General features: G+C 40.8%; 1 protein-coding gene across 4 annotated transcripts; it reads right to left on the reverse strand.

Annotated features, from left to right (window-relative positions):
* Positions 1 to 4581: 4581 nt before the first annotated feature.
* JHY (junctional cadherin complex regulator) lies at positions 4582 to 60476 on the reverse strand. 4 transcript variants are annotated; one of them, XM_036992631.2, is made up of 9 exons: positions 60154 to 60464; positions 57457 to 57884; positions 45216 to 45735; positions 30724 to 30837; positions 23074 to 23738; positions 19092 to 19386; positions 11028 to 11108; positions 10132 to 10260; positions 4582 to 8491 (listed from the first exon to the last, which is right to left on the reverse strand). In XM_036992631.2, exons 2-9 carry the CDS (start codon positions 57795 to 57797, stop codon positions 8294 to 8296), a joined length of 2343 nt encoding a protein of 780 aa, XP_036848526.2. In that variant the 5' UTR covers positions 57798 to 57884; positions 60154 to 60464; the 3' UTR covers positions 4582 to 8293. The 4 variants fall into 4 exon arrangements, 3 of the variants coding, with proteins under 3 accessions (XP_036848526.2, XP_036848527.2, XP_073095690.1); XR_012132666.1 differs by lacking the exons at positions 4582 to 8491; positions 10132 to 10260 and adding an exon at positions 11191 to 11368 and having other exon boundaries at positions 11033 to 11108; positions 60154 to 60473; XM_036992632.2 differs by lacking the exons at positions 4582 to 8491; positions 10132 to 10260; positions 11028 to 11108; positions 23074 to 23738 and having other exon boundaries at positions 19235 to 19386; positions 60154 to 60474.
* Positions 60477 to 60948: the final 472 nt, after the last annotated feature.

Here is a 60948-nt window from a genome sequence, read left to right on the forward strand (position 1 = left end):
TTGGCTACAGGTCATGGAGTAATTAAGTGTACTTGGCAGTATTCTCCCCAGAAGTTAAAGAATGGCCAAATAGTCGTTATTCTTCAAGGTTTGAGATGGGATGGGAAATAAACTGTAGAAAGCAATGGGAATAGGGACAGAAGGGTGGCTCTTTATCCCAAGTTTCAAAGGGAAATAATTTATGAACTAAAAGCAAAAAATGAATATGCTTACTCTGCTCCTTTGCCAGCTATTTTGTTAGCTTTCAGTTCCTAAGTTCTCTAATTTTAATTTGAAAGATTTGAGTTTTGTCATTTACCTAGGCCCATTGTTTGAAGAGTCAAATAGTTCTACAGGGTTATTTTAAAAAGGAGCAGTCCCCTGCCTACTTCCCTATTTTGTTCACTACAGAGGCAACCAGTTTGTGGCAGTGGCTGATTGTTTTGGCATTTACCTTCATGTTTCTAAATGATTTCACTGAATTGCTGCTTTTGGATATTTCTGTTTCAGGAATTTTCTAGTACTTAATGCTACTAAAGATGAAGATTTAGTTCTCTTTCTCCTGGCCTCCCACAATATATTTGCACCCTGCCCACTTCTCCTCTCAATATTGTAATTTGGTTAGATTGTTCTTATGATAAGCCTGTCTAACTCTCAGCTAAGCCACGTAGTCAGCTCTGATTACTTTTCTTCTTCAAGACTTTTTGTTTTTCTTGGGATATCTTATGCTGAATTTTTAGAGGCCTTATGACTCATTTGTCTCCAGACTCTTCACCGTTTGTCTGTACCCACCTCCCAAGAGATTCATGTCGTCTTAGCATCTCATTTTCCTGAGCAGATCTTTCCCAGAGCCTCTGGTCTGCTCCACTTTGGATTCTGTGTCGATGTGTCTCCCTTCCCATTCATCCTGGGGGTTCCTTCCGTGTTTCTCATTTCCTTGATCTTCCCCTTTCTCAATTTGCTCTCGTTTTGGTGGATCACAGTCTCTCTGTCTCTATTCTTGTGTCATGCTTTATTAGTATTTTGGCCAACTATGGACGCCTAAGTTGGAAATCATTTTTGAGTACTTTTGAAGGCATCATTCAGTTACGCTTAGCTTCCACTTGCTGCTGTGAGGCCCAACAACCACTTTGCTTCCTCATTCTGTATGTGACCTGTTTTACTTATTCACTTGTTTTCCTTTTTTGAAGTTTTTCCGATACTCTTTGCAGCAGTGTACTGTAATTTTACAATTATGTGCTTTGGTTGGAGATACATTTTACCCGCTATTCTGGTTATTTACTAGGCCCTTTTACTCTGAAAACTCATTTCTCGCAGTTATGGGAACGTTTCTTAAGATAATTCTTTGACTTCTATTCCTGTTTTTCTATGTTGTACTTTATGTAACTCCTAATATTTGGATTTTTTTTTCACTTCCTGGAATTTATTTTGACATGTATTCTTTACTCTTAATTTCCTCTCTTGAGGAAGACTCAGTGTTATCTTCTAATTTTTGTTACTTATTTCTGCTGTCATATTTCTAATTGCCAAGATCTCCATTTCCTTACCCTCTATGGCATCCAGTAGAGCAGCCTCAGATGTTTGGAAGTCCTCGGGTGCCTGCTTCTATTTAAGCCGGAAAAGCTGACAGGGACCTGTGCTTGAACAGGGGGACTTGCTGACTGGGAGTTCTCCGGCAGGATAACATGGCTGAGTTATTCAGTTAGAGAACTTTGAAGTCAGGGCTTTTAGGTCTTCTCTTATAGACTGGTCAGATACCCCAGAGAAGGATTTTCCAAACTCCTGCTTGTAGGATAAAGGCCCAACATCCTGGGAGCCACGTGAGAGAAGTGGACCAGCCCACACGGCCATGGTTGACTGTTTTCAGCCCTGTGCCCCCTAACAGAGCCACCTTTCTGCCTTCTGTAGGGGGAGAGTGACCTTTTACTGGACGGGCACAGTCCTTCATTTAGCCCCCTCTCCCCCATTTGCTCTGCTTTCAGAGGTAGTTGACATTTTCAGTTCCTGAGCATTTGGGGTATTCCGTAGTGCAAATCAGACTGATTCTTGGATTTCTCCTTTGGTAAGTTAGCATTTAGTATTTTGGAGTTTGCCCTTTCTTTTCTTTTTTTTTTTCCCTCAATCTTGTCCCTTCTAGTCTCTATTCTTATACATGGATGCCTTCTAAAAACTCTTTACTGTGATCTTAGTGGGGGTTTGCCAAGGGAGCAAAGTAGGGGTGTGTGTGTATTCACTCTACCATATTTATCCAGAAGTGTCATGGATTGGATTTAATATTACTTTGGTTTTTACAATGAGTAATGGAGATGTTGATCTTTTACCCTGATGTTTCTTTTATGTAACTGAATTTGTTGAGGTTCAGGAGAATTTCATTATCATTAGAACAGATTAAAAGTCTGTCTCCATTACCAAAGCACAAAATAACTCTTCCTGCCTTACCTTCAGTGATGAGTACCAATGGCTCGGTATCTACCAGTTGGAGGGCAGAATTAGAGTTCTTAGGCCTTAGGATCTTTATCTCTGAAAGATCCTGAATAATTTTACAAGAATTTGTAGAAATGTCAAGGTGAGGAAATTTATGTTGTTTTCTTTTCCTCGATCTTAGATTAATTGAAAACCTAGGTCCTTAATTCTCTGAGTAGGGAAACAGGAAGGATAAACAGAGAAAGCAAGACAGAGCCACAGACACACAAGAAACACAAGCATGCACACATGCTCCTGAAAAGAATGGTGCAAACAGCACAGGGAGAATTGGAAGGTGACCAATTAAGACATTAAGTGTTTTGTGACACATGGCCGCATCTGCATTTTGCCCCGATGAGAAGGCCATCAGCTCATTTTCAGAGGGCTGCTTCCTTCTTCAGCTCAGTCCTCAGATCAAAGCAAAACTGTCTGCTTGCATTTTCCAATCAGAATGGGGATGCTAATTTATACTCCTTAATGTGCGACGGTTAAGAGACTCCTTCAATTAACTGAATTCTATAGCCAGCAAAATAAAAGGTATACAAAGAGGCGCAGGCTGGAAGAGCCGAAATTCTCATTAAATCAAAAGGTCCAGTATTCATTACCTTGTGCATCTGAGGCTAAACACTAAATATGGGGATCATCAAAGTAGGTTTAATGGGTTAAATTGAGAATATAATCTAATTAAAATATTAGACATGGCTAAATAGTTCTTTGATATTCATCTAAAGGTTTCATTTAAAATAGGTGCTTGAGGTTTGTGTGATAGGAGATTATCAATTTTAAGTAGTGACAACAAATTCAGGGTCCTCATCAGGGCTGCTTCAAAGAGTCACCATTGTGTGGAAGTGGGGGACATGGGAAAAGACAACCCCGCCAGGTGACAGGTTGGAGAGATGAGGTAAGGCTCATGGCGCTTTATGATAGTGACGTTGATAGTTGGATGGCAAAAAAGAAAGCATAAGAATGATTTGGGTGACACCTTCGCTGGATTGTTCACGTCGTATTTTTCACTGGATATTTATTCTGTTCTCTGTTTCCTTCTCCCTGGTAAACAGCTTCCTAAAGGATAACTGATTATCGTTTTTGGATTTTAAGTTTTTGATGGTTATTTCTCCCACTGTCAAACTTGCACCATAAGGATCTCTACTATTTACACACCTCTTGCTAATAATGCTTGGGATCCTCAGGGCAGAGGGTACCCTGAGAAGACAGTCTAACTGTTCCAGCACAGGGGCTGTCTCTCTGAGCTGTCAACTGAGTAAAGGATATTTATGAAATCTTATCACATTTTTCCAACGCTTTACCAACTGTATTTGCCTGAAATGCTCATATCATTGTGATCCTCTCAACCTGTTAGGGCTATTTAATAGTGGAAGACCTTTTTTTTCCTTCAGCTTATTGAAAATTAATTACGTCCATTGCTCAGTTTTGCAAGGGGAAAATGAAAAGGCAGTGGAGAGGCGGCAAGGGAGATAAACCCTGCCCACCAAATTCTTTTTTTCCTCTCTTCATATTACCCAAAGAGCCCCTATATTGAAGGCTAGAGAGAGCTGAAATATCCATTCATTTTGCATCTTACCGCATCTTGCAATGTGCTGTTTCATAACACTCTGGGAAGGCCCCCAACTTCCCAGTTATTTCACTGAGCCAAAATTAAGTAACCAAGCATGAAGAATAGGAATCTGTAAGACTGGGAAGTAAAGTAAATAAATGAATGAACAAACTGCCATCAAAACCTTTTGCTCTCCATTTACCCGATGTCTGCTTAGGGCATTGAGACATTTTATGTTATTCTCAGTACCTTTGGAAGAAAGACGTGTGGTTTTGCTTAATAAAGCTAGAGGGAGAGCAGAAACAAATACTGTACTTTGTCTGGAGGCAGAAAGGTAAGGGGCTATTCTGAGTATCAGATTCCTAGCTACTCTGAATCCTACTTCAGTGTATTTTAGAAAGTAGAATATCTAAATAAATATTTTATTAGGACCCATTTTCTCCCTTATTTTGCTTTCATGGTATACAAATTTTGTCTATAGACAAGATAGACAGCTCCTTATAACCTGGGATGTAGAGGGAGTGAGACACTCGGAATAAACAAAATCCACAATAATTGAAAGGTCTCACTTTGTGCTACTGTTTTAAATCCTTTCCTCAATGGGAAAACAACTGAAGAGGCAAATGGAGCATTTGTGTATCTTTCTGTTTTTGTTTTAACCCGCTAGGAATAGAACTTAGGAAAACACACTTAGCATGGGAAGGAGAAGTCCTGTGGTCACCCTGTGAATACTTGAGGAGTGGATGAAATATGTATTATTCAAGATTTATTCTTTAATAGGAAAAGGTACTCTTAAAAAGGGCATATGTAGGAGAGCAGCCTTGATCTTCCCTTAAGAACTTTATATTTCAAATGCTGCTTCTGGTATAATGGTAATACGTGTTTTAGAGAACATCTTGGAGAGAATTAGCTAAACTTGCCCTGATATGTGCAGACTGTCACCCAAATTCAACTCATTTCCTGCTATTTTTGAATAAGTAATTAAAAAAGAATCCCCCTGAGTTTACCTAGGCTGCTGTTGTAGACCATTTGCTATCAACTCAAAGTTCTCAATTAGCTCCAGTGTTGTTATAATTACTGGATGTGTTTTCAGAAAACTCCCAGCTAATAACTGTTGGGATGAAGTGCCGTTTCTCACTATAGGCTAAACTGTGCATGCTCCTCCTCGATGTGATGTTTGGACAATGATTCATTAACCAATAATAAGGCCCTGATTGGAACTGTTAGACCTTGGTGCCTTTGCTGGGCTTACCATTTATCCTATGCCTCAGTATTGTCTTCCCTTGAGTTGAATTTTAGATAACCCCCCAGAGACTCCTTACTACACGAAACAATACCACAAAGACAGCTGTCATTAAATTCAGCTGCTTGTAAAAACAAAAACAAAAAACAAAACAAAACAATAACAAAAAGAAAGCTCCCTCTAAGAGGATACTCCTGTTGGAAGCTCAAGAATGAAAAACACTATAAGAGACTCTAATAAGAGGGAATACATGGTTTAAAAGGCCTTTATACCAGTTCATTGAGATTAGCCAGATTGGCACTACATCTTTCAGTGGCATATATAACACCTGGTCAAATACAGACCTTTCATTATTATATCATTCAGGTGTAAAGTTCCTTGCTTTCTAAAGACAGATGGTTTTTACTTAAATATCTAAAACAGAAATACCATAAAAATTGGTCACTAATGCACTTGGGTCTATAAAAGACTGACATTGCTGCCTCTCGTAGTATTTACCTTAAAGGAGGGGTAAAAATGTTCTTGTCATTTACTGTTTTCTGCAGAATGTCTATCTGGTCTTAGTATTTTGGTAGCTGAGTGACTTTCCCCCAGGTCTTACCCTTGTGAGAGGACTCGGGACCAGCTGAAATCCTGTTTGATCCGTTCTTTGATTTCAACCCCAGCTTTTCAGCAAATATGTTGTATTTCTTTAGCCCAAATCATTTTAGATGCCACTAGTCGCTTTCAGTATTTGTGTACAATGAATTGTGATGTTCTAGAGTCATATATACTGGATGGTAAAGACTTGCTTTGGGAGTAAAGAGCCTATGAAATGTTGTTTGACATAACTGAATTTAACCTGTTTCAGCCGAGTGTGGGCTCTTGATGGTATGAGTTAAAATGATTGAAGGATTTTTACAGTGTTTAGGTTAACACAGAAATGGTTATAGGAAGGTTTTCAAATGTCCAAACTGAAATAGTATCTCCTTTATTGGTCAGCATCTGAGTTGCTTTGTCTCTTACAACTTTATCAATGTAGTAATAAAGTTCCCAGATTGTACATGTTAACGTATAAATTATACAGTAATGCATATTTCTAAAAATGGGACTTAATGTCGGAGATTAGGTCCAAAATTGAAATTTGTAACTACATCATCCCTGCCCACAAAGAAAAGTAACTACCTCTTCCCACAAACAAATAATCAAATGCTGTTTTTCTTGTTATTGACTGATTGGAGTTAGACCTGCCACTCTTCCTTTTTCAGTAGGACTGATGGGCATCAGAATCACTTGACCTTTCTTGATCTCCATTTCTTCTGAAAACTTGGCCAGTGAACAAGATAAACCCATTCTAAGCTCTAAATTCTTTTGCAATACTTGGATAGGAATGTAATACTAAAAGAATTTACCATGTCCTTTTAAATACGAAAATACGGAAATGTCTATATGCTTTATTTTATCATCCAGAGTAAATTTAAATTTAAGGCCATTTTGGGGGGAAAAATTCATTCTTGTGTTTCTAGAAAAGCCTTCACCATGTACCCTGAAGGGTCGTCATCTTATACAAATATACTTTAACAGCTTGGACTGTGATTTTTCTGAACTAACTCATGTATGATTTTCCAAATACCACTGAAACATGATTTGTCAGTTTACTATTTATCTTCAGATTCTTGTTATCTTTCTAGACTTTCAATTCTAATTGTCTCCAGCTTTAAGAGAAAGTTATGTATAGGCAGCTTTCATACCACACTGTGTATATGTAAAATGTGTATGATATAAGAGTAAATCTCCAAAGCTAGTCTTTATGCCACATGTATCGATAAAATATTTGCCTTCCATTATTGTTAAAACTGTCCACTTTAGGATATGGCTATCTAAGAATGCAATGCCCATTTAATACAAGCAAGTAAGAAAACATTAAATCCTTAAGGGGCATTATAATTTGCAATCACAATATAGGTATATAGGTAGGCCATGGGGAAAGCAGTACAGCATGGAGAAGAGATGTAGTAACTCTATAGCATCTTACTGCGCAGATAGACAGTGACTGCAGTGGGGCTAGGGGTGAGGACTTGATAATCTGGGTGAATGTTGAAACCACAATGTTGTTCATGTGAAACCTGCATAAGATTGTATATCAATGATACTTTAATAAAAAAAAAAAAGAAAACATTAAATCCTTCAGTAATTCTTTTAAGACCTGGAAATTTTACAATGTTTACTCAGTCTCAAAAGATAAGAAAATAAAAGTTATTAATATTGACATTCAGTAATAAAATATGGAATGCTTTTGTCTTGCCTGATATTACTTTCTGTGTGAATGCACATATTTGGTAATATTTTAATATACTTGTGATTGCAAGATGCCCAACATGTTTATGTACTTGGAGTGAGTAGCTTTGAGAAAGTGTATCTCTCAGAGCTGCCTGAATTGGGTGTTTCTGGACTTGTTGGAGGGTTTCTAATTAATGTCTTGATGCTCTGTTAGCACAACCTTGGGATTTGTTCTACTATAGTAGGTACATGTAGATGTACCTTCATTTTTTTTTCCCACTTGTATATATAAACCCTTTGCTAAAAAGAGACTTTAGAAATATTTAGGAAATGGTATCTCAATATACAGTGGTGATTACTCCAATTTGACTTCACTTTAGTAGAAATTGAAGTGTTTGTACTTTCTTTTTCTTATCAGGAAGGTCAGAGAGAAACACAAGTAGGTAAACTTATTTCTGGATAACTTCAAGGTTTTCATTATGCTAAGGATGGATAGTGATTGTTTAAGGAATCCAAAGATCCGATATAAAACCAAAAGGCTTTATTCCCTAGTTCTTATTCGCCCAGATTCTAACTGATTTGAAAATAAATTAAAGCATTGATTTCTTCCTCAAAAGTAAAATATGGCACCATAATGTAATAGGGCCCCATATTTTAAATCCTGTACAAAGCGAGTATAGACTGCAGTTGAATGATGAAAACAGGTCAGCGCTCTCCAAACAGAGAGGTTGGCTGGAGTTTCTTTTCTTTATGTCCATTCCTCGGGTGTGTTGGGTGTCCTGCACACATATTGTCTACACGATGTGAAGGACTTTGAAAGCAGCAACAGCCTGTTTTTCCCTTTCGTGTCTGCTCTGCAGTATTTCCAGCAGGGAGATTTCAGGTAAAGTGTCTTCTTTTCCAGCATAGTTTGGAGGTTTCTTTTCTTTTGATGTTTGACCAGTTAGATTTGAAGGTTTGGGTTTGGGGATGGTCTTAGCATATTCCAAAGCCTAAAAGCATAAAAACAAAATCTTACTTGAAATGCAGGGTGAGCCCTGGATTCTTTTAGTGAAATCTGGTCTTAGGAAATTGGTGATAGACATGAAGACTGTTGCTGCAATAATGTACTAAGATGGGGATGAAAATGGAGATAAGATGGAAAATGCAAATAATACAGTATAACACCATCTTAAGCAAAATAACCACATGACAATATGCTGTGAAAATAAAGTTGAAAAATGCTATGTACAGTTGTGCCTTTGGATATTTTCTTTATAAAACTGCATTTTATTCAAGTGTTTGAAAATAGATTTCTCATGTGTTTGATCTGTTTAGCTTCTGGCAGTCTTATTAAAACTAAACTTCTGTTAAGGAGATGTTAACAGACCTTTCCTTCCAAAGAGGACTTGTTATAGCTTGAGACCAAAGACCTCACTGAAGGCAATATAAAATTGAGTCTCCATTAGGTTCCATCAACTATATTTGTTCCTAGGCTCTTAGAACTTGAGTAAGTATTTATTAAATTATTGAAAATTATTTTTTCTTTTCTTTAGTATATCTAGAGAAACCTGGAGACTGAAAAAAGATACTTTCCCCCCTCCCCCCAGTGATGTCAGTTCTGAAAGGCATTACAATAAAAATGAGATCACTAAATATGATTTCTAAATCTGCCTGTATATCAGTTTTACATTTTCCTAAGAGTTTCTGGAAAGCTGGAATGGGAACAGGTAGGATATTTAGGTCCTGGGAGGCGCAAAAACTCCAAAATGGAAAATCTCCAGAACTCTCGGTGTGTGTAGGTGACTTATGTAGGAATCTCTAATTATAGAGTTGTTGCCTTGGATCTCTTCATGAGAAAATAATGGACTGGGGAGAATAGAAAAAAAGTGGCACACGTGAACTCAACCAGACAGACTGAGATCTCCAAGGTCTGAGGAAGAAAGCCAACAAAATGGAAAAAATGATAGTCTGTGAAAAAGAAAATGAAGTACAGATTCCTAAAAGCACCCAAGGGTCACTTGTCCCTCATGCAGAGGGTCCCATGTCCTTACTGGGACTGAGGCAGAGACTTGCACTACAAAGCTTGGTGTGTCCATGGAACAGATTTCATTCACATCACGACTCAGCTGGATGACATCTGAGAAGGGAGAATGTTCTGTACTTTATAAAATCATTTTTCTTGGATAGAGGAACTTATATATTACAATCCATCAGGAAAAATGTAGGGGAAGAAACCTGAGAACGATGAGGGAGGACTTTTCTTTGACATGGGCAACCATAAATGGCAAAAAATCACTCATTTCTTTAATTTTATTTAACAGTAGAGAAGGAAATGAAGAGGGTCCATCAGGACTGCTAGTTTCTCCTTGGAAATCGCCTCATTATTCAGTTTTTATGTGTGAAACACTAGGGAGAAAATGTGTGGAAGACAAAAGACAGTAAGAGAGTTCAGGAAATAAAAGACCAGCCTCATAGCCTTTTACACACATCATCTGTGTGTGTGTCATTTGTACGTCAGTGTCTGAAGGACCAGAAGCTGCAGGCAAGGCAGTAACCTAAACATCCCATGGTCAAAACCTATGGGAAGTTAGTAAGTTAGGAGGGAACAAAGATTTCCTTTCAATGAACTACCCTGGGGGGGATGTGTTACCTTCTGCCGAGGGATGGCAGGTTTATTTTCAGTTTTTGCTGTTGGTGGCTTTGACAGCGTGGAGAGCGCCTTCATGTTATACTGTTTCACTTGCTTTGCATATTCCTTCTGCTGTATTAACTTCTGCATCTGCTCAGAGAAACAAATTTACAATGACTCACAGGTCCTGCTGGACGCCTGTTCCCTGTTTCAAGGGGCATTAACTTTAGGGAGCCAGACATACTGTGCCGGCGGCCCAGGGGAGATGGTGCGGTGCCAGCAGTGGAATGGTGAGGTCAGGGTTCCCCCTAGAAATAGTCTTTCTCTGGAGGATCACTGCAATAGCACACCCGGTGTTCCCTTAACGGTGGCTAAATGACATTCCACCTCTTCTTTGTTGCATTTACCCAATTTATTTTCATTTTTGCTTCCAATTTTGAGCTATATTCTCTTTTTATGCCTTGAGTGCAACTGCAGTTAAAACGCATTAAATGAAAATCTTTTGCTCAAGGTAAGAGCATAAAGTGGATGCACTTTTCATGGGCTGGGAAACTCTTACCCTGAGTGTCTTCTCTGTAGCTACTCTTCAAAATTACCCAGATAACTCTGTTGGGAAAGACCAACAACTGTGTAACACACACGCGTCTTTTCATGGGCTTGTGTCCCTCTCTTCTGTTCCGGCCTTCAAGACTAACAGGAAGGTGGATACATAAAACAACATTGGCTACGTAGGTTTATTTTACAGTGAAGTGAGTGTCTGGGTCCCTATTACCGATGCTACTTCAGAAGGGAGAAGGGTCTCTATTTCAGAGTGAGACATTTGAATTAGAGTTCTGGGGGGGCATCTTTAAATGTTTCGGCTGAAAGACAGATGGACAAATCCAAGCCTGAAAACTGTGTGCGTACATCACACTCACTTTGTGTCTGATGGACTCGAGGTCAGGTCCAAGGCCTCCAAGCTTCACGTCTCTTTTCTGATAATCTTTCAGCTTGGAACTCTAAAAAATACAAACACAGAGACTGTTTCTTTCAAGGACTTGTAGGCACCCCCCCCCCCCCGACTCCAAGTTGTCACAGCACCTAAGAAAGGGAAGAAGGGAAATGAAGAGTGAAAGCCTGTGGGGACACTTGGAGGGTGGGTGCATTTCCGGACAATTCTTCCATTTTAAAGGTAGCGATTAGTAATAGTTTCTTTGTTCATCTGTAGCTGGTTAGCAGACATGTTTTGACTTTCCCACTTCTGCAATAAACTGAAATTCTGAAAATGAGAAATAAAAATCTTCAAGTGAGTAAAGTGCTGTTTTGTTGTTAACATTTTTAACATGACATATACTTTTCTACTTTACATCTGCTGTTGCTATTATGTTTGGTTTTACACAGTTCACTAAATCGAACGATTTGTGTGGAGGAGGCAATATAAATGAATCAGGTAAGCACAGACCCTGTCTAGGGTGTCATTATTTTCAGAAGAAAGCAAACATTTGAGGTTTAAGAATCTAGGCAAGACCTACTGAGAAACTCATTTGATTCAGTGTGATCTTGGATATTTTAAGGGTGTAAATTTTAGATGATAACTCTTCTTAGTATTACATATTTAAAGGGACAGTAACAATGTGACAATTTAATTATTAGATTCTGACACTTGAGCACAATAATGGGCAGGAAAACACCAATGGTCTCCTGGCTGCAGGATAGATTAAGCTCTTCCCCAAACTGCCTATTTTGACATTAAAACTGATGTTATGATGCTACTTTGCTGCTTGGTGGCAGATGCCCTTGTGGGGGATACCAGGTCCTTTTTTCTTGGTATTTGTGAGTTCATTTGGTTTCCTTCCTTGGGAAGGGTAGGAAGGACACTATCAAAGAGATGGCTGCATTACAGTAATTATCATAGAGTGGAGAAAGAGCAATACTGACGAGGCAGACAGGTCTGTACTAACTGTGCATGGGACCACCTGTTCATATGCTAATGACAAGGCTGGGCTTTTTTCTAAATTCTGAAGCTTCTTATTATGTTAAGTCCTAAGATATATAGAATATCTAATGTGCCAAAGTTGGCAGAGATAGTCCAGAGACTTAAAAAAAATTTTTTCATCATATTAGGTATAGTTACTATATATAACTCCCAATCTTAAAAGTGAACTGCTGTAGATACAAAGTATACAGAGTTATACACATTATCAACTGTTCCGAGACTGTGTTGTACTCCAACTGGCTTATTTTGAGTATCCAGAGGTCATACTAGTTAGCTTCTCTATTGCCATTTTCCACTGTAGAGGCTCAGAGTCAAATACTTTTTTTCCCCAGCGCTTAATTCTGGCCCAGGAGGTGTAAGTGAAAGTTTGCCTGGGTAGATAGGATGCATCTTGGGCAGCTTTTGTTCAGGCTAGTGCAGCCCCTCCCCCTTCCCTTTTTCTTGCCTGGAATGTGGATGTGATTCCTAGAGCTGCAGCAGCTATCTTGTAGCCAGGAATAAAAAAGAACAAGAGAATCATACAAATACTGGTTCTGATGTTTTGAGCTGTGGAATTACCAGTGCTAACAACTACCTACTTGTGGATTAATTGTATTTATATACAAGAAGAATGAACCTATATTTTTGAAGTTGCTGTAAATAGTAATTATGTGACTTGTAGGTGAAGGCAATGTTTTTGACATCTAGTCTTTAAAGGGTCAAAATCATGTGTTACTTAGGCAACACTGCAAGGATAAAGAGTTCTGTAAAAATTTGTAAATAGAGTGAGAAATTTGTAGTCAAAACTCAGTACATTTTATTCTGAAAGGTGAGAGATCCTTTTTAAAATAAATCTTTGGACTAAATCATTTAAAAATTATTATTAAATTATATAGAAGAAACATTGTCCATTGAAGGCCTTTCAAAATCATAAACCTCCTTTGAGAAAGCAATCACCTATGGCCACTATCCAAAAGATAAGAAATAACAAGTGTTGGTGAGGATGCGGAGAAATGGGAACCTTCCTGCACTGTTGGTGGGACTCTCAGTTGGTGCATCCTCTGTGGAAAGCAGTGTGGAGGAATCTCCAAAAACTAAAAACAGGCATACTGTTCGACCCAGTAATTCCACTTCTGGGAATTTATCTGAAGAAATCAAAATCCCTGATTCAAAAAGATATATGCACTCTGTGTTTATCACCACACTATTTATACTAGCCAAGATATGGAAGCAACCTAAGTGTCCATTGATAGATGAAAAAGTAAAGAAGATGTGGTACATATACACAATGGAATATTATTCAGCCATAAAAAGAGAAGAAAGTCTGCCATTTGCAGCAATGTGGTTGGACTCTAGAGGGTCTTATGCTGTGAAATAAGCCAGGTAGAGAAAGACAAATGTCATGATTTCACTTATTTGTGGAATATAAAAACAAAGCAAAACAGACCAAACAGAGCAGCAGTAGGCTCACAGACACGGAGAAGTGACTAAAGGTCACCGAGGGGGAGGGGGATACAGAGGCACAGTAATTCACTATCACAATATAAATTGGTTAAGGGGCTACTAATCCAGCATGGAGAATATAGTTAATGATTCTGTAACATCTTCCTATGTTGATAGTTACCACACACTAGAGGGGGTGAGGATTATTCTATTATGCATAAAAGTGGGACAAAATCACAAGCACATGTAAGGCCATTACGAACACTTCCACAGGCAATGTATAAGAATGCCCTATGTAGCCAAACCTTGATTATGCTGGGTGTCATCACATTTAAAAGTCTTTAAAAATTTTTAATAGGTGTGTGAACTCAGCAGACATTTTGCAACTGCAAATTCGTTCTTTGTGTTGAATGTGCCATCTGCACCATTGTTTTGCAATCACTAAGTTGCCAAAGTAAACCAGTAACGAAAAAGGAGAACCCCGCTCATATCCAAGTCATAAACCCAATGGGTTCAAAACTGAGGAGGAAGAAATGGTCAGAGCACAGAAATCACATCCTTGGTCTGAAGGAGCTTAACTTTAATCCTTGCACTGACTCACGAAAGATACACTGTGAAACATGAATAATTGCTCCCTGCGCCCAGGTGTAGTTGTTCCTATCATGCGGGATAAACATCTTGGCTGTCATAGAAAAACAGACCTGAGCGTCTAGCGTAACATACGGATTCCAAGGGAAGGGTGTGGCCCGAAGCGGCTACGTCCGAGTGCCACTGAGCCCTTCACCGGATAAGCTGCTTCTCGCAGAGACATTTCTCAAGGGAGAAAAATTGTTCTGGGGACCTGGCAATGAAAAATCCTGGCTTTACTTAAGTTTGCCTCAAGGAATCTGGATTGGAATTACAGTGTAATTCCGTTTGATCTCTTTCCATCAAAAGTCTTTTTAACAGCTTTACTGAGATACAATTCACATACCGTAAGATGCATCCATTTGACGTTGTACGATTCAGTGGTTTTTAGTTGTATATATATCAAGTCGTACAAACATCGCCACAATCCAATTTTAGCACATTTTTAGCACCTTAAAAAGAAACCCATACCCATAAGCAGTGGCTCCCCTCCCCCTCCCCCTCCAGCCCTAGGCAACCACTAATCTACTTTCTGTCTCTTCAAAAGGCTTTTATAGTAAAATAATCCCTAGAATTTACTTTGATTACCTCTCCTTTTGGTTGTTACAAGACTAAAAGGTCACAATAGCACAGCTTCCCCACCCCACACCCACCAATTAAATCAACAGTGATAGTCTGCTTGGTCTCCAAACCCGAGGGGAAAATATTCATATACTCATATTCTCAACGAATCCCTAATGGGGGTCACTGCTAGTCTTTGCATAAGGTGAACACAGACTGACAACCAACCCTGGCACCAGCCGATGATCGCTGAGACCAGACCCGCCCCTCTGGACTGGTGTTCACCCTCCATCGCTTTAGCGGAGGATAACATAGGACTATCCTGATAGAAAGGTTCTGCCAGTATTTAATCACACTTCTTCTCTGGCTGGAAGAGGGATTTTTATCCTAAACGTGGGGACAAAGTGTGCCTGAATTGAAACTGACATTGACTGTCCTGTTTCAACTCTCAAATGTTGTACCCTGTTGTGTGGCCGCTGCAGGGTTTTTCTCCAGAACATTCCTCAGATGCGTAAGTGTGAGAAAGTTACTTAAAAGCAGGACACACACACAAAAAAACAATGCCCCAAATACTGTGGAACAGCAAGTGAAGGAAATTTGCTCTGTGGTGGCTAAACTTAATCCAAATAAACCTCTCCTTAGAGGCAGTCAAGCAGCAATACCCAGATTGTCTGTGACAATAAACACACGAGTTAATTACTGCAGCTCAGCTCAACACAGCTGCCCAACAGCTCCTTAAGCAGTTATTTTGTGGCGAGTTGTGATAGATATTTCTATACTGTTTATCATCCCTTGCTCTGTCTTAATCTCTTACTGCCTGATGACTGCATTTAATGGTAAGGACAATGCTTAGTATTCATGAATCAGTCACAACAGAACGGCCGGGACAAGGGGACTGGTGCTTGGGCCTATTATCTTTACAAATCCTCAAATTTTTAATGTGATTCAAGTCGATTCCCTTGGAAACCACGAGATTGGCCGTGACTAGCAAATGGGCATGACCTGGATAATGATTCCCTCTGTCTGGGGCCCCGGCTACCTGCTGTCCTATACAAATAGCTCTGTTCTAAATCACTTTAGCTTCTGGAATAGCTTAAGGGACAAAGAGGGCTTCTGTGTATGTGTTAGATGTAGGCTGAAGCTGTTGGACCGAGCGAATGGATACATATGGATTGTCACATTCCTGAAAGACAGCAGAAAGGAGGCAGAGGATTTTTCAAGTTGGAAAGCGGGTGTGGAAAGCAGTCACTGGAAGTCGTCTTTCTCCCTCTTCCCTGCCCTCTCACGCTCCTAGATTTCTGGTGACACACCCTGGGGCAGCTCCCTCTACCTTTTGACTGTAGGACATGAATTCAAATGACTACAAGGAGGAAGGAAAAGGAAACTAATTTTCTTGATGTCTGTTTTTCGTTATGCATTAAAGTAACATGATTCATTATTTCATTTAATTATCGCACCAAATCTACAAAATGAAAACACTCTGAGCATAAACGCAAGGAAAGAGGGGCTCAAATGAATTAATGATTTGCCCAAGAGACAAGTCAGAGTCTGTCTTGTCACAGAAACATTTGGTGACAGAGCTGAGACGAGCACTTGGGGATGGCTGAGTCTGTGACTTCCACTAAATCCTGCTCACCAAGATTGAGTTTGAAAGCTTGCACTTTCCACAACAATCCACAGTTGGCAAGAACCCTGTCCCAGAAGGTCCTCTCCAGGGGTGGTGTGTTTGAGCCATTTTTAGGTCCTGTAACCTGGAAGTTCTGGAGGGAACAGGCCACTCTCACTCTTGACAACGTGTTAGTTTCAAAGCTCTGAATAATTTCCATATAGAAATACCAGTATGCATGGTGTCTGGCTTCTTAGTCTATACAGCCTCTTAGTTTATAAACTACTGGAGGGCAGTGCTAATCATGCTATGGGGTCAATGAATGACAGAATTTCCAGAATTTCCTGCCTAGGCTTAGTTCATTTGGATAGGTGTTTATCGCTGCAGAGCCTACCAAAGATCTGGGCCAAGGGGTGGAGAGAAAACAGCCATTCTCTGCTCTGGTATGTGATTGGTCTGGCGTCTGCCTGTCACCAAGGACTCACCAATGGGGTTCCTCCCGGAAGGGGTGGATGGGAAGTAGGGAGCACCCAAGCGGTGGAGCATGAGCCCCGGCCTGAGGAGATGGACAGTGCTGAGTCTGGCCAGCAAATTCAAGCAAACTGTGAGCAATAAAAATGGTTTGTCCCAACCTACCCTTTCCCTTGACTTACTTTGGTTTCACCGGTTTCATAGCAGATTTGCCCCAGGCTGGGAACACCCTTCCTCCTGGAGCTACGCGTGCCTCAGAAGCTAACTACCCTGTGATGATGTGTCTGGAAAAAGAAGTTTCTTGTGATCTCAGAAACACATTTCTCCTTATTTAAGTGAAACTGGGCGTTATCCCAGCTCCAGCTATCGGTGGTTTCCACGCCCACACAGGAAGTGGTGACCTCAGCAAAATGGAGCGCATGAGGGCGTGGAGTCAAATGAGCAGTGGAGAGCCCTCCGGTGGGGTATGTGAAGGCTTGGAGCTCACGGACAGCAGGGCGACGAGTGAGCTGAAGACCGGGGTCCCCAGGCCCCCAAATGGAGCTGCAGGGCCAAGGGTCCACATCCAGCAACCTTGAGGCTGTAGCTCAGCCCCATGTCAGTCCTAGATTTCTTCTCTTTGATATGAATAAAGCTCCTCTTCAAATGACAAACAAGATCCCCTAAGACCTGGCCTTTACCCTTTTCTCTACCTGCATCTCTTAGCACCCCTACCTGCCTGTTTCATTCATACCAGCCTGAACTTCTGGCAGCTCCCTGTGTGCATCCTGGTGCCTCAAGCTTCAGAATAGCTGCTCACGCTGTTCCCTCTGCCCAGAAGGCTGATCTTCAGGGTTTCCTGTTTTGTTAACTCTTGCTCCTTGTCTAAGACTCAGCTCAGAATGATCTCATGAAGCTCTGCTTGACCCTCGCGCCCCTGCCGGGTTGGGATGTGTCCTCCTCTGTGCTCTGTTGTGCAACCCTTGTCAACATCTTTTAAAAATTTTTTATTGTAATATTATATTGCAGCCATTTATATGTGTGTCTTCCCTGGCTTCACATTACTGCAAGCTTCTGAGGAAGGGCCATGGCTCATTCTTTTGACATCCTGGCACCTACCATAATTCCTGGTAAGAATTCAAATGTATGTTGGATTGAACTACGACTGTGTCCCTAAAACTGTCTTATAGTGGATGTCCCTTTGGACGGAGGCACTTATTCCCCCACTGCTGGTGGTGTAGTCTGCTGTGAGTCCCTCCTAAGAACTGCCTTCTGCCAAGTGGGGCTGCTATGCTCAGAGTTACATGCCTTCCCCAGGGGCTGCCAATAGCCAGTGGTGGGGGTGCAAAAGCCTGGGTCCCTTGCTCTGAAGGGCCACACCAACTTCAGAACCCTTGCGGGCTTGCCAAGGCTTCTATGGTACCGACATCACAGTGCACCTGGCTCTCAGCCAGCCCCCTCACCCCCTTACAGGGGTGCTTCCCGAAGCACTCTTCAATAAACCTCAGTCTGTTCCTGGGAAAAACCCAGCTCACCACGGCCTGTCGCTTCTACCAGGCCTTTCCCTGCTGCCCTATAAAACAATGCATTTTCCTTACTATTTGACATTAGAAGCAAGTGTTCTTTCCTGAGGGTTTTGTTGTTAGTTTTTTGGAACAGTAAATACACGGGACTTAAAAAGCTTCCTTCATTTCTTCTGCAAAGATTCCACTTTACCACCTCTCTGCCCCATGTCCCTTATTTCACCTGATAGACCCAATGGGAAGGATTGGAGTGCACCAAGGTGTTTGTAATGGTGAATTTTACTGTGGATAAAGAACTCAAGAGAAGATGAGGCAACATTTCAGAGGAAAGCTCGGTCATTGGCCATCCTGGGTAGTTCACTGCAGGAGCTGAGGTGAGGTTAGGATGAGGAGACCGTGGTGCATGGTGGGGACATGAAGTGGCCACAGGGGCTTTTGCTCGCTTACCCTACTTGCCCTACTCTTGGACATGAGAACATACCTGGGGGACTCAGCCCAGCCTCAGAGTGTGGGCAGCTTTTTTGAGGGCATGATGTTTACACTGGCGGCCAGCAGAGGACCAACAGAGACCTTCCCTGAGATGATCCAAAAAGGAGGTGGATATGGGCATTCCTGGAAGGACCACCTTCTGGGAGGAAGAACAGGGAAATTCCAGGCAGCTGTGGGGACTTGAGTAAAAAGGATCCTCAGGGCCACCTGGCTGCGGTGGCAGCTCAGGAAGGACATCCGACTCCAGGACTCTAAGTGAGGGGAATGACGTGAAGGTCCATCTGTGTTATCAAAATTAAAAGGTTACTTGGCAAAATGCCTTTATTACCTTAATGCTGCTGCTTTTCCTAGGCTTTTTTCCTTTTTCCAGTTGAAGCAGATAGCCTTCGGAATTGCTACGACTCATTTTCATTTGGTTTCTTTGGCTTCTCTCTGGACCGAGGTGGGATTCACTTTCTACCCTGGACAATATAGGTGGAAATGTGATGCCAGGTAAGGCCCCTTCACTGGGCTGCACCTCAGTCAGGTGCATTAAGGCTCGCTGGTGTTGCTCCATAATCTGCGTGAGCTGCGAATCTGGAGAAGCTCCTACAGGTTGGCTGTCAGAGGAAGAATGGAATTTCCTGAAAGGAAAAACACACACATACAAATCTGTTAATAAAACTTAGATATGTAAGACTTCTAGCATAAAAGTCTTTATGAATTGGATGTACTTATCATTCCCCACATCAAATGAATAAACTTTAGCTTAACCTTTTTATAAATATATTAGTTTCTTTTCTTAAATTCCTACTGTTTTTTTTTCTTTTAGATATTCTAGCTCTTATTTAGAACTTTCACTCAGTGCATTCAGAATAGGAAAACCCACCATTTTTGAAAAAACTCAAAGACTTTCCCACTACAAAATACCTGAAAATGTTGGAGTAACTTAAATGTCCTTTAAAATAGTTGAATTTGTAAGTGAAGCAGGGACTCTTCACAGAGCAAAAACAAATGTGAATTAAGACTAAAGCAGATTTTGGACAAAGCTGAAGCTATCTATGTCTCTTTGTGGGAGTTTTGGACCCAACGGCTTGAGTCCTAACATTTAACACTGGGATGGGATATGTGAGATCTTGGCCATGTGTGGGGCAGGAAATCAAACTGAGATGCCTGTATAAAGGTTGTGACCCGGGATGAGCTACATCCTCAGTAAAAGGGTAGATTAGTGAACAACTCAGTTTCCAGCCATGAGAAACAACAGCATACCTCCCTGTCTTGGTCCAAATTGGAAAAAAAAATTTCCCATGAATTTCTATTCAGGATTCAAATTTACCTTATGCACATACTCATGGAAATCCAACACCAGGAAATTAACATAAAAATGATCCTGAAGAAGGAATACTTCTCTGTATGTGGCAGAAGCAAATATAAAAATTATCTGGAGGGATATACTCTTATCTAAGCCTGCCTAGGTTTCTACAGACAAGATGGCTGAACATAAGCTCACAATCCAAAATTCTAGAACATATGAGGAAAGACTGTACCAAGTATGAGAGTCGGCAGACACGCGCACACCCTCAAAGGAGGAGATTTCTAAGAACTTCAGATAATAGAATGTTAGTATTCATAAAGTAAGCATAAAGACATGAAAGAAGAAATCAAAGCCCTGAGAAACATTTTTAAAAAAAGAACTGGAAGGTTTTAATCAGGACTAAACAGAAATGGTAGATATAAAAAATAACATCATTGAAATTTACACCTCAGTGGGTTGATCAAGAGCATATTGGACACAGCTGAAGAGAGTTATAACACTGGAAAACTTACTGGAGGAAATTTCTCAGAAACACAGAGGTAAAAGACGGAATATAAGTTAAAAAGACATGGAGTCTAGAGTAACACAATCTAATATACATTTATTTGGTGTTCCTGGAGGAACAGTAGAGCAAATTGGGAAATATAATATTCAAAGGGGAAATGGGTAATAACTTTTCAGAAGTTGAAAGAAATGAATCTTCAGATTAAAGGATCAAAGAAGAATCACAAACAAGATGAAAAGTTTCATATCAGTGAGATATGACATTTCAATGAGACTGCAGAACACCAAAAACAAAGGAGAGACCTTAAAACCAACGAGAGGAAAAAAAAAGACAAAAACAAAAGGAATAATAATTATATTGACAAAAGATTTTTCAAAAAAACACAGAAACGGGGCTAAAAAATGATGTTTTCAAGGAGTTTATTTGCCAAGTTAAACTATAATTCAAGATCAGAGAGTAAAGGAATTTCAGTTAAGTTTACCAGTGACACATACTTGCTGAGAGCCTGTCAATTGCCTACTTCAGGAAAAAAGAATGTTAGTCAAAAGACATTGATTAAATAATTAGTTAAATCTAAAACATCATTGACTATATATAACAATAATAAAAGCAATTAATTTTAGAGATAGTGCTGGACAAAATGTTGGGCAAAAATAATTATAATAGGTGGTTTAGAACAGCCCATTGGTTTTGAATATGTTCTGGAGGAGAATAAAAATATTAATTGAACACTGGGCTAGTTAAGTATGCAAGTTAAAAGAAATAGATAACATGTATTTCCAACTTAGAGGAAAAAAGTAACAAAGAATTCTATCAGTTCAATAGAAGATATTTCTAAAAAAAGTATACAGAAAAATAGAGTGATTAGAAAGGGCAAACTAAGATAGTAGAAATAAATCCAAATATATGAGTAACACAGTAAGTGTAAATTGTTTCAAGTTGAAAATCTCCCCACAAACAACAAAGCAAAGCCAGACACACATGACATAGTTTTACAGAAAAATTCCATGAAACCTTCAAGTAATAGATAATTCTAATTGTATATAAAAAATTTATATCCAGGGAATGTAAAATGGGGGAGTATGCCCCAACTTATTTTATAAGGCTGGTATAGTCTTGATAACATATCTAGACAGGGCCAGGAACAATAGGACGATTTTAAGCCAGGCTTACTTCATGCATGTCAATGTTAAATCCACAAATTTGATTTGTGCTAACAAATCAAATCAACTTATTAAAAATACAGTACAGGTCGAGTTAATCCTAGGAAGAAAAGGATGGTGTAACATTAGGAAATCTGTTAATATATTTAGCCACATTAAAGGACTAAAGGAAAATTTTTAATTGGTGCAGAAAAAAATATTTGATACAGTTCTTGTTTTTGAGGAAAGTTCTTTACAAATGGAATAGGAATAGGAGTAAATTTCCTATCTCCCCTCCCTAGCTACCAAAATTAAATATTATTTCTAAACGTAAAGTTGTTAGTACTCCAAGGTCAGGAAAAAAAGACAAGGATGCCTACCATCTATCACTATCTCTTCTAGAAAGTGAACTCTGATTCCATTTATATGAACTTCTTACATATATGGAATGTATGTTCCATACTTCCGGGTGGCATATAAATGTCTTCTGATCAGTTCACATGTGTAAAACTATCTTCCTACTTTGAATGGTACCTACCATGCATCACACTACTCGTGTATCTTCTCTAGAACCAGAGCATTTTTTATTCGGCACATATCAGGTGTGCAATAAACACATTTGATTAAATGGCATTAAGAAATGTCCCCTGAAGGGATCTTGTAAATAACTCTTTTTTTATGATTATAGAAGTAATACACCTACATTATAGAAACTTGAGCAATTCAGAAAGTATGAATAAAAAATTAAAAATAACGCCAATGTCTCTTGCCAGACATAACCACTAATGACATTTTGGTGCATGTCTCTTCTGTACACATTTTAGCATAGTAGGTCTCCTTACATGTAATTTTATACCTTACCATTTTCTTCTTGCAGAAGCATTTCCTCATAACCAGAATTTTTTCATGGTTACATGATTTGGATATCATAATCTACCTATACATTTCTGTATAGTTGGTTTTGTGTTGTCATTTCTGTAAATGATATTTTTGTGCAGACATATTTTTCTGTGTTTTAGATTATTTTCTTAGGATAGGCCATGACAGTATTGCAGACAATTTGTTTCCTCCAGACATTACTTGTAACTCAAAATATACTCAAAATAAACTGATCTTTTTTGAATGGGTTCCTCTGTCTGGGGGTCTCCTTCCTATTTTTGATTTAACTACAGTGGGAAAAATAGAGGAGACAGGGAAAAAGAAAAGAAATGTGTCAAAAGTGGATTATTTCAGGCAGAAACCAGAGCTAATGACATTGTTAGGTGGCTTTCTCCTCACCCATGAACCCCCTTTCCACCCTCCCTCTCCTGTCTGTCTCCGGCAGTTTCTTATTTCTCTAGAAAACCCCTTGAGAAAAGGGAATTCTTACCATAATATTTCTAAATTCTTATACTTTGTCTCAGAATAAGTCTGTTTGGGTTGCTTCTTATTTTCAGTCGATCCACTGCCATTGATGCTGGACACAGAATGAAAGCCCTTCCGGCTCAGGGGCACCTGTCTCTTAGGAAGTTCATTAACGTAGTTCAAGTCCATGTTGGAAAGAGTGTTGATGTGTGGCTGCTGGTATGAAAATCTTTTCTCTTCTTGGTCTTTATGTCCTCTTTCTGTATTACCATTCATCACCGAGTGATAACCAGCAGAGTTTTTATGTAATGCCTTGTCAGAAGCCTGTGGTGGTGGAATGAATTTACTGGAGGTGACTTTGGGATTCTGGCTCTGGAGAGCACGTGAGAACTGCAAGTCATTGCGAGGGGCATTCATGATCACGATTGTTTCATGCTTTACGGAAGTATCAGTAGGCTTATTTTGATTTTGTTGCTGTCTGGGAGTGCTGTTCTGGTTTCCTTTGCTGACCACCAGCTCTTCAGTCACCAAAGACTTCAGGCCAGGCTGGTGTTTATGCAGTTTTTGGATCTTGTGCTTGGCTGGTCTTCTGGAAGGTTGCTGGCCGTTGCTTGGTTCAGATGACTGCTCTCTTGATAGTACACTGCTTGATTTTGCAGTTTCATATTGAGACCAGGGTTCCTGGTAATCCTAAACAAAATACTTTTGGTTAATGTAAAGTTAAAAGGTTGGCACTCTTCACAAATTTTAAATTAATGTTTTCCAAACTGGGAGTGGAGACTTCTGGAAGGTGTCCACAGACTTAAAAAAGACATGCAAAGAGTTCAGAGGGTCCTTTCCAAATTTCAGGCAATGTGAGGGTGATTCTTCCTGGCAATTTCAGATGGTGGACGTTCTAGAAGAAATAGAGCACTTAGAATGGGCTTCATATTCAGGGCAGGTTTTTGACTTAAAAGGTCATAAAATGAAATGTGACCAAATGAGAAAATGAAGCTTTACCTCTAAAGAGCTGCATCCAGAGAAAGTGCAAGTCTACATCAAAATGTGCAAGCTTATTTTAACTAGACGAATGTTTTTTAAAAATCTGAACTAGAAAGAACATTCGTGATTTGGCTTACCCAACAGCCAAGTACAATTTAGTATGAAATACAATTCAGATTATCAAGGTTTATTACTCATATAGGTTAGAAGCTAGAAATGATCTCTTCAGATGAGACAAATTAGATTTTATTCAGGGGATTATAAAATTGTCTCTGCTGTGATATGACATCTATGAAACCACAAGAGTTGTTTTGCTTCTGTTCCTTAATGTAGCCTGCACTTAGGCAATCAAACATCTGTGGGAAACATTTCAATTTCTGAAGTCTTTATGCTTTTCAAATTCTTGTAACAATAAAATGTACTCCTGGTATAATAGATACACTATGTATCTAGGTTGTGCTAAGCCAGTTAGACGTATTTTCCAAGGAATAAAGCACTCATTTCTTTGTGAAAAACTATCTGAGTCAAGAGGCCTTTGGAAAGAATGATTAAATGCTTACTTGCAACAGTAAAATGATGATATGCATCAGTGGATTATAGTTCTTCCTTTCGAAAGACAAATGTAAAAAGACCTCTGTGGCCTATATCTGTACAATGTTAATTGAAAAATGCAGGTTCCCTTAGTCATTTGAGGAAAAATTCTGGAAGTGAACAAACCCTGGTTTTGCTCATACTGTTGTAGCTTTGCTATGGAGAATGATCAAATTACTGCAATGAGTTCAAACTTGCCTTACACTTTTCCAATATAATGGCTAGGACTCCTCTTAAATGACTATTTCTATAAATTTCTATAAATAAATGGTTTTCTAATTCTAATGAAATCTCATCATGATAAGATTGAGATTACATTTAAAACAGTAATACACAATATTACTGTTTATATGAGATTTTTAAGTAAGAATGGCTTATCATTTGAACTTCAGAGTATGTTCTCCTTAGAATTTGAGCTTTCTGAAGGATTGGCAGGTTCTGGTTAGCATCCCTAAACTTTGAATTTTTACCTGAAGTGCTCTAAAAAAGAAAAATTTCCTTTTCTGTATTTCAGTTAAAAAAGGTTCTACCTTCCATGCAGTCTGAGCTGCATAGGGGAAACGTGGGCAGGAAGGTTCTGCAAATAGATAAGCCCTGGAGCACCCTTCCCTGTAGAATGTCCAGACAAAAAATGTTTACTTTATAATCTGATAGGTATATTCATGAAACACAGTAGCTCTTTCCATGGCTGTCATTACTGTTCATGAAGGCCAAAAAAGAGCCACCTTTGCTAAGATCTGAAGTACTGATGCTGAGAATGTCATTTTTTTTTCAATATTTGTACGGCCTTCTAATTGCTAGAAAAATAAGTGACCAGGAACTCTTTTTCTGCTGCCACCCACCTGTACATGTCCCAGCTGTCTCTTCATTCCCACCATAAAAGAAAACAACCTATCAGGAAATTTTTTCCCTTGGGCACCAGCCCTGAAATCTTGGTTACCACTTGGTTTTAATCACGTTACACCTTTGCTGCTGACAGTTCAGATTACAATAATTCCCTTCACAGGGCACTTTGTCAACAAGGCCAAGGACCCATCATTTTATGAAATTTCAATTGTCTCAAGTGTTAAATCCGCTATTCATATAAATATAAGTGCCCAGAGATGGCATTTCAGTCCCCAGAAAGGAAGGTATTTATGGGCTTGATGTGATTTCTCTCACCTCCCAAGCAGGCTACTTGAGACCTGTGGTTTACTGAAGATTTATTTCCCTATAATTGAGGCATCAGGTGTCACTTTTTAGGTGGCAAGACCGGAGTTCCCTGAAGTTAATATACAAAGCCATTCTCAGGCTATTTAATCTCCATCAGCACAGAGATCTTCTATTTCATCTCGCTCTCACTGGGGTTCTTTTGTTATCAACACTCACAATCAGTCCACACTCTGCACACTCAGAATAACTGCTTAATGGCCGTAGGTTTTCCGGGCACACACAGAGCAGGGTACTTTGCCTGGAGCGTTAGCATCAGGGAATCTTGATGCCTAATGCCGGGATGGTAATTTCTTAGTAAGACCCATTCTTAGTTATTAATGTTCTTTCGTACTGTGCCATCCTAGGGAAGTTTGCCCCCGGCCCTCAAAAGGCAGCGTCCAGCTGTTCACAGCTTTTGTCTGCATAAGGAGAGGGGCGATAGCATGCTCTGATCTCGACCAAGAAATTTGCCTGCTGCAAAACAAAAGCCATTCTTGCTCAATTAGTTATACTCTGATGAGCCCTGGAGTTCTGATCAACCCTTGACCTGGGCTCCAAGATCAGCTCTGATATAGAGAAGTTTCTGTGTGTTTATTAACAATACGACACGAGTACCTTGAGCTTGGGTTTTTAATTCCACCAGATAGTACTAAGGAAATTTAGAGCACACTTATTAACCGGCTCTAACTTTCAGCATCAGGAAGGAAGGACTCTCTGTTCAGATGGATAAGAGAAGCACAGCTCTGTTGATAGCGTTGGAGGTAAAACCAAATTAGTAGCTCTTGGAAAGGTGGGAAGATTACTTAGGATGTGATTATAAGGACTTTAACTAGTCTAAAATCCTACACACCTTTCACACTATCATTCCTTTTCCTTCCCTAGAAAACTGAGTTAACAGTGGCAAGAAAGATAAAAATTCTATTTCATCCTTTTGAAGCTTTACTTAATTGGGGAACATTTTATTTGGTCTATGGACAACATGCTCCTTGCCTGGGACGGGGCTTCTGCTGCCAGGCGTGTGCTCCTTCACACTGGTTAACAAGGGTCAGCCCCTAGGCTAAGCACTGTGTCCAGTTCTGGGTACACAGAGGCAGTGGGGTATGGAAAACCCTGAGAAGACTCGTGGGAGAGCACACAATGATTCAGGACAAGACCTATGTGGAAAGGTAAAGCGGGACTGACTGCTTGGCTTGAAGTAAAGACTTCAGGCATCTGTGAGATGCTTACGGAGAAGAAGGTGATGGCCGTACATTCTCGGTGTTTCTAAATTGAAAATTCATAGGCTTAAATTGTCTCACAGGCCTTGTTTCCAGCATATCTTCTTTCTTTTTTTGCCCTGTCTCTAGTTTCTCATTCTTTCCAGTATGTAAATGTGTTTAAGTTTCTAGGAAGAAAAATGAAAGATTCCCTCACTCGATCTCATTCTCCGGTTAAACCTCATCTCTTAATGCACAGCCACACATCCTGAGGGTGCAGGCCGCGCTGGGCCTCACCTCCCCACCCCGCATTCTGACCTCTGCACCCTGCAGTCCAGTGCTTCTTGGCACCCCTTGCCCCCCCGACAGCTGCTCTGCTCAGGCTGCCAGTAGCCTCCTAGATGCTAGATCCATGGGCCCCTTTTTCTTTAACATTTTGGTTTTTTTCAAGCTTACAAAATTATTTCCAACTTAGAGAAAAATGGCAAGAATAGCACAGAGAGCTCCTAAGTATTCTTAGCAAGACTCACCAATTTTTAATATTTTGCCACTTTTCTTCATTGTCTTCCCATATGTGGACAGATGGGCACACAGGCACACATAGATAATATTTCTATGAATATCATTTGTATTATTATCATTTAAAAAAATCATTTGACACTGCACATATGAGTTGGACATATCATTCCATTTTCAGGGCACCTTTTTACTTGTCTTCTCCGCAGAATGTGACCCTGTTCACTGTTCTCTTTCCTGATATTTTCATGCCTCAGGTTCCTCGGCAGTTTCTTCCCGGGCAGCTTTCTACCTCACTGGGAATCCCGTCAGTCTCTCCTCTTCTGCTCTCTGCGTCTACCTCTGCTCACCCTTAAAATTCTACCACTCTCTGCCGAGCCCTATCCTTGACCCTCTTCTCTTCTCCCGCTCCCACACCTGGGGCATGGCAGCAATTCCTGTAGCTCCAGCCCCCCCGAAGAGCTCTTACGATGCAAGGGTGCATGTTCACTCGCCCGTCCCTCCTGATTCTGTGCCCCAACCTGGTTGTGTCATTAACCTGCTTAAAATTTGCCAATGGCTTCATGATATCCACAGGAGAAAATACGAACTCTTTTGAGGAACACACAGAAAGCCTTTCACAGCTCCTACCTCTTGCTAATCTGTGCAGCCCCACTTCACAGCACCCCCCAAATCCTTTCTCCTTTAGCTATGGAACCATATGTGAGACTCCGAACACACCACATTCTCTTGTTTTTCCATACTTCGCTCCCATTTGTCTGCTTGACATATTCTGATTCGTCCTTCTAAGGTCAGCTCAAATGCTATCTCCTTTTGGGAGATTTCTCTGTTTTTTTAAGGCAGAATAGGTGCTCTTTTAGTCCCACTGTATAAAACTCACTTTCATATTATTGTATTCTAATGATTATATAACTGTCTTCCTTCTAAACTCTGTAGCTGTCTTCCCACCTTGAGCTCCTCAGGGGTAGGGGACATTATTATTTTTTCTTTTAAAGAAAAGTTTCATCAAGTTTTATCTATTTTTTCAAGGTTTTTTTTTTGTTCTTTTTTTAAAACCATGTCTATGGTCCAGGCACCTAGCCCCCAGTGCCTGGACTACAGTAAGTACTCAGCAAATATTTTTGTGTGAATTGTTTTGATTTCATGCAAAGATATTTCTCATCAATGAGAGCTTTCTTTAGGTTTACTTAGGGATATTAGAGTCTTTTAAAATCATCTTTCGAGAAAGAAATTTCAAATGGGGCCCATTTTCCCTTGAAAGACTTTTAAATGTTTTTCTTAAATCAAGCAGTACATATTTGTTGAGCATCAGCTTCAGGCAAAGGATTGTGTTAGGAGATAGAAAACAACAGTCCTCACATTCAAGGAGCTTATGGTATGGCTGGTACAAAAGAAATACAGGGAGAAGTTAATAGGACATGGAAGTGGCCCAGACCACAGGCAAGACAGGAGTGAGAGGGGGCATGGGACAGGGAGGGAGAGGCTGGGGCATCCTCATGTGGGGAGAAGGCATCAGATCTGGGCAGCTGAAGAGGAGAAAGAAGGGCAATCTGGAGTGTCTGCCTGCTGAGTGCCAGGCCAGGGGGTGGGGTGCAAATCCCTTCTGAATAGAGAAAGGGAAACATCCCTTGGGCCACCCCGTGGTGCTGTCATGTCAGCTCTAACAGTCTTTAGCCGCTTGGCTTCTTCTTGTCTTCATTCAGCAGTGGGTTGTAAACAGAGTTCTAGCACACGCAGAATAAACAGCAGTCTGCAGCTTTTCCTATTTTCTTCCATACAAAGATTTTCCTGGCCCTGTCTAGGGCCCTGCATGAACCAAGCTCTGTAATTTTATTTTATCACTGGCTGAGAATCCTACAGTTTTCTGTAGTGACTATCATGCAAGCTATAGGTTGTAAGAGCCTTAGGTGCTTCAAATGTGTTTTCTATAATAATTTAAGTAACTAGAGGTAAATGTCACTGAATCATAGATAGCATTTTGCAGCTTGTAATTCATTTTGGCCAACACTTCATTTAGTAAGGAAGAAACTGAATTTTGGAGGAAGTTGAGATTTGCCCAAAGTTATGCACCAAGTGAAGGGCAGGTGAAGGCTCAGAAACTCATGTCTTCTGACCCAGCCCATCACCCGTAGTACACGCCAAGCCTCCAGGGGTATCCTTGTCATCTCCATCCCGTTGTGCCGGCATCCTGGGCTCTTATCAGGTCTGCTCGTAGGCCGGTCCTTTACATCCCAGTCCCACGAGACATCAGTCCCCATCCCTCAGCCTCTGGGTGTGGTCTCCCTGGCATCAGCTTTCAGGAAGCTCTGGGTGAACGATTGTTTTCTTTCTTTTTCTTGTAACTTTAAGACTGGCCTGGAGGCCATGTGTAGCGGGAAGAAGATGATTTGGGTGGCCCCTCATTTCTAACTTCTCTGAACCTTGAATGAACTTTATTTTTCATATGACTTTGACCACCGTGCACAGTTTTAACTGATGATGTCAGCAGGCTCTGGAGGCTAGGTGATTTCAGAAGGCTCATCCTGCCGAAGCAGGGATATAGCCTGGTGCAAGACTGCCTGCCTCACACAACTCCACACACACGGTCAAGAAGAAATCAGCTGCTAGTGCCTTTCTCTTTCTTCTAGAAAAATAGTCAGTGGGGACAGTTTCACAAAAATCTCCCCTAAAACCACATTATGATTTCAAAGTAGTAAACCCATAGGCCAGAAAAAAGGATGTCATGCTCAATTATTAGGTACTAGGCTTTCACATTCTGCAAATGAGGGTTCAGTGTGGGACGCTGGGGATTCCTACTTTTTTTTAGGATCATGTTCCCTGTCACCTAGAGACACCCTGGAACCATCAAGTCCAAAAGGAAACAGACTTGGGAACAGCCCAGAGTTGGGCCAGATTTTGGAACTGTCTTTCCCCCCCTGCACTTTCTCCATGCATTTCTGTGTGGGATTTTAACTCTAAATGTTTGAAGAGGGATATGATGAATTTCCTCTAGAAAAGAGAACCTTGGAAGAAAATAGTAGGATTGGCTGGCTAAGCAAGCAGTGCCCATCTGGGCAGAAGCCAGGCTTACCCATCAAAGGATGGGTAACTGTTCTCAGATGTACGAATAAACCCTTAAGTGATAAGAAGTCAGTCATGAGCATTACTTATATTCAGCAGTAACCCTTGAAACACAGTTAACATTCAGCCTAGCAGGTAACCTTTAGCTGTTGGGCTCCATCGTGCCATCGGTCTTCAAGACGGGCAGCAGCCTTCTCAGTCTCTCTGGCATTCTGAATAGACATCTTGGCAGTTACTTTGATGGGGTAGGAAATCTAAGAGGGTAAAACATATATAACATGTTACCTGGATCCCTGTTAGTCTGAGAGCCATAGACTCAAGTCTGTACTCTGGAAAGAGGTCTTGCAGGCATTTCATTTTATTTTTACTTCCCAAGGAAAATGGGAATCAACACTGTTTTCTCTTTTAGTCATGATGTGAGAATTGGTGCTCTGAGGTCAAACTATTAATTACTTTAAATGCTCAACATAGGGGACCCAGTTTTAGACCAACTATTTGAACCGATATAGCAACTAAAGTTTGAGTATGTGGAAGGAAACAATGAATATTTGGAAATAACATTATAACATGGCTTTAACAACAATATTTAATGTGCATTGAATGTTCATGATGTGCCAGTCCTAAGCACATAGCATATGTCAGTTAATCCTCACCACAACCTTATCAGGTATGTACTATTATTATCCCTTTTATCTGCAAATGAGAAAATTGAGGGACAGAAAGATTAAGTAACTTTCTCAGGATCAATAGCTAGTAAGTGGAGGACACAGGAAGTCTTAACTCAGAGCCTGCCCACCTAACGCATTTGCTAAACTAGCTCACTTAGAAATATCATCTTTGACTTGCAGAATCTGTAGCTTCGGCACTCAATGAATTCGCATGCTATAGATCAGTGGTTTGCGGCTTCAGATATTAGAATAACAAGATATCGGTTCCCTAGTCCCATCCAAGACCAATTAAATCAGGAATTCTAGGGATGGCCCCACATGTCAATATGCTTTTTTAAAAGCTTCCCAGGTGGATCTAATCTGCATCCAGGTTTGGGAGCCACTGATGAAGGCAGCTATGTGGGACTTAGGTCCCCAAATTATTCATGGGATTTAGGTCCCCAAGTTATGGAGGCTTTTCATTGGCTCCATTAGCTGCCAGTTTTAAATCAAGAAATTAGATTGTCTCTCTGCCGTGTGGCCTTCTAGCCATCAGGTAGTGTTTCAGAAAGCGAAGGTACATTTATACAGTCTTACTGCTGGTCAGAGATCCTGGATGCAATCCAGTATAAGCTCTAGTACACCTGTCCCATCCCCAGGAAATGTCCATTCCCTCCTGCCTAAACACGTGCTCTCCTGCTGGCACGAGTTACCTGTCAGTGTTGGTATAAATTTAAAGACCTATAGGAAGAGAAATGGAATAAGGATATTCCATGGAATAAGGCTTGTGGATATTCCCTTTCTGTTGGAGACCTGGTCCTTTCCACCATCCCTTGGGGGAAAATGGTACCTCTCTTCATCTCTGTTTCATGGATGAGGAGCATATTGTTCCATCACTGAGCAACCTAAATGCTATAAAGCTCTTCTTTATTAGAGCACAATGATGTCTTCCTGTGATTTCTATCCTGCCCTGTGAAATAGCACAGAATAAATCCATCTCAGACCATAGCCCTAAATGGTTAGAAGCTAAGGTGCCTTTCCTAAGCCTTTTCTTATTTGCAGGACCCACGGCCAGTCCTCCCAGGACGGGTTACTCAGTTCGGGCTTTGTCACCTAGAAATGCTGTTTCCCCGCTTTCTAGGTGGATAGAACTACTTTTGAAACTTAGATTCAGGATTTTACACTTGTTATTAAATTTCCCCTGGTGGGTTGTGTAGTGTGGACAGCAGGAAGCCACAACACTGGATAGTAAATAAGGTTTAGAATCTCTCATGTTGTGTTCAAATCCTCCTGCTGCTGCCTACCTTTACTTTGTATTTAGGTACTTAGTATTTAGGTACTTAGTATTTAGGTACTTTGTATTTAGGTATTTAGGTCCGTTCAGCAGACAGGGACAACAATATTTGTTAAATACCAAGTAATAAACAAGTGTTTGACAATGAAGATAACCTCATTCCTTATCCCTCATTGTGTCTTCCCTGGCATAAGCAAGATAACATTTCTTTTGGGTGTAACCTGATCTCTAACTAAATACCTCCCCTATCACAATTACTGTATATATGTATACTCATTTCTATATATATAGAAAAGGCAAATAGATGGTGTGACAGTTTAGATACAAGGATTCATCTGAAAATGGGAAAGCAGGAAAATAAACCGTTTTCATGCTTGAATTTTCACTGCTAAAATGAGGAGCCTAATGTATTATTTGATCATGGAATTTTTCTGATTAAAAGGAGACATAATCAACAGGTTTTCAATGATTACTCCACAAATGGAAAGCTTTGCACCACTGTGAAACAGGTGACCTTGTGCTGAAACAGAAATGCTGCTGCCCAAGGTCAGGAAGCGTGTCTCAGGCTTCCATCTCTTGGGCCCTCTCAGAGGACTGGTGCAAGAAACATTAAATGACACTGCAAATATTAGGTTTTACAACTTTTGTCATCATTATTGCACAGGTTCCAATCCCTCACTGCCACAATGTTAAAAAGGAAACAGAACTCATATACAAGAAAAAAATCAACTCTGTCCTGGAGGAGAAATGAAGGCCAAGAGAGCCCAAAAATCTAAACAGGCTCCCTAAGCAGGCAAAGAAATCATCCTTGTCCAAACCTCGGTCAGGCAATGCCTTGGACGGACTGTTACCTGGAGCCTGGGAGAAAGAGCAGGTGGGCTTATTGCTAGATCCACCACAAGGATGTTTGATTCCCTGGCTTTTGCAAAGGGCACTTGGTTTAGTTAATTCAGTTTTTCAGTGGCGATATTAATTGTTTGGTTCACAACGATGAGATTCCCTTGTATAACTCTGGTAAACAGTTTACGAATTAAAAAGACATTGTCCTGTGCTTCCTTCCCCCGAGAATGTGGGCCGTGCAGTATTTCCATCCACAAGGCTGTTTTGGTGGATCCCAGTGCCTGCATCTCCCCAGTGAGAGCCTCGGGGCCAGTAAAGCATACTTCTACATTATCTCTTTGAAAGTGGAATGGGACACAACCTTGGCCAGCTCTTTTTTTTTTTTTTGTGAACCATTCTATTAATACCAATCAAATTGAGAAAATGATCAAATGAAATTGCATTTTGAGCATCATAAGCTGTGTAATGTCTATTCTGTTAAATTGGGACCTATAATTGCTTCTCTACTGAAAAGATACAACAAAGACAGCAATCATGGCATGTCATTATCCCAGACTAGAAAACCGGCCTTTGCTGGGAGGACTTCAAAGGCTTGTGGTTCTCGAATTGCATTTGGCTGCTATTGATGAAGCGCAGGCAATCTTGATTAGGTGTTTACACTGAGGTAAGGCGCAGAGCAGAGAGCCCGAGTGCCTGGGTCTAGAGCCATTAAAAAATCGTACATTATGTTCCTTGCTTTGAAGTGAGGGTTTGTAGGTAGGAAAGCAACTCCAATTGAGTACAGCTGAGCTAGACTGGGCTGCTCCCTCTCTCAAAGAAACTCACCAGGTTCTTAGAGACTCAGCACCAAGGGAAAAAACAAAACAAAACAAAAAACCTGATGCTTTACCAAGAGCTGTATGTGAATTTGTGCATCTGCATAGACACACACTGAAACAAGCTTAAATACCACTAATTCTGCAGTCACTGAAAGGTTTGCTCATTTTTTCCTGGATGTTGGTTTTTGTTACTGACCTTCTATGTAGATGTTTTGGGGAGCCCCACATTAGTTTATTAGTTTCTTTGTTATTCCTTGATGATAGTAACAAGCACATATCCAAATTACAATAGGCCAAAAAGTCTGATCTTCGAATGTAGCATCTGCTAACCATCATTCCAACACCTCTGTTACTGAATCCCTCTGTTTGGGGGCATGATTACTGGATTCAGTGGGTGTTGATTAACTGGGCTAGCGAGTGATCTGCACTATTAATTGTGTCCCATTGCTAATACATTTTTTCCTGTACCAGTCTCTGCCCGCTGACATCACTGCTGCCTGTATTTATACATGGCCAGGAGCACAGGCGGAGGCATGACAACACGGATAGCCTGTTGTCAGACTCCCACATGGATGTTTAGCACGGTTGTTTGAATTTTTTAGAATTTGGATTTCTATTAATTATTCAGCTATTTAGAGACAGAACACATAAAATGTTTTGGCTCTGCCATTGGCCACTTTCTCCATTCCTGCAGAACACCTCGTGATGTATTTAGCAAGTGTGTGGTCAGTAAGAATTTCATGATCCTGAAACCTCTGGATATATTATTTTTTGCATTCACTTTCTGTATACGATGTTTGAGCTTTGCGAAGCCCAAAACTAATTATGCCAGTCCCCTGTTTAAAGCCCTTCAGTGCTTTTCCACCAGCCTTGATCTCCAAAGGTCCAGAGGGCCCCGTGTCCTCTGCTTCCTTAACCCTGGCTCCTTGCTCTCCTCAGCTGTATTTCTGCAGTTCTGCCGTGGGGCCACATGCACCCTTCTCTCTGGTCTGTGCATAGTCCATTCTTCGCCCCAAAATGCCTCTTTGCCTTCCTTATTCTGCCCAGTCCCACTCACTGTTTCTGTTCCAGCCTTGGCTGAAAAATAACTTTCTCCAGGCAGCCTTCTTGACGCCTCAGAGGTTGCAGTAGGAGCGACTAAACTCTCGGCCTTAGTCTGTAGTACTTTCCCTCTCATAACAAGTGTCATCCTAGTAATTATGTTCCTTTCCTCTCTAGATTGTACATCCCATAAAGGCAGGAAAAAGGGACTCTCTGTGCAGGGCTGATATGCCCTAATGCTGCAGGGGTGCCCCTCACACAGGTGGCATGGTGGTTATGGATGTGCCTGGCACATATATGCTCCTAAGTATCGTTGAGGGAAAAGACCAATCGCATTGCTCATTGAACTGTCCATTTACACCAGACACATGTGATGTACTTGTGTACCTGGCTAGATCTGTGCTTCCTATCAAAACCAGGTAGCCACCGTCAACAAAATTAGGTGGAAAGTAGGCCCTCCTCTTCTACCCCTTGTCCTTGTTCTTGAGGCCCAGGCCCATTAGCCCTTCCTTCTCATCTGTAGTTCCCTCTTCTAGGAATGCTCTTTCCTCAAATATCTGCCTGGGGAGCTCTCCTCTCTCCTCCGCAACCTGGTTAGATGGTACGTACCCTGACCCCAGGTCTCCGCATTCCTCTCCTCTGCTTCATGTCTCTCCTCAGCACTCGTACTGCCCTGTGAATACAGGGATTTATCCATTTTGTCTATTGTCTGTCTCGTCCTGATAGAAAGTTAGCTCCATAAGGGCTGGCATTTTTGTCTGTTTTGTGCAGTGCTGTATTCCAAGTACCTAGGACAATGCCTGATGCACAACAAACTGAGTACATGTATGCCGATGATGAGACAATTCACCATTTTTAAGAATGCGAAAGATTTTTAGGAATGTTTGACATTGTGTAGGAATGTTACACAGCCTACATGAAGCTCGATTTAGCCAGCAACCTGAACTCTCTGAAATACAACTAAGAATATGTAAGTGTGACACTGGATGGTCACAGCATTCAAACTGCTCCAGGAGCCAAATCCTTCAGTTATTCCATGCCATGCAGAGGAAAGGCCTAATTTTTTAGCCCAAGGGTTCTAAAACTTGAGTGTGTATTAGAGTCACTTGGAGGGCTTATTAAAACACAGATTGCTGGGATTCATCTCAGAGTTTCACTTCGGTCTGGGATGACGCCCAAGAAGCTGCACTTCTAACAAGTTCTCATCTTCTGTTGATGCTGCTGGTCCAGCGACCACATTCTGAGAGCGTCCCCACCTTAAAGTGACATATAAGGGCCTACAAGGCAGGCACCTGCCAATTCCTCTATCCTAAAGGCCCCCACTTGCATCCTCATGACTGGTCCTACACAACGCGGCAGTATCCACCTCCTTCTCATTTAACTCCCTGGATTGAGCACCACACTCCAGTCCTTGAAGTTACCCTAATGCCCACAGCGGAATGCTCACGGCCAGCTGGTTGCTCCCTTCTCTGCCTCGTTACTTCCATGTTGAGTTGAGTTACATGTTTACCGAGAGTCTTTCACATCTGTTCCCAAACCTATTCCCCCTGTGTGTGTTGTTAAAATTATGACATTTACTTAAAGCTTTGATAAGCTGAGCATGAACAGAGCATTGTTATTTTCATGAAAACCAAGTTAAATAACTAAGGATGCCCTAATAAAGCAAATGGCAAAATAACAACTCGGGTGGGGGCGGCTGTACAAGGGGGAGCAGTCATAAAAACTGAAGAAAGATTGTGTTCTTAGATTGTCTCTAAAAGGCTTTTTAAGTTTTGCTTTCAAGAAATCAAAAATGGAAGCACAGATCTCTCAAGCTGATGTGAGGCAGATAATGTATTACCCCAGTGCTCAGGACACGCACAGATGGGAAAGGCCTGGCCCTCAACAAAAGATTGGCAAATTATTGCATACTGACATACTTTTTAAAGCAAAAATCAAGTGTGGATGGTCAGCATTTTTCATATCCGCTTTAACCACTTTATTTGATCAGTTGACCGATGACCGGTTCCTGGTGAGCTCCCCAGAGGTTCCTACTGTGCCAGCAGCTTCCACTTCAACAGGTCCTTTCATGCCTTCCCACTGCTGCACGTGCTCCCTTTGTACTGTCTTTGCTCCCACCTCCGTCTGCTACCTTCTACTTCTTTTTAAAGAATGAGTTCATTGATTGCCTCTTCCGTGAAGCCCTCTCTGGTTTCCTCTGATAGACTTGGCTGCTTTTTCTTCTGGGTGCCTTTGGGACTGTCCATGTCTCTAGCATAGCAAGTTACCACTGGTACTGACTGTTTGCATGCCTGCCTCCCATGAGGCCAGCAGCTTCGGAACAGCAGATGCACTGACAGCAAGAGAAATGACTTTAGACACAGAGCAGACTGGGGCATTTCATAGAGAGGCAATGAATCATTCCCACAGCATAGCTGCCAACTTTATGATGGCAGAGGGCAATATGGTCTGGGTAAGAGAGCACAGAATTCTCTGGTACACATTTTTCAGAGCTACCCTTAGAAATGACTAATTATGTTAAAGTTCTGGTTTTCAAAAGGGCATGCTTTACTTATGTGGAAAGTTTTCTTTTCCTGGATCCCTTATCAGTGGCCCTGAATTAATGAAGTGTCACCCTCTATATCATGCAAACTGGTGGTTAAGCAACTAAGTGCTGAATAGTACATGCAGAAAGATGCCTTCAAAGATGCATTGTATTGGAAAAAAACCTTAAAGTTCAATTTAAATTATGCTGTCATAAGTAAGTGCTCTTGTAGTTGCACAGGGAAAAATAAAAATATATCAATCAGTGAACATTACAGAGTGCCTACCCCATAGAAGAATAACAGGAGAGGTGGGACTCAAAAACACCACCAAACTGGAAGAAGTCTATAAAAAAGAACTCTGGTTTATAACCAAATATGAGAAAAAGATTATCATCATTTAAATAAGGGTCAAGCTTTTATAGACAACTAAAAGTTGCACTAAATTTAAAACTACAGGAAAAAAGAGAGTAATATGTCATTTAGATATTAATCATATCCAGTAGGAGACTAAATTCAAATCAAATGTTCAATAATAATTATAGAGGGCTATGTGATCATACACAGCTTTCACATACAATATCCCATTTGATCTGTAGTAGAAGGCAAACATTTGTAACCTCACTCTAATGGGGAGAAATAATGCTAAGAAAGATTTTGTGATTTACCAAGTTAATAAATGGCTCCAATGATAATGGTGCTCCAATTTGTCTTTTGATGTCAAATTCCAGATTTAGGTCAATGGCACAAGCTCCAGATGGTCTTTTTTCTTTATTTTCTCATTTTGAAAATAATAAAATTCTGGACCAAAGAAAAGTTATTTAAAAATTACAGTCCTTCATCAAAGATTTCGCTAGGGCTTACTGTATGCCCGTCTGTGGGAATTCAGAGATGAGTGGGCCCCTGCCCTTGCAGAGCTCAGAGTTACATGGAGACGTGCAGACACATGAACACAATGTGTAGTGTGCTGCCATGGGAGCTACAGTGGATGTTCAGGTATGAGGGAGCTTGTGGGAGAGAGGATGTTCAGAGAGTTTTCATGCAGGCAGAGGCCTTTGAGCTGCATCTCAAAAGGTGGGTAAGGTTTTCAAGACAAGACAGGGAAGAGTGGTCCATGACCAGTGGCGCCGGGGAGCTCTGGGAGCTGTGAGTTCCCACAGTATGGCTGGAATAGAGGATGCATGGGTTGGGGTGACAAAGGACGAGGCTGAAGCGGCAGGAAGGGGCTCACTCACGAAGGCCTGGTGTGCCACTCGGGGAGTCTGAGTCTGCGAGATAGCATGAAAGCGTGAGGTGTGCTAACTGCACACCTTTGTGGACCGTCTTTTGGGAGTCACACCATAGAATGAGCTCCTAGAGCACACAGAAGCTGCCCTTTCAGCTGCACTTTGTGCTTATTCTACCTGAAGTCATATCCCTTTAATTTTGAGGCACTGTGGCCCGATATAAAAACTCTGCTGAGAAGGGTAGATTCCTGGGACAGATTCCTCTCCTTTCCCATGATTTAAGGGATGCCCAGTGGTAATAACAGCCTCCATTTATTGAGCATCTGCCATAGTATCAGGAGCTTTGCATTGATTTTTCCAACAGCTCTCCTAGGCAGAAATTGACCCCATGTAATAGGTGAAGAAGGTAAGGTTTAAAGAGTCACCTGCTCAAATATCTAGTAAGTACTACCACCTAGTATGCTGAAGAGCCAGGATTGAATCCATGATCGCCTGACTCGCAGACCAGTGTTGTGTTTTGTTTTGTTTTCTCCCATAACACTGTTGCCCCACTGTGTTTATCTGTACCTGAAACAATTCTGCTACCTGCTTCTTGTCGCTGTCACATGACTGGCATGTAAGCTTGAAGACGAGGCTCAGTACGTCCTGTTTCCTGTCACATCCCTAGCAGTGAGCAGGGAACCTAGCACACAGATGGTGCTCAATAAATGTCCGTTGGCTGAGTGACTCGCTGTCTCAGCAGCAGCCACACATGTATGTTGATCCTCAGAATGGACAGTGGATTCTGTGTAGTACTTCATGTTGTCTTGAAGAGTATAGATGATTGAATAACCTTTCTATATTCACATTTGCAAAGTATCTGTAATTTCTTCTCAAGAAATTGCAAGGGAAGAGAAGAATAACATATAAAAAGCACTTTCCGCTCTTTTCTGAACCTATTCTAAATTTTACCTTTCTCAGCCTTCAAAGTCACATTAGAATCAAGATAGGCAGCTCATTTCTCAAGACACAATTTCTTTTAATGGTAGATCTAATTGACTCAAATTCTAATGAGTTTCAAACAAATACTCTGGCTACTGAACAAATCGCGAATAAAAGCAAGCACTGGATTTCAGCAATGAAGTTATTGGCTGGCTGTGATACTGAGGTGCCCTCTAGTGTGTGTTGGTTTTTATATCATTTCTTGTTTGGCACATCATGTGATAAAGATCTATCCCGTATCCAAAGGAGATTTTGCCAGTGCATGTTAATGTATGATCGACAGATCTATGAAAAATGGCAAAAACACTGTGGAACAATTTAAGAATCAATGGTTCTACTCTGACCCATTTTTTATAAGCCAAAAATGCAATTTAAGAGACCCTGAGCAGTGAGGGGGTGTGAAGTGACAACGGATACTACAAAATGTTGTATATTGTAAATACGTAGGCATGTTTCAAAAACAAGAGATATGAAAAGGTATGAGGTGAAAAGTTGTGCTCCGACCCTGTTCCCCTTCCACCCTCTAAAGTTGACCATCAAGTATCCTTCCACACTTTTTTATGCATACCAAGCAAAATATGATATGTGTTTTTATTCTTCTCCACTTTATAATGCTGTATACATTGTTCTACACCATTCATTTTTCACTTAATCCTGATGAGTAATCCATAACAGTTCATGAGGAACATCCTCATGTTTTAAAAACAGCTATAGGGTATTGTTAGAGATGTATCTTAATTTAAGTATTCCCCAAATGATGGACATTCGGGTGGTCTTCAATCTTTTGCTATTACAAAAAAGGCTGAATTGAATATCCTTGTACAGGAGTTATTTCAAATCTCTGTACTTTTGACTAGAATGAATTCTTAAGAGTGGAATGTGTTGGGGCAAATAAAAATATAATTGTTCACACTTACCTAGTGCATGCTGTAAACAAGGCAAATTCCTCTAAGCATATTACATATATTAACCTATATATCTAATCTTCATCCTATGAGAAAACTATTTTTTAAAAATCTCCATTTTTAAGGATGAGGAAACTGAGGCACAGAGACATTAAGCAACCTGCCCAAGGTCAGACAGCTAGCAGATGGTAGTGCCAACCAGCCTGGCTTCAATGTCTATACTCTTAGCCACTGTGTATACTTTTTCAAGGAGTATATGTATTTGTATTTTAAGTAGATATTAACAGATAGTCCCTTATACTGGTTATATCAATTTATACGCTCACCAGCTTTACTATACTTCTTTGCCCACAGGTTTATTAAACTTTTAGAATTTTTTTTGGTTTAATTATAGGTGAAAAATGAAATTCCAAGGTAGTACTGACTTGTGTTTCTCTTATAATGACGGATATTGGGTATCTTTTCATGTTTAATGTCCTTATGTACCCACTTCCTTGTGAATTATCTATTCAGAGCTTTTGCATATATTTATATTGGAATTTTGGTCTTTTTCTTATTGATTTCTAAGTGCTTTTTATATATTAGAGATAGTAGTGTTTTGTCCATGATATGAATTAGAAATATTTTCCACTTCTTTAAATTTGACTTGTGCTTTTTTCCCTACAGAAGTTTTTCATATTTATGTGGTCAGAGTTATCAATTTTTTATAGATTCTGGACTTTATATCATTTCAAGGTTATAGGCAAACTTTTCTGTTGTTTTTTCCCCTAGTGTATTTATGGTTTAATTTTAAAAATAAAATATTTGATCCATGTGGGACTTATATGATATGAGGTATGATTCCAACTTAATTTTTTCCTAGATGGCTACTCAGTTGTTTTATTGAATAACCCATATCATTTCCCCACTGATTTGAGATACTGTTTTATCCAACCAAAGTATGGTATCATATATTCCCATATATAATTTGGCTCTATTTCTAGGCTTTCTTTTCTGTTGTTCCATTTTTCTATCTGTATATGTGTTATATATTACCCTAATATTTAATTGTTGAGGCTTTAGAGTATACTGTACTACCTAGTAGGTATTGATTCTCTCATGAGTCTTAATTTCCAGAGCTTTGTTTTTTCTTATTTTTCATGTGAACTTAATAATCAGCTTTTCCAGTTTTATTTTTTTTAAAAACTATTGACATTTTTATTGGGATATTGTAAACATCTCAGAATTATTTTCAAATCTTTCCAAATACAATACACTATTTAAGACCCTGTCTGACTCAGCTAGGCATGGATGCTTGTAAGAAATGCATTAAAAAGCTGGGTGTTCTCGGCTGTGTTATGGTAAGTGACATTTATTCACTTAACAGTAGATGTCACTTATCCTTCCAACATTTCTAGTTGTAAGACACTTGTCATCTCTTTCAAAGACATGAGAAGTGGAAAACAGAAAAATTTCCAGATGGGTAATGTTTAATCTGAAACAGTAGCCTCCAAGCCTATCCCAACCTCAACTTTTTTACCTCCTGTCCCATCAACAGAGCAATCCTATCAACCCCTGAAAATGCCAGTGTTCTTATGGGTACTGACTTATACTTTTGGCTTTAGGTTTCCAAAAGACCCTTTATGTTCTTCATGCGAGGTCCTGGGCCAGCAGCCTCGGCGTCACCTGAGAACTTGATAGAAATGCACACTCCTGAGTCTCACCCCAGACCTACTGGATCAAAATCTGTATTTTTAACAAGATCCTGAGGTGGTTCATATGCACCTTACAGTTTGAGTGAGAGAGGAAAAAAGATCAGTAGTTCTCAAAGTATGGCCCTGACAGCGGAAGTGGCATTCCTTGGAACCATGTAAAAAACACACATTCTCGCGCCCTCCCCTCCACCTGGCCTCGGGTTAGGTCCAGTTCTTCGCTTTAACAAGCCCTGTGGATGATTCTAATGCATGCTGATGTTTGAGAACCACTGCTCTACGTCCATGATTCTTCATCTTGGTGACATATTAGAATCACCCTGGGGCCTTTGAAAAAAATCCCATGCTAAAAGTACATCCCAGATGAATTAAATAAAAATTTCAAGGCTCCAGGCTGAAAAATCAGTATTTCTTTTTCATTTTTCAGGTGATCCCAATGTGAAGCCCAAGGCGAGAACCACTGTTGTTGTCTGGAACAATGCTTCTCAAACCTAGTTTGCATTAGGATCACTTCAGGATCTTAAAAAAAATATATATATATATATATTGATGCTCAGGATCTCACCCAGACAGGTAAACTGGCTTGGGTGGAGCTAAGAATCACTTTGAAAAAATTGCTTTCTCAGGTCAATCTATTCTCCAGCCAAGCTTTCAAACCACTGCTCTAGAAATACCATTTCCCCTCATAAACTTCAAATCATACAAAAGAGAATCAAGTTGGGAGGTGATGGAAGACATATAGTTGTTATTTCCCATATATTTACTGAGCCTTTGCAGTTGTTAGGCAGGTTACTATGAAGATTAAAAACAAGTACAAATTATAGTTCTTGCCTATGAGGGGAACATACAATCTACTGGCAGAAAGACCCACACATATTTCACATTTAATGATTTGAAAGGAACACATCATTCTATGTTGACTATACTTCAATAAAACAAGTTACCCACATCATTATATCACTGTAGGTCAAGCTAATTTCTATCCTTTTTCAAAGAATAAGAGTAAAATGAAAGAAACGTATGTTAGAAAATGAAACAATTTTAAATATAATTAGCAATCAGCCCTTAGACATTTGGAGGAAGTGCTAGACAAGTCAATGGCCACTTCAAAGACTTATTTACTAGCTTAAAGACTGAGCAAGACTAAAATGCTTGAAAGGTTCCTCCTTAGCACAATGAAAAGGAAATTATGCTATGGGTAATTCCGTACAATCAACTCACCCCACTGCTGTTTGTAAATTAGGTTATAACTACCAAGAAAAATTAGCAATTAAGAAATCAGTTAAAGAGTTTAAAATCTCTTTTTTGTTTTTATTATTGGAAGTAAAATTATTTCTTATGACCTACTTACCTCTCTTTCTAGAGTGGCTTCCTTTGAGAAGACATTTAAAAATAAATGAAAAGCCTTAGAAAAATTATTGGCTATAAACATTTTTCACAGATACAGAGCTGTTGATTTATATTTTAAAATAAGCTACCAAGCAAAATTCAAAGTTTCGTATACATTTTATGAAAAGTACACGAACATCTAAAATTGGGTCAAAATGTTGAAAATTCTGTTTGAATTTGGCTAAGTATTTGTTTTATGATTCAGCTAAATACACTATACCAATTCCTTTGTTCTATTATTAATTACAAAGGCAAGGATGTGACATCCTCTTTTAAGACTGTTAAAGGGAGTTCTGAATTAAGAAAAAAATCACAAGTGTTCACCCACCTCATTTCCCTTGTTCTATTAGAAATACTTACAGGTTAGAACAAGCTAGAGCACATTAAATAATACCAGTTTGACCTGGGACTGGGTCTAAGGGCATCCCATTTAATGTCATAACCTCTCCTTCATATTTGAAAATGACCTTACATTAGTTGGAGATGAATTTCAAGCTGTTTCCCCAATCAGACATATCCAACCAAGAGGTACACTGTTAGTTAGGATCGTTATGGGCACCCATGAAATAGAATTAGGCTTACTGGCTCCAACAGGTTTTGAATTCATCATCACAGATAGAATTTACCCTCAAATTGAGCAGAGTTATTATTCCAGTTTGATAGATGGGGGACTACGGTTTAATCACATCATTTGTACAGAATAAAGGATGGCGTAGTGATGGTCGATGGGGGTTGGGGAGGGAATAGAATCACCTGGATATTAAAAGTAAAATACCTCATATGTTGTCCTCTGCCCCCTCCCACTACTACCCTATACGTATGCAGAATGTGAGTTGAGAAGACCTGTATGTGAGTTGCTGTTACCGACATGAGTGTGTCACGTCACCACCAATGTATTGGGGGCATTTAATAGGGTTGAAAACCAGTGCTGTAGTGGAAACAAAGGCAGCTTGCAATACAGGTTCAAACCCTCAGTCCTGTATTTTGTCTACTGAAGCGTGCAATTAAAAAAAGTGTGGTTCCTTGAACGGCAACATTTTGGACAGAATAATTGAATTGAAGCACTATAAGCCATCGATGGCTTTTATTTCGCTCTTAAGAATTTGCAGAATGATTCCCGATTCTTCAAAGAGGGGCACGGGATAGGGCACTGGCCTTTCTCAGCTACGTGGTTACAGCGTCATCACCATTCTCAAAGGAAGTGGTACCCAGCCATTTCACATGAATGCAAATTCCAGGGTAGCCCTCGTAAGAGATTTTTAAGGAGCCGCTACGTACCTGTTCTGGTTGAGTTTCCCCCCTCTTTTTGTTGTGAAGTCGAAGGTAAGAGTCTGTTTTAGGAGTGGGTAATCCCAAAGTCAGCTTGTTTTTCTCCACAAAATGTTGTCTGGACTTCCTCCGCCGAGGGCCACGGGATCCTGGCAGGAAAACTTCATTATGTGAACTTGAACTCTTAAAGTACCGAGAGAAGGTGCTGGACTTCGCTTCCAGGTCACTGTCGCTCAGCCCGGAAAACGGCTCGCTGCCGTGGGCGCCACGCTCATAGTTTGGGCTTAAAAATTCACTACCAAGTAAAGAGGCTTCACTCCGTGGGCTCCCCTCCTGTTTGCCTTTCTCCTCCGGGAGTTCCATCGACGTCTCCTTGGAAGGATAGAGTGGTTCCGAAGGCAGATTTTCTGTACAGCTGCCTACAGACTCGGATAATGCGTGTAGAGCCAATAACCTGCCCTCCTTTCTTTTATTCATCCAGTTTGGGTCATATCGGAGGTCCGAATATTTGTCTTCTAGTGGCTGTTGGCTGCCCAAAGCAGAAAAGAAATGTCAAGTCCTTCATCAAAATAAATGTACTCCTTATATTTAGTTGGTCATCTTACTTGAAATCAGTTTCCATCTTTCTCCTATAATATTCTTTTTACTACCTGTAGGTCAAAAGACATATCCCAGGCTCACAGTTAGGCCTCCACACTACCCAGAGGGGCAGAAAGGTCTTTCTTATCCAAGTGCATTGAAATACGGCATGAAAATGGGGGGATCCTTAATTTCTAAATGCTGAAAAACAAATGTTAGAATAATGTTAAGAGTGAATCATTGTGATTCAAGGGAAACTTTTACTTATGCACACTGTAAGTATTTTAGCTGGTGAAACTAAAACTGATTTCACACTTCGGCTGTTTATCTAGGAAGGGAAGTACTGCTCATCTCCTGAGCAATGTCTGCCTCATCCTGCCCCTTTTGTGGGGAAAGCAGTCCAGACTGAATACCCACATAGCTTCATCATCCTTTTACTTTTACTTTTCACTTCACTTTTACTTTGTAGATTTTGTTGAATGTACTGTAGAAAGGTGCCTAGCGTTGAGAATCAGCTTCGTTCAAACTGTCTTGGCTGTCAGGTCCCTGCACACTAAACTCAGTAGACAGGTCAGCATGTGCTTTGAGCTGTAGGGCAGCCCAAGTGAATAAAAGGTTAAGCATATGGTCCTGCCAAGGGGAGTGAACCAGTCCATAATCGGTGCATACGCCCCCCCACCACCACCCCCTGACACACAAAATCAGGACATTCTTTCCCAATGATAATCTCAATTTGTAAAGCACCTCCCAGTCTTAACCAAAAAAAAGAAAAAAAAAATGCTGGTAACATGGCATATTTAATGACCCCTTGATCTTCAAAAGCTAAATGGGAGAGATTTTCCTTCCTTGAGCACAGTAGATACAATCCTCTAATCAAAAAGAAAATGTAAATCACCTAGTCCTTTTATGTTACTTGACATTCCCAATTACAACATAATTTTATGCTGGGTAAACAAACTAATGATGCCCTTAGTGCTAATTTGCTCTTCTTAACGTGGACCTAGATTTCTTTGATTTAATGTAAAGCAAAAAATTAGATCAAGAAATCCAAACTCCCAGGTCTTGCTAAACTGTCATTTTGAATTTTTAGTACACATAGTAAGACGGGAGACTTCTTTGATAGGCTGCTCATCTTTTTCCACCAAGGGAAGAGAGTTGATATTCTCTTCTGGCAAAATCCCCAAATGGAGATGGTCCATATTTGTCAGGAAATCGTATATCAAATTGTGCAACTCCCCAGCCTCCAAATTCCAAAGGGTTACCTGTGTCTGGGCTGCAGATGGCGGTTTCTCCTGTGTGGCTCATTGTATCTGTGGGTCCTGCCTCTCACCTGGCTGTAAGGGTCTCTCACTGGGCATGTGCAAGGGACACAGAGTGGTCCGGAGGGGTAAAGTCTGGACTTGGAACCAGAGAGACCTGGGTCAGACCTGGGCTCAAGTTCTGGGTCCGCCACCACTTATCTGTGTATCAGCTGGCAGATCATGCCATCTCTGAGCCAGTTTCTCTCATCTGTAAACAGGGATAGATTATATTGGTTCTGTTTATTCCTCAGGATTACATAAGGATCAGAGTGAGACTATCTTAATTAGCGTTCTGTATTTGTGCCGATTTCACTATGAGATTCTTGCCCCTTCAGGAGGCCTGGGAGGCAGGGACCGAGGGCTAGCCTTCCCTCCCCAGCCTCTGCCCAGCTCTCGGCCCAGAGGAGTCAGTAAGTACTTTTAACCAGCCTCTAAAAATACTCTAATCAACACAGATATAGCATTGTGTATCTTTTTTTAAAAAACCAATAGTAGGAGCCACTGTGATGTACATTTGGTAAAATGAAATAAAATAATTAACTATAAACAAACAAACAAGCAAAACCCCAATAGTAGTAAATTAGAATTGAAACATGCAAAAAAGCTTCCTGCATTGGACCAAGTTAGTGAATGATTTTAAGGCTTATCTTGTACTGAGATCAACATAAGATTCAACTGTGGTTGTTTAGGTGGGAAAGGAAAGGTTGAGGTGTACCCCACATGTCTTTAATAATGAAAAAGGTGCTGTGTCCTCAGATCCATGACATGTTGGAAGGAAAAAATGAATTTAACTTTCCTCATTCATGTGTTCACTCACTGATTCAACAGATAGTTATTGAGCATTTACTAAGCTATGGGCGACACAGTGGTGCACTCAGAGCCTAGCAGGGGATACAGACAAGAAAACAAAGCAATTTATAACTGGGGTGATGAGTGTCCTGAGGAGGAGTGTGGGGCTCAGAGGGACATCGAGCCTGTCCTATGAGGCTGGGGAAGGCTTTCTCACGGAAGCTACAGCTTGGCTGAGACCTACAGCTAAGAAGGGCAGGCAGTGTATGCCAGGCTGAAGGAACAGCATGTAGAAGGCCACAGAAGGGAGACAGAACACAGTGCCTTCAAAGGACGTATCTGTAGGGATAAAATGGAGGTGGGAAGGCGGGAAGGTTGAGGAGACCTCAGGATCAAGCAGAGCTGAGATCTTGAGGGGCTTCTAAACCCTGTGAAGGAATTGGCTTAACTAAATTAACACAGAGCAGCTTTAATGCAGCAAAAATAATTTAATTAGGAAAGATGTAAGCAACACATAAATACTTTTGGATCCCTGAAGTGATGAGCTTTTGGAAAGGATTATTTACAGAAGTTCTAAGGTCTTTTTTTTGGAAAGTCTGAGAACAGGTAGTCATCTTTGCACTGTTTAAAGCAGAGGCTGGCAATCTTTAAAAGTGACAGACAGGTCCCACTGGGATCACCGCTCTGCTACTGATGGGGTGGGATGTGGAATGCTGACGTAGGGAAGACAGCACACACTACTGCCTGCTGACCTAGGGAATGGCTCTTCAGTTCTTTCCTTACAACAACCCTGCAAGGGAGCTACTATTATTATTCCCATTTAACAGATGAAGGAACTGAGGCTCAGAGAGTGTATGTAACTGTCCCTGCATCACAGGGCTAACAAGGAGACAGGATAGAGACCCTGGCAGTCTGCCTTGGGACCTGGCTCCTGTCCGTTAAGTTGCCCCGTATCATGCAGCTATTCCCACACGTGGTTGTGAAGCAAGGAGTGTTGCAGCGCCTGCCTTACATGAGTTAGTCAATTGGTCAGAGTCAGTCAACCAGCCACAAACATGTACTGAGCAGCAACCAGGTACTAGAAACTGAAGGCGAGTGATGAGCAAAACAGAAGCAGGCTGACGGGTCTTACCTGCTAGTGAGGAAGCAGGCTTTATGCACCAGCTGTAACAACCGAGCAATAAATTAGATACATAAATACAGAATATTATGGGTATTTAAAGTAGAGGAGAGAACCTTATTTATTACTGAAAATATGTTAAGCTCTTATTTCCAGATTCAATTGTTAGATGATATGCTAAAGTCCATTCAAGCCCTATTGTTCTATGATCCCCTGATAAACTCACAAAAGAATCAATAACCAAGGAATGCCCATTATTTTTTTTTAATAGGTGGTCTTTACTTGATCATATGGGTGAATGTTGAAACCACAGTGTTGTTCATGTGAAACCTTCATAAAATTGTATATCAGTGATACTAGAAAATAGATATATTTGTTAAGAAAAAAAATAGGTAGTCTTTAATGATCAAAGCAAGTGGGTTCCCTGACTTTCATCTCCGCAGTTATACTAAGAAACAGCACTCAGACTGGTCAAAATATTTAACCACTATCAACTGATAATGGCAAATCTACAGTCATGGCTATAGACCTTCCTGAATTGTATGTGATCTCTGTGGTGCTTGGTTTATCTGAATAATGACATGGAGCATCCTGGTCCTGAGAAATGGTACAGTGCAGTGTCTAGGGATAAGGGGCCTGGGATCTGACTGCCTGCACTTAGTTCCTGGTGCCACCAGTTAGTGGGTGAGTGTGGGCAAGGTATTTAACTTCTCTGTGCCTTAGCAGCCTCATCTGTAAAATAGGGATAAGAGTGCCTATCACATCAGGTTGTTGAGGGATTGAGTTAATATACATTTGATGCTTGAACAACACAGGATTGAACTGGGTGCATTTTTGTCCAAAAATAGATTGCAAACATTTTAGGATATTTGTGACAACCTGAAAAAACATTTTCTCTATCTTTATTGTAAGAATACAGTAGGTCATATGTATAACATACAAAATGTGTGTTAATCAAACTGTGTTATTGGTAAGGCTTCTTGTCAACAGCAGGCTATTAGTAGTTAAGTTTTGGGGGAGTAAAAATTTATACTCAGATTTTCAAGTACACAAAGGGTCAGTGCCCCAAATCCCGTGTTGTTGAAGGGTTCACTGTATATGAATGTTTCGAGCTGTGTTGTTGACACAGAGCAAGAATCTAGTAAGGGCTACCTAGGGAAGCATATGTCAATGAGTGCTGTCACAGGGCTGTGCCTGCTGTGTGTTATGTCCGGTGGCCACGACATAACATTGCTGTGTACGGCGCTTCCGGCTGATGGGTCTCAAGAGGTTCTTCTCCCCAGCCCTTAAGTCATTTCCAGGGCATAGAGTTGTCTCGTGATGCACTAAGTGGCACCTTAGTGGCCTGAAAAAATTAACACTTATTTTTAAAAATCCAGTTTTTTTCCACGACTTCGGCCCCATGGAGAGTCTGTTTGAACTGTAATTTAGGAAATGGTATTAAGAAATGTCGTTTCATCCACATGATGAAATATTTGAAAAACTGCTGAAAGATGAGGAGGAAGGTAAAGCTGGGAGAATTAAATTACATTAGACCATCAAAAACAGCTATAGTTTCTGGCCTCCACGGATTCCCATCCTTAAAGGCCCACCGAAGCATATCACAAACTACAGAAAGACTGATGTTTTCAAGTGGAACCCACAAAATATGGAGGGCTTTGAAGCAAACAAATGAACTGCTTTGGCTGAGAAAAATAGTTTTGAACCAACCATATGAAGAGAAACTCTAATAATGTATACACACGAGATTAGAATCGGAAAAAGTGGCTCTTAGAAGAGCTTTAATTACACTGCACTATTTACACTTACAATGACTGTCTTAAAATCTCCCCTTTTCCCCCTTTCTAGATGGAAACCGTATGTTGAAACAGACAGGAGGTTGTGTTTTGCAACATCATGAGCATGGAAAGCTGTAGTATTTCACAGAAACAAATCTAACGAATGAAACAGAACATGATACTAAAGAACCCCATTGTTCTGAGCTTGTGTGCTAAGAAGCTCAATTATGTGTTGTGGTCCAGGTCAACACAGGGGAACAAAATGAGTGTGAAGCACGGCTTCTGCAGCAATCATCTGTGCACAAAACATGCACCTCTTCTCCTCGTTTGATAGAAAGGTTATACAGACAATGAGCACACAACCCTTTTGTTACTGTTCAGACAACAGATGCCAGGTCTCCTCTTCAGATGCCTAGGTAAAAAATGAATGCATAGAGGAAGGGGAAGGTGGTCTCATATGCATATGCCATGATGTTTGCTGCCTTTAATGGACCGTATTTGAGTACTTACTGAACTCAACTTCAAACAAAATAAAATCACATCTCCATTTAATGAAAAGCCTGATTCAGTACAGCATTCAATCAAAAAATTACTAAAATTAGAGCGTGTTTCTAGTACAATTAACATGCTTTGCACTCATAATAAAATATTCAATAACTGGCCATTTTGCTTGTTGAGGGGGTGAATAAAAGCATTGCTATTAATCATTTAGCAGTTATTTATTTGCCACTTTAAGTAGGCAGTTAAATTGAAACTGCACGTTATTATTGATTTAGGTTTAATTTAATCCTTTTAAACAGAACAATTATTCCCAATTTATATGCCATTAAATCTTTTATGCATATGAACAGCAAATTCAATTTTCATTTAAGTGTAAAGTTTTTAATGCTTCTTTAAGGAACTATAAAACTGACAATTGTTTCCAAGGATTTCTGAATTCTATGCTCATCTTGGTCTTTTTATCAACGGCTTTTAAGTGAGTAAAATGAAATAAATCCAAAGGATTTAAAAGTCACTTTTGCAAGTATTAAATAAAATGGCTCTACAAATATCCTGATATGCTTCATGGAGAGTCTTTGTAACGCAGAAAATTTCATTTAATGCAGGCATTTATTCTGCTAAGAAAAGTTAAACATTTTAATAGAAAAAGTTGCTTTAATGAACTGAAGGTCAAAGACAGTCTACAGAAACACACTGAAGTGAAGGGGCTGGATTGTTACCTCGTAAATTTTATTAACAGCAATTATATAATTTGGATAATTCCAACCAATGTCCCTTCTTTACCTTTGACAGCAAATCCATGGCTGCAAAATAACCAGATATTTGCCCCGGTTTTTTAAGTACTAGTCTTGATTCAAGGACAATCTGTGAGCTAAATGAAAATAAATGATTTAAGGAGGGCATGTTAGTAATTGCAGTGTAAAATTCTAGCACCTCACTTCTATTAAGATTATCTTATGTGAAACAGAGGCTTCATCTCCACAAGGGAAATGCTGTATGACAGTATTTAGAAACATAATTACTCTCAATCAGTGAGAGTTTATGATGCTCATGCCAGACGTTTTCCATGGAAGGCTTGGATATTCTTTTCATTCTCCAAAATCAATGGCTAAGAGGCGGAGACCCAGATTTATAAAATTTCTAGGAGCTCACACTTTCCTTAGATAGAATTTCTTGTATTTTAAACGCCAGATATTAACAGCCTTGGCACTGCAAGGTAGTCATGGTATCATGAAAAAAGCAAAGTGACAGATGACCCTGGGTTTTAGTCCAGATTTTACCCCTGACCAGCTCTCTGCATTTGGGCGAGTCTCTTAACCACTCTAGGCTTCAGGATCCTCCTTTGACAATAAGGGGAATCAGCTGCCCTAGGGCCCTGATGGCTCCAAGAGTCCATTATTTTATTCATTGGGTCGGGCCTGTCATGAGAAGCTTAGCAGTATATATAATGTTGGGAAAAGCGTTTTTTAAATTCGATACACTAAAAAGTTAAAGTAAAGCGTTCTATGTTTCCCAGACTTACCTGGGAATAGAAATAAATGAATACAGTCAAGTTTATGAATTAAACTATCCCTTTAATAATTTGGTCACAATCTTTTTTAATCCTCTTGACAAACAGGATTATAGGTGATACACACTTAAATTACACTTTGTGAGGTTTCAAATTCACTATTTACCGGTTTAACCCTGTAATGCATCCCAACTTTGAAATAAGCTGGAAAGGAACTTGAGGGCAATAAACCCCGAGGCACGGTGGCTGTATGGCATTTCTGGCGGGGTTTCTGCCTGTAATAGACACAATTCATGCCCACGCACACTCTTTACTTCCTTCTCTGACTGCTCATCTGTCACAATGGCACCAGGCCTGCTCTGAGGAGTGTACCGGGGTTTAACGACAGCACAGTTGGTCAGCACATGAATGATCATAAGACGGAAATGACTAATACTTATGACACAGTCACTTCTCTGCTAGAACTATTCTCCTGTGATCAGAAATACATAAAATGCTAGTAGCTATCCCACAAATACTGTGTGAAACCCCTAGAATAGGGATGTAGTGTAATGTGTTTGAAGAGGTTGGCCAAGCAATGGCCTTAAGGTGAAAATATATTTAATTCAATAATGCAGACAATAGAAATCAACACGGATGGATGTGGCTAGAAACCCATAGGAATGAAAGTTGACTCCTGAAAACTCTCAGAATGTTCTTAATAATACTGAAATATTAAACCTAGCCTCAAGTGTGGCCTTTACTCTCCTAATAATGCAAAAAAAAAAAATCTCAACATTTATGAGAGAAAGTAGCCTACCCTCAGCTTGAGTATTTCCAACGTGTTCTAGAAAACTGGGAAATTTGAACAGAAATGAAAGTGCTGACCTTTGCTCTTTACGAGACTCTCTTTGCCCACCGGTTTTGTTGTCCAGCTGTGCTACTAAGTCCTAGAAATCATCATTCAGTGCTTCACCTGATTCTTGTATTATTAATCATAAACACTATATATGAAAGCACTTGAGAGGAAAAATGATCTACCTCCACAACACAATAAAAATGCAAGTTATTACTACTGAATCCCTTTCTTTCAAACATTTTCCGAATATTCAGTGTAACAAAGAATTTCCTCATTGTGCCTATGTCCCACCCAGTAATTTCTGGCACAAGGTGGTTTATCAGAGAATGGGATCTTCTGGAGCAGCTATGGTTCCCAGCTGATGAGAGGGAAAGCCGTCTACAGACCACATTTCTGTTTCCCAGGAGAGGTACTAGGCACATAGGGTGCTATGACCATGATGCCCTAAGTCAAATACAAGTCATGTTTGTTTATTCTCAGGGCACAGAATCCCTTAAAAATTGTATTACTCTACTAAAAATGTGTAATTTTACATGCATTATTTACTCTGGCCTCGGTCCATACTGATATGGACTAATATGGCCTTTAGTCCATCTTTAAATTGTTCTATCTCTAATTTTTGCTAGATAAAAAACTGAATCCTTTATCAGATCAGCCCTTGATCGTCTATCTAGATGCTTATAATTAGAGGCTTGGGCTTTGGAGTTAGGAGAGAGTTCATTCAGTTCAATGCCGGCTCTGCCGCTTAGTAACTACATACAACTACACAGGGCTCAGAGCCTCGGTTGCTTATCCGCAGAACGGGGTTAATAATGCCTAAGAGGCTCTTGTAAGGATAAATGAGATACTATATATAAAGCAAATTATTCTGCAAATGGTAGCTAATTATACTTAAGTATACTTACATAAATAAGACTTTATTAAACATATATACTAGGCACTATATGGCTGCTCTCTGATTTTCTTTTTTTTTAACATACAAGGTTTCAGAAGGCCCCAGGACTGAAGAGGTTATTTCTAATGCTCTAGGAATTATACTGATCTCTTTCTTCGTGAGTGCCAAGTGCCATACGGCTTGTTCTGGAGTGGGGTTTAAGGATGAGGTGAGGGTCCTCCCTCCACTCTTGTTTCATTCACTACGGTCAATGCTGCTCCAATTTCCACTAAGTAAAAGGTTTTTGCTAATCCATATATATTGAACTATGGCTTGATGTGGGGGAGTCACAGAGAGTAATTGCTTTCAGAAGGTTCTAGTCACATCAAAACACAAGAATAGGGCTCGAGTACTTCATCGGGCAGCTCTTAAAACTGTTGCTTATAAAAGCAAGAAGAAAGAGATTTCCCTTGGTTTTCAGGCAGCGTTCGGACTGATATTTTCGGACTACCATTCCCAGAATGCCAGCTACCTTGCAGAAATGAAAGCTTACATGAATTTCACATTGAGAGACTGAAATCGATTTGTCTATTTTGTGGCTCATAAACTACTCACTTCCAAGCAACAATACACCTAGGAAAGGTTTCCAAGACTAAAGTGAAAGAAGCCAGTAACTAAATACTCACCTGAATAACACTTTTGAGTCACTGTTTGGCTAACGGCTTCAGTCCTGTTTTCTTCTGCAGTGGAGAACTGGTCCTCCTAGCGTTCAATATACGAAGCACTAAACAGCCAAACAGTTACTAGGGTTAATGCCCCTTCTAACCCCGAGATTATAGTCTGCCACTGAAAATTGCTAAGGCAAATCAACCTAAGGAAAATAGCATTACTTACAGATCTCTGAATCAGAAAGCCAAGTCCCTAACCATCATTTTGACTTTTGTAAGAATTATTCTCTATTTTGAAATATATCGAGTGGTATTTACATTGTCCTTGGGTAAGAAGCGAGGGTTATAGTCAGGTCCCTGAAAAGAGGAAAACTCAGTACTGGGGAGATGAGGTCATTTACAGGATCCTTGCTTTGATTTTTCATTCTGGAAGTCTGACAAGGACACCTGTCTGCAGCAAAACATCGTTCCTTCCCTGATGCCCCCATTTCTGCAAATAAAACTACTGCCATTTATTACCTAGGAGACTATGGCTCTACAGCAATGATAAAAATATGGTTTAGGGCATAGACTCAGTGCGTGAGTTTTCTGCTCCACCACTCACTAGATGTAATAAGTGGATATAACCTCTTTAAGCTTCATATGCAACCTTTAAAATGGGATCAGTATTGCGTCCGCCTACTGGGCTGCCATGAGGATTAAATGATATAATACATTAAAGTGTTCAGCACAGTGGAGGGCTCATGATAAGCATCCTATAAATGCTATTTATTGTTATTAGAACCTTAAAGTAATACTTGGTTTCCTTTGTTCCTTTAGTCACCATGGCTAATTTTTCAACAGCCCTGTTCATTCATTCATTCAATCTACCTACCCACCTCTACTAATTATAAAATACCTATGAAGGAAATGAGTAAAAGATTGCTAAGGATACATATACACAATGGAATATTACGCAGCCATAAGAAAAAAACAGATCCTACCATTCGCAACAACATGGATGGAGCTAGAGGGTATTATGCTCAGTGAAATAAGCCAAGCGGAGAAGGACAAGTACCAAATGATTTCGCTCATATGTGGAGTTTAAGAACAAAGGAAAACTGAAGGAACAAAACAGCAGCAGAATCACAGAACCCAAGAATGGACTAATAGTTACCAAAGCGAAAGGGACTGGGGACAATGGGTGGGAAGGGAGGGATAAGGGCCGGGAAAAAGAAAGAGGGCATTACGATTAGCATGTATAGTGTGTGGGGGGCACAGGGAGGGCTGCGCAACACAGAGAAGACAAGTAGTGATTTTACAGCATCTTACTACGCAGATGGACAGTGACTGTGAAGGGGTATGTGGGGGGGACTTGGTGAAGGGGGGAACCTAGTAAACATAATGTTCTTTCTGTAATTGTAGATTAATGATACCAAAATAAATAAATAAATAAAGATCGCTAAGGAAACACACGCACATAAGGATATGGATGGGTTATTTCTGAGAAGGAAGACAGGAATGGATTTGAGATAGGAAACAAGGAAACGCTATCGGTAAAATTTTATGCACTTTACCACCTCACTAAAAACCCTTTCTAATCAACAGCTTTTAACTGCTTCTATATCATATCTTTATCATATCATCAGTATTTTCATTAAAACTGAGTAATAGTACACTAACTTATATTCCCTTGTATTTTTTGGTGGCTCATAGCATAGAGTTAGCACCCCATCCATTCTGATTATTAGAAATCAAATCTTTCTATGAACGTATAAGCCCCTGGGAGGTAGACCTCTTCTAGCTCCCGCGGGATTGTACTCACAGAATGTACTTCTCTGATATTCACAGCCCACCTGGCAGACAGGCAGGCCAGATCATTTGACAGGTGGGAAGTGAGCTGCAAAGAGTTAAGGGTCTTACTCCAAAAATTACACACTAAAGAGCAGCGCCTGGGCCAAAGCAAGACTGCCTCACCTCAAGTCGTGGTGCTTTTTTATTCCAGCCTTTCTAGAATTTCTCCAAAGTCACTGCAGTGGAGACACTGAAATAAAGGCAGGAAATAAGCCTAAGAAACGTACCTGCCCTTATTAATATCTATCCTGTCTTCTGCTTATTTTTTTTTTATTTAAAAAAATATGTGGCAAAAAACCTGGCTCCTAGCTGCCCTCAGGTGCTTGGAGACCTGTCTCTCACACGTGACAAGGTGCTCACTGTGACAGTCTGTCCTTTTTCTCACTTGGGACCATACCTGTAACTGTTTAACAGTGCCTCTTAGAACCCACTGTTATGTTACCCAAGTCAGTTCCTTACCTGGTTTTCATACCATCGTCCTGACTGTGGAGGATTTCCCTGCCTTCCGTCTGAGCTGCTCCGAAGCTGGCTTCCCCCTCTGTCTCACTCAGGCTACCCCGCAGAGGGCTTCCTCCCTCTAAGCTGTCAGCCTCCATATAGTTGTCCAGGATTCGGTCTTCAAGTTCAGACTGGGACTTAATCTCTTGCATGAGGCTTTCTGAATCAGATTCCAAGGAGTCTTCTGAAATCAGGTGTAAGTCTTCTTTCTTAAAAGGTGGCTGTCTGGACTGGATCTTTAAGCTGGTATGAAGGGTAGGAGATTGGCTAGAGAGCTTGGGAGTTAATTTACAATGACTCATCTTGAAAAAACACAGCGAACAGAGGAGATCTTGGTGGACAGGAGCAGTTGGCTGAATATTTACAGTTGTGGTTCACAAAAGCATTACCTAAGAAAATTACATTTATGTCACTTTGTGTTTACTGAAAGCTCTTTAATTCCAGCGTTAATCAAAAAGTTTAACAGCAAGACAGCCTTGTTGAACTTTCGGCTGGCTCTCGTATGTACCCTTTTGTGACTACGAGGAAGGTTTATTGGAAAGGCTATTGTGTTTTTCTCTGTACAGAAACACATCTGATGTAAAGCTGGTAATTGAATGCAGCTTTATTGAGGAAATCAAATGGCTGGATTCCTTTTTCTCAAAGGGCCTGTTACAGATAAGCCTGGGCAAAGCCAAATGGTTAATTATGGAGAATACTTTGATGACCTTATTTCAAATATCCAGGGCACCCATACAAATGTCTCATGTTCAGTAGAATTCATGGGTGGAGTAAAACTGGTTCAGGGTCTAACTTTTGGAAAGTAAAGGAGGGAAGGGTGTGGTTTCCATAGCTGGAATTGTAATGAGGGTAACAGATTTGTTCCTAGGTGATCATTACAATCATCAGTAATAATGATTAAAAATGTTCAACAAAACATTTGGAGGCTTTGTGAATTCTGACACTGAGTGATTCTTAGCAGAGTGGGTGTTCACCTATGTGAAAGTGATGTTTTCCTGGGGAATGTCGGGTAGGTGGAAGATGGGCCCAAATAACAGCTAGGGTCCCTTGTAACTCCCTTAAGAGTATGATTCCAAGTGAGCCTTCCCTGTCTCAAAGGGCTGTTTTATAAAGACCCAAAGATTCTTATGGAAAGGGTGCTTTGAGTTCATGAAGGACTGAAAGAGACAATGATTTTGGAATGTGCTTCCTTTCATCTCCACCGAGCATCTCTGTGTTGCTCTCTTCTATTGCACTGCCTTTATGCCATTTTTTTCCTGCAGGTCAGATAACAGAAACCTTTACTGTAAGAGCTTCCTGTAAAATTTATTTAAGGACTTGCTCTTGTTCTTTGGGCAAATTGTAACTTAAATAACACGAACTTATTCTTATTTCTTGCGCTGCTAATAATGTTGACCTTGTTGCTAATGTTTCCAAGAAACACCATCATCAATTCCTTGGAGGAAAGCACCTTGACAAACAAAACAGACAAAGGGTAGCATTCATCTTTAAATACATATGAAGTGGGGTTTTTTAAAATTACAAGTTCCCCCTGTTGGTAAACTACGATATTGTTGTTTACTATATTACTGTTTAATTGATTTTGCTGTGTTGTCTCTTATTTAAAAAATACATATTGCATTCTACCATATTATTTTAATATAAGCAAATTAACTGTTGCTTTTTAGGGTGTTTTTAGAAAGCAGCAAGTCCATTAAGTACTAACATATTTTAAGTGAAACTTTGAGTTTGTATAAACATCAATTTCACAGTACAGTTCAAGTCACTGTACTTGGGATCTTAAAGAAACAGCTTAAATAATCATTATATTTCAGTTTGGAATTGCTCTTTCATGAACTAGATCAGTGCCCTAATGTCTGGTCTTTTCTTAAATGAGATACTCTAGAGTTACTTAAGAATTAATAAGTAAAAAAGCAATGTCCTACAAAAAGATAGTGATTTTGTCGTTAACAGATGACGTTCAGGAGAGTATGAAGCGTGCACAGCCAAATGCCACAAAACCTGGGTCTTTCCTGGAGGGAGGCCTGATCTTATAAAAGCTTGATATGAAAGGAGGACTAGCCAACAGCTCGGCTAGATTAGGAAGTGGGCATTTTAAATGCAAAGAATGTGGCTCCCTAGTGGCACGACGGTTTTCACTGACATTTCTGACGGCGCGAGGCCGACAGATCCCCTGGCCAGCCCGACAGGGGTCTCCCTGACGGTATCCGGGCGCTGGGAAACGGCCAGGGCCGGGTCTAGTCCCCCGGCGCCGGGGAAGCGAATGCCCCGCTGGAGGTGGGAGGCCAGCCCGCTCGCGCTCGCCCAGGAGAAGGGCAGGGCGGAAGCTGTGGCCCGGCCGTTTGTTTTCTCCCTTTGCCTTTCCTCTGATGAACAAGATCAGCCAACAAGGGCGGTTCGAGTCCGGGAAGTGACAGGTCGGCAGCCCTGCTGCCCTGCACGGGACTTGACGCGGGGCAGGGATGCTCGGGGGGTCCGGGCGCCAAAGCCCCTCCGGTCCCGGCCCCAGATGCCCTTCGGCACGGGCTCCCCGGAGCTCTCCCGTCCCTCCCCAGTTTCCACGGGGGTGTCCTGCTGTCCCCCCACCCCAGGGCCAGCCCAGGCGGTTGCCCTCCCCGGGCGCGCGCCCACCGCGGTCAGGAGGCCACCTCCCGTCACCTGCGCCGAGCTCCGTCGCGACCTCGGCCTCCCGCATCCTCCGCACCGCCACCAACCGGCCCCGCCGTCTCCCTGCGCCCCGCCCCGCCCGCGGCCCGGCGCTGCCCTGGAGACCGCCGGCAACAGAGGCGCCCCGCGCCCGGGCCCAGCGGACTGCGGGCGGGGCGCCCGGGGAGGGCGGGGCCGGCGCCCGGGGACACCCCTGCCCACCCAGCTCTCGGAGAGGTGCCTGGCCGCCCTGACTTTCCAAAGTTGGAAAGCAAGGAAAGGCAGGCCGCCGGGTGGAAGGAGATCCGCGGGGCTAGGGGGAGAGCTCCTGCAAATGGAGGAGGAACAGCCACGGAGAGTGGGTCAGTGACTTCAGCAGGAACCTCAGAAAAGAAATCCGAAGGACAAGCAAATATCGGCTGTTGAAAAGATGCTTAATTAATAATCAGAAGAGGGCACATTAAAACCACAGTGCATATCCCTCCATCCTCACCAGATGGGCGTATATTAAAATATCCGAGAGTGCCCAGGGTGGGGGAGGATGAAGGACAAAGAGCCCTCATTCGCGGCCCACGCAAGTGTGAAGGGGGCGCAGCCACTTGGGAAAATGGTTTGATATTAGCTAAGATATGAATTCCCTATGATTCAGCAATTTCACTTTTAGGTATATACCTCCCACAATTTGTGTGCTCATGTGCACCCAGCAACTGGAAATAACTGAACTGTCCATCAACAATAGAGGTTGATTGTGCCATTCCACATCTGCCATACTATTCGGTACTAAAAAACGCATGAAATACAGCCTCA

This window comes from Manis javanica, chromosome 6 (assembly GCF_040802235.1).
Source record: "Manis javanica isolate MJ-LG chromosome 6, MJ_LKY, whole genome shotgun sequence".
In the NCBI taxonomy this organism is placed as follows: domain Eukaryota; kingdom Metazoa; phylum Chordata; class Mammalia; order Pholidota; family Manidae; genus Manis; species Manis javanica.

Bases quoted from the DNA above. Each gene is read 5' to 3' on its own strand.
- JHY (XM_036992631.2), bottom strand. From the start codon at position 57,797: ATGAGTCATTGTAAATTAACTCCCAAGCTCTCTAGCCAATCTCCTACC. The intron at 45,736-57,456 runs GTAAGGAACTGA...TGCTTTGGGCAG, and splicing joins GACGATGGTATGAAAACCAG to CCAACAGCCACTAGAAGACA. The intron at 23,739-30,723 runs GTTACCTGCTAG...TATTTTGTTTAG, and splicing joins ATGGAGCCCAACAGCTAAAG to GATTACCAGGAACCCTGGTC.